We start from the raw sequence: 72,089 nt of genomic DNA, 5'->3' as shown, positions 1-72,089 counted from the left end.
GTTCTACTAATGTTGCTGCTTTCAATCAATCCACATTTCTTGTTGGGTTTCGGTTTCCTTTAAGCTGATGGCAAGCTATATGCTGTGTAGACTGCTAGTCACATTTTAATAAATGTATGGAGCTACAGTTTGTACTACACATGCACCAGGCACCATGAAAAAGCAACAACAATTTGTGAAGGTTAATCCTTCTTTAAGTTTGCTCTCATCGCATCTCAAAATGTATGAGACTAAATGGCAAATTAGAGAGTCCTATCACTAGTCTGCAGGCTGATCCTGTTCATAAAAAGTGAAGACCAATTGCCAAATAGTGTACAACAGTGTAAGCTCATTAAAGCCTTACAATTGTGGCGAGTAGTCTGTGCGGCACGGAGATGAACGCAACACGCTGCCTCCCCCCATTCTGTATCAAATGTCGTGACACCGAATGAGAATAGCGCTGGCTCAATGGGTCAGCGAACACACACTGGGATAAAAAATCACCTGACCCAAAATGGCTGTCTGAGCCACGAGAGCTTCCGATCAGTGCCGAATAGACGCACACTCACAGTGCGCATGCGCATGAAGAGAAGCCAAAAGAGCCATGCGTCTTCTGGCCTCTCTCCTCCAATCATCGCAGCTCGCGGTCACAAAGTTGTGTATAATACATACACACACACACACACACACACACACACACACACACACGTGTCTCAGTGGTAGCACTGTCCCACATGTTTGTGGATAGCACTGCAGTCTGGCATTGCGCCATTGCATGCACAAAATTTTGTTCGATTGGAAGAGTTACGCAATACGGGGTGACGATCGTCCGACATTAAAGGACAAGTCCATCTTCATATACACGTACATGTGTGGATTGAGTGAATGCAGCAATATTAGTAGAACACATCAGTGAGAGTTTGGGGAAAATTGGATAGTCCGTTCAAAAGTTATGAATTTTTGAAGTTTCTGCGCAGTCACTGCTGGACAAGAAGACTGCTACAGTGTATGAGGTCACATGCATAGAATGATATAAGGAATATATAAAGAGAATTTCACAAATTATGTCAGGGTTTTTTTTTGTGAAAAAAAAAAGGTGCATGTTTCCCTGACTTGTCACTGATGTATGTTAAGGGTATTCCCCTTCCCTTCTGAAAGAGGCATGTCAAATGTTCTTTTGTTATGCAAGAAAAGTTAAAAAATGTTGTATTTCCTTTATATTTTTTTTTATATCGTTCTGCGCATGTGACATCAAAAGCTCTGGTAGTCCTTTCATCCAGCAGTGATAGTAGAAATGTCAAAAATTCATAACTTTTGAACAGACTGTCCGATTTTCCTCAAACTCTCACTGATGTGGTTTCATTACTAAAGCTGCATTCACTCAATCCACTTGTCTATGAAGGTGAACTTGTCCTTTAATAATGCACATTGTGTTTCTTTCACATTGTGAAGCATCCCAACTCTGTCCATCACATATGAAGAACAGACAGCAATTCAGATACACAGGGTAACAAAAGAACCTCCTGAGGTTCTTATGTCTCCCTGTGTATCTGAATTGCTTGAGACTGTGGTACATGTATTTATTGCAGACACTACTGAAACTGCCACTTGATAAGCATTATGGCTTGTTTCTGAGTTCTGTTATGCTTCAAGGTACAGTGTACTAAGCTGTATTGCAAATCTCATGTGGGACACAAGGCACCGTAAGCTCACAGCCTATTGGAACAATGACAGACTGCATGGCAGCTGAACTTTGCACAGTGTATTATACATATCCCAAGTTCTTTTAAAGTGAAAACTAAGTTCTGGTAAGGGCTTGAGAATCCGTCTGGCACCATTTCATATTTGCTTGCAATATATCGAAAGAGTCTACAAAGAAACTTACCTGGCTGACGCGGTTTGCCGGAATGATGAGTCGTTTTGGAGTATTTTGAGAAAAATAATAAAAGTCGGTAAACCGACTTTTATTCCAGAAGGCTCCAGACTAACTCGGTCTCAGGGAAAACTCGACCGTATTTCAGACAATTTACACACAGTTCGTGATCGCCATGTTCATCAGTACTCTAAATACTACTGGCACCGGCCAAACGAGGCCTTACTGAGCAGACAGGAAAGTGCGTGCTAATCCTGTACAAAACAAATGGACAGCGCGCGGTCCTCAAGCCTACTAGCAAAGACGCTTTATAATACGCACATCACCTCAGTTGCTGAGACGCGCGGTCTTTGAAGTTTTTGTTGTTGTTTATCAATTGTCTTTGATTGTTTTTAGAGGTGCTTGAGAGGCGCACACTAATTTTGCATGCGCGCCAAAGAGGTTTTTGATGCGCGTGTTGTAACAACTCGGACCATTACTGCGAGTAGCCAGAACGCTACAATGTAGTTTATACAGGCCGCTCCCGTATGCATACTAGTACTGTACAATCAAGAGGGAAAACCAGTAGCAGTACAACTCATCATCCCGCCGTCAAGCAAAGCGAGGCCGAGTTATCCCCGAGTCCGAGTCTAGCCTGACCCCGTTCGGGTAAGTTCCGAGACTGAATGTTTTTGGTTAATATATCCCATTTTCGTCCTTACCCATCGAATATCTTGTTATTACAGTGTTATTCCGCACATTTCCTAGGCATACGTTCACATTTTGGAGCAAAATTTGACAACTTTTGCAGGCATACCAGAACTTTGTTTGGGCTTTAAATGTTGCTTTATCTCAAAGGCATACAACTTGTAATTTATCATTTGCAGATGAAATAAAAATGCAGCATTAATGTTTCAGAATATGCCTAGAATGTGAGTTAGGGATAGAAAGAACCAATGTAACAATTTGAATTAGTATAATCAATGTTAAAGGGACTGTACAGTACTGGTTGAGGTGGGTATTCATGTTTTGAACATTCCTAAGTGAGATAGTGAAAAGCCTCTTATGAAATATGAAAGAGCATGTTATTTTAAGAAGGATTCAACGTTTATTTGATGAAAATTGGTTTTCAAATGGCTGAGATATCCAAAAAAGTGCTAATAATAAAAGGCGACATGCCACAACTTTATTAGGATCTCTTTGTTTCACCTTGTTTTTGGATATCTCAGCCATTTCAAAACTGATTTTCATCGAATAAACTTTTGATACCCCTTAGAACTGCATGCTCTTTGACATCTCATAGAGTGGTTTCTGAATATCTCACAAAACGTTAAAAGCTAAATCCTCACCTCGACCAGAACTGTACACACCCTTTAAGTATTGTTAAGGAAACAATGGATAATAAAACTGTTTCCAGACTAAACCATCTACAGTTACAGTTTATTGAGAAAAATAGTGATATCTCCTTATAATGTTTTAGGTTCTGTTGCAAAAATTCTTATATGGTGGGATGTTTTGTGATACAACTGACCTACACATATGCATCAAATGTTATAAGAACACTTTTTAAATCACTGCTCCCAAAAGTAAACAAGACCTTTAAAGAGTGTAATATTTGGATTTCCCACTTAAGTTTCTGTGATCAACAAAGTTGTAATGGCTTTAATTTTTTTTTTTTTTTTTCATGGCTGTGACTGATAGTGGAAATTTTGTGATGGTTGGCATACATGTAACAGCTGTAGGCAGATTTGATCATTCTTTTTTCTTTATATATTTTTGGATCTACTGTGCTTCACAGGCTGCACAATTCTACTTTTTGGTGTTGACTACATACAGTACATTACAAAAATTGTAACATCCACAAACACTGGTATTTTAAAATGTTTGATCATGAGTACATGTAAGTCTTGCACAGGGCAAAAGCCATACATATACTTGTATCATGTTTGGTTAGAGTCTAGTGTACATGCATTTACATAAATTCATGTTACCAAGCCTGTCAATACTCTCATACTCAATAACATACTTGGATATTAGTATTGACTCTACCGGGGGTGCCTTACAAAAGGGCATAATTGACTTTTTTGTGAACATGCTAACACTTTTTTCTCCACTGTCATTTCATTTCTATCTAAGTATTAAAAAGTAAGGTGAGCATTGTGATATTAGGAGTTAATAACTTTCTGCTGGAGAATGCAGTTGCCATGATTAAAAAAAAACAACCCACACACATACAGTGTACAACATCGGTTACGACAAGCATTTACATTGTAATTGATTCATGCTCGCCTTTCAAAGTACAGACAGATATTATTTTAGAGGCAGTTTGATTTATGACTTGGTCGCTCACGATAACCATTTAGTGGATTAGGGAGGATGATTCCTCCCTTCCAGATTTGAGTAAGAGGTTGGAAAAACATGGATGTGGGGGGAGGGGGGAATAGAGTGTGTATGGCACACACATTAATTTGTCCAACCAAGTTAATCCGTTGAAGACTTGTCCTGAGTATGCTCAGTCAGGTGTCTATGGGAAATGCCTGTTAAAGCAAAATCAGTTCGTCCTGAATGGGTTAAAGGTGATTTTGATACTTGGTCTCTTCATTTCTGAGATACAATGTAATATACCCCATGGAGTATTTATATTTCCAATGTAAGCATTCAAACAAGGCAGCAGAGCCATGAATACATTGTACCTTTGTAGCTGACTGGAAATAATTACATTTTTGGAAAGCTAGACTTTTACAATGTCAGGAAGGCATTTGTCATTCTATTCAATTGGCATAATAAAAAGTACCGGTACTGTGTCCTAGTCATATAGAATCAAGTGACTAGTCATATTTGTAGTGTACAGTACTGTAAGCAATGCTGCACACTGGCACTGGCCTGATGGTTCAGTAAAAATCACTGCTGGACCAGTAACTTTTCAGGAATGGACCGGTAGAAAAAATGAAAAACTGGGTACCTACTGATCAGGCAGGGACAGGTTGGACCAGTAGAAAAAAAAAATAGATTTGTGTGCAGCCCTGGTGTAAGTAATGGAACAACAGTTACTTCTAATAGTGAAGTTAAACAATGGTAAAAATGGTACAGCTTGATTAAGGTTCCCACAAAATACTGTATTAATTGATAAATTCCATTTTTCATTTTTTAGGGTTTTATCTAGTGTCATTTGTATATTTTCTGCTCTCATTTGATATCATTCAAGATAATATCCTATGTTTTCAATATCCCCTTTAATTGAAACGGATTGTGTGTGTTTGTGGGTGTGGATGTGTGGGTGTGAGTGTGTGTGGTTCAGATGTGCTTGCGGTATGATTTAAACATAGTGACTTTGCTCTGTACTTTGTCATCATTCCAATTTCAAAACCTAGAATCAGACTTGATAATTAAATCATGCAACCAAACCTGAAACTGCAACCCAACTGTGTACACGGTAAACTTTTCTTGCACTCATGTGAGAAGTAGTCAGTGAAGTATATTACACTTGCATTGATACATGTGGCGTGTGCTTGTTGATGTATAGGAGTGTCAATTTTGTGATTTCAGTGACATTGACCCCGCCCACTTTTATTTCATTTCCAAATTGAGCCTTGAGGGATTACCACTATATCCCCGCTATCTGACGAGTCAGAAGACAGAAGGTCGAAATGAAGGGTGCTGTCTCAAAAGCTCCTAGAAATAGTAGTAGCACAGTAGATTTCCTGCGAGTCACACTTTGTGTAGTTTGCTTGGAGTAAAGCCTGGAAAACATATGCATTATGAATATCACTCACACATGCACACAGAACTGTACACACACAAGTTTACTGATGAAGGAACTTGCCGATTATCTGTAGAACATAATGAGAGAAGGGGAAATCTGCCTTGCTGCCTGTGGTTCATGTCAGCGTTACTCTGCAGTGAAATGCCTAAGTGGGTCTCTTAGAATGCAAAATGAAGGAGAATGCTGAACATTAGATCGTACATTTCCAAAAAGGAAGCACAAGGATAGATTGGAATGGACTGGAAATTTGTATTGTGCATGTATTTGTCTACAGCATCTCACTAAACTCAGGAAAATGTGTGTTTCACCCAATTCATGGCTCATTATGTAGTGTTAGATCTGCATTGTGGTTTGTGGTTTGCCCGCCTTACACATTTTCATCTGACCACCCATGAACAGTTATGGTTTGTTACCATGTCTTGAGAACAACTTTGAATGAAAATAACTTAAAGCTGCCCAGTAAAACTTTGTAGTTGCTTGATGTTGTAACTACATTTGAACTGCACCCATGTGCCAACTTGTATCCCAATTTCCAGCCAGCTTTAAAGAATGAATAAAAATCATGTTGTTACCAAACATCTACAATTATTACACACTGTAAAACCAGAAATGTTCATGGCATAAAACTTTTGCGAATTGGAGCTGACACTGACAGCCTTTTTCCTGGCATGAAACTTTTGCGAATTGTCACTTGCAGTCAATACTGTACATTTTGTAGATGAGAGCTTTTGGGTGCATTTTACTTTTGTGAATCTTGCCTTGCAAAATTCATGAAAGTTTCTTGCAGGCGAAAATTTATGGTTTTACAGCACTAAGGCCTCTTTTTTTTTTTTTTATTAAATTAGTGTGGAGTTTAAGAATAAATGCAGGTAGTCAAAAGAAATTGTTGTAGATCATAGTGGGAATGCTTGTTGCTTACAGATTAAATCCAAGACCGAAGCAAAACTGCCCAATAATGAAGGTACCTTCAAGTGGATTGTTGCTGGCTTTGTCAGCTGTGTCAACACCTGTATGACCAAAGTTCATAGAGGGCAGCACACCATTACTAGGGTTATAATACACTGTACCAGTGTGGTTTGACTTTATTGCTGGTGTTCCCACGTTAGCATTAACACATCTGCCTATTGGAGATATCTGGTATTAATAGATCAGCTCAGAAACAGAATTGTAATGAATTGTCTCATCTTGTAGATCTTGTTTAAAGTATTTTATTCATAGATTTCTGCCTGCCAAATGTTCTAAATGCAGGATTGTAGGTTCAGTGAAGCAGAAGAGTACATCATGTACTTAGAATAGTTTGAGAAATTAAGAACATAAATCTGTTAAAAATGCAATGTTTAAGGATCAGTTATTAATATTATGGCCAGAAACAAATGCACTATGAGTTACTATGGAGCTCAGAGGTACTTTACACTGTAGCTGATGATTGAGTGGCCATTCAACTTATAGAAAGATCATTCACCTAGCAATATCCCATTCTTAAAAAGGTGATTACAACAATTTGTACATATACCTCTGCTTTTATTTTGTCTATCCAAACATACCAGGACAATTGAATTGTGTCTGATATATCTGTTTGCATGGCTGTGCCATGTTATGACATTATTTAGGTACCGTAGTTGTCTTTATCATGGATGCGTTGATCATGTGATGAAGGTCAGAGGGCAAGGTCAAATGATCAGTTTTCAAAATATTCACAGTACCTGAGCTTTGGACTCAATTCACACACACTATTGTAAGTGCAAAAACAGTACAAGTGCATTGTATATTGGGATGTTTCATGGAGAGACATGTGGGGCCCTGGTATGAGGCTTTTCTTTAGGAAATGCTAGAAGTATGTGATGGATGAATTTCAGACAATTCATTCATGTCTGAGAATAACCAAAGTGGTGATTATAATTTTTTCCACTGATCATATTTGGGAATAGTTGTCCCACAGATGAAGCAAGATGAGGTACAGCTGTATGTGAGAGGTCCTTTTAACAGGAATTCTGGTTATTTTGAGAAGTGGAAAATAATTATGTGTGAGATATCTAAATGCTTGAATATCATACTATATACAAAGTTTGTAAATGTTGGGTTGAGTCACTTCAATATGAGCTTCTTGGAGAAGGAGTCCTGCACCCATAATAGTATATCTAATGATACAGTGATTTATACACATGTTATCTTTGTTCCATTCCTTTCATGCCAATACAGTTGTACTTCTATTTTGTTTTAGCCATTGTTTGACATTCTCATGCAACATTCTGGTTGTGGTTTAATGTTTTTGAACATAGACTGCAGCAAAAGTCATATGTTCTCCATTATATTTCTAATATATCTTTCCTTTTCTTATTTTTTGTCCATCCATTATCCAGGTAAGGAATCTCAAAGATGAAATTGAAAAGACACAAGGGAAAGACTTCCCAGCATCTGGGCAGAAGTTAATTTATGCAGGTATGTATAGCATTTCAGGGCACATGAATGTGTGTTCAGAGGGGGAGTACCTTTCCTGCAACCTGAAGCTGCACATGTTGCAATCAATACGGAATTCATGTCAATGGCATTTGAAAGGATGTCAATGACATTTGATAGGTTGCGAATGAAATGTCACCTCTCTTTCCATTTGTAATCTGGATGCAGCTTTGATATCCAGCCTTCAAGGCTAGCCACATCTACCTATCTCTGTCTGTCTGAATGAGATGTATCATGTTAATTTCCCCTGAAGTTGTCTGTAGTTATGTTCACATGGAACTTAATTATCCATGGTAGCTGATCATTGATAATAAGGTCTTGCCCTATAAACTACAACGCACATTCACACAACACCTAATCTCAAAGATTGTATACTTTTGAGCGAGCATCCCACTTGGTGATGAAACCACAGAACCAGAAGAAATATGGTGTACATGCAGCACTAGCAATAAACCTGATCATGGTGCAATGATACAGTATAGTATACAACATGCTCTGAAAGTCGACCTGGCAGCTGGGGGGGGGGGGGGGGGGGATAGGGTTCGCGGAGAGGTCACATTAATTTTTGAGTTGCATGTAGATGATTATCGTGTCCACAGGCTGCTAAGCGTCCCTGAGGGGTTCATGAATAGAGCATAAACTCTGAGAAATCTTGTGGTTCTAATCACCAAGTTATTTTTAAGATAGCTAACTTTTGAGTGCATCTACATGGTACTTATCTGCGAGCTTATCAAAGTTTAACATTTTAATTGTGTCAACATACCTAATATGTGTATTATCTGTGCTCTAATCAGCTCAGTATGAGTATGGCATAGTATTTATCCTGGCTGAATATCAATTCAATGTATAACATCAAAATATATATCTTTTATGGGATTTTTTTCTTTTCTTTCTTCAGCCTCATCATGTCAAGAAACATTTTCAGCATGTCTTTGCTACAAGCACGATGCAATAATATTCTTTATAAGCTGTTATTTTAGCGTACAGATATGTTAGCGAATGTGAAGTTCACAGACATTTTGGCGAGATGTTTCGCGATTTGACACTGAGGCTATCGTTAATGCATTATTATCCTAGCGGATGGCAAGATTTTCGTGTGTTGTTGAATTCGCGGTCCAACAGTAATTCGCAAAATTCACGAAAATTAAACCCTTGTGAAAATAACAGCTCATAGAGTACTAATGTTTATCTGATGATCGATTCTCTTGCAGGCAAAATACTAAGTGATGACTCTCCATTGTCAACCTACAACATTGATGAGAAAAGCTTTGTTGTGGTGATGGTTACGAAGGTGAGTACATAGTGCGTCATGACATACTGTTGTGCTATGCTAGAAATATGATTCTGCTTGTCCTATTAGGCAAGAGCTCAAGGTAGATCCAATGACAGAGCAAATGATCCCTCAGCAACGGAGTGGGAGGGTAGGGATTTAACCAAAAGGGGGAAAAAACAAACAAACATTGCCTGGATTTTCTGGATTGTTCTGATTCAGATATATCCTGCTTTAATCAAGATCAAGATATTTCTTCTTTCCCTCCCCTAATATAAGGAAAAGTAATGACGTCCAAAGGTGTCGAGATTAAGTACCTGGCTATGACAGTACCCTGAATTGAGTCAGGGGGTCTCATATTCATTACAAGAGCCATTTTATTTATGGTTTGCATAATTCTGCTATAGGTAACTATGGTTATCTCAAGCCTCATCTAATCTCCATGTGTGACGAAAAGTATAGTCACAACATGGATTTTTCTTTCTTTTTACTCGATTTGAAGTGAGATGACTTACTGTGTGGTCGAATGTTTTGAAAGAAATTTTGACACATATCTTTGTTTTGAAAACTTGATTTGAAGTGAAAATATTTACTGTGTAGTTAATCTTTTAAAAGACATTTTGACAGAGATCTTTGTTTTAAAAAGTTTGTGTGCATTTTCATGATATGATCAGTTGATTACATGCAATTGGTACTCTGTCTTTCATTGGCACAGAGGCTGCAGACAGAAGAAAAGAAAGAGGAGAAGAAGGAGGAGCCCAAGCAGCAGGAATCAGCCAGTGCCGCTGCCAGCAGTGCCCCAGCAGCGGGGGCAGAGAGCGCTGCCAAGCCTGCTGAGGAGAAGAAGGCAGAAGAGAAGGCGTCGCAACCACCTGCGGAGAGTAAGGCGGAGGAGAAAGGTGCTAGCTCAAAGTGAGTACTGTCCCCTGGCCCGTTTACACCAAGTTACGGCCAACGGGCCGGGTTTTTGCTATGGCACGCCAAAGGGAGCCATGTCTGAGAATCAGCAAATCGGTACAAGATCACCCAAAATGTTATTCTTATGTCAAAATCAAGAGCAACAAAATCAACAGTAGAAGATTGATTTTGTAACAAAATTATAATAGCGGGGAAGTGATATTGTAACAGAACGAGACATGGTTCCTTTTGGCGCACCATAGCAAAACCCCATTCCATGACCCGTGCTGAATTTGGTGTAAACGCAGCTTCTTTCCCTGTAATTTAGGCAGGTGATGCTATCCACTTGAAGGTGGTGGCCTAGCTCAAAGTCTACCTGTCACATATAACTGTAAAATGTCAAATGGTGGTGGGGCTATTCAATATCTGTATCAGTGTGTTGACAATGCTGTACTGATGCACAGCTTGAGCAGCTTTATTTGATCATACATGAAACACATGGAGCACTATCATTAACTATTCCAAACTAAGTGCCATACTTATGTAGATTTTGTAAGCAATTGTTATGTGTTAAGAAAATAAATATCAAGTTGTAAGCTCTGAAAATGCACTTAATCGTGAAGTGACAGTGTTTTAGTCATGATAGATAGGGAAAAATTAGATGCAATTAATGCATATCACATACGCTCTGCCTGTGCCTGCTGCACAGTAACTCCTCATTACTGAAAGTGCATAAGTGAACACAGAAAGCTTGACCCTGCTTGCCCTCCTCATGTTGCACCCATTTGTGTGAGATCACCACATAATGTGCACGTAGTGTACAGCCATTAGCGAAGAAATGTCTACATTTATTAGCGATAAGGGAGAATTCTCAGTATACCTGTGAAAAGCACTATTAGAATGTATTACAATAATGTGTCAATACAGTAATAAAGAAGTATTTTAGTGAGTTTGCATATACAATGTAGCTCATTTGTATATTACTGTATGACATATTAGTATGAAGTTATTTTGTTCACACATCAGTAATATATGTTATATTACCTGTGAGAGAAGTATCAAGTTGTATGACTGATACTATTTTTGGTCTTCATGGTTGTGTGTTGCTCTCAGTGAGGCATTCCTCCATGCGGAATCAACGTTGGTCACCGGGCAGGAGTACGAGTCCATCGTGACGGAAATGATGTCGATGGGCTTCGAAAGGGAAAAGGTGGTGAGGGCCCTGAGGGCTAGCTTCAACAATCCCGACAGGGCTGTGGAGTACCTCATGTCGGTAAGTCCAGTTTGTCACTCCAACTCATGGCGTCACAGCGTCACCCTGCAAGTGGTAGGGACTCTGAACAAGTTGACAACTACTGCCCCATCAGTCAGGGATTGAGCAAGTTTTTTTTTATGTATCTTTTTGTTTTATGTAATTTCATTTTGATTATGATGAACAAGTTAACTACTACTCCCAAAAACAATATCCTCTGTGGAACTTTAATCCACTGATGTGTTGCCTAATCAGTCTGCGTTGATCAAGGGTTGTTGTTGGGTGTTTTTTTTTAAAGTCTTTCTGTTTTTTTGTTTTTTTATTTCAATCACCATTTTTTGTTTGTTTATTGATATTATATGTTTATTGTACATATTTCTCATTTATTTGGTTGTGTGTTTGTTCTCCTGGTTGTTGTTGTTGTTTTTTTTTTGGGGGGGGGGGGGCAGAGGTAGGAGAGAATTAATTACTTCAAAAAATATTCTGGAGTCAGAATTTGTGAACAGTACTGAATCATCATGCCTGGGAGGAGACATTCAACCAAGGGAAAAAGTAGGGATCTGAATTGGTCTCAATAGCAAGAATGTGCAAGGACATTGTTTTGCCAAACATTGACGTAAATGGGAACCCATGCCCGAAGAAGATGTTGCTATTTGTCACATTTCACTCAATGTGCCTGTCTCTTTTTGTGGCCATTTTGCATCTATCTCTTCTGCAGGGTATCCCAGACATGCCAGCGGAGTCTGCACCCGAGACACAGGGAGGGGGTGCCCAGCAATCACAGCCAACCCAGCAGTCCTCACAGCCAAGTCAGCCTCAGAGACAAGGTCAGGAAAAAACTTTCCGAGCCACTCTCCAAAACCACCGCTTGACTGCTTTCACAAGTATTAGTGTGACCACTTTAGGAAACTACTGTTCGAAAAACTTTCAAAAACTCGTTTAACCCTATAAAGCCCAAGGGGGGGCACATTGTGCCCCCCCTACCAGATTTTCATTTGCCACTCCGTAGCCCTTTATCCGATTTCAACCAAATTTGGTGACTTTTCCTAAAATCTTATTGCGAACATTTTGATGTATAATTTAGCCATATTGGATGTTGCTGGTTGCCATGGCAACCATAAACTGACAACCATGTCAGTCAGATTTTGCATCTTTTTTCTGTTCCCATTTCATTTAACAGCATTACAGTGTATGAAATGGGTGTTTCTTGGCTGAAATTTATTGAAGGAGCAAACTTTGAAGTGATTATGGTCCTGGAAAGTTTTTCTTATTATTTTCTTTGTTTTTAATGTGACAAAGGCATAAAACAATAGATATAATAGAGATAATGAAAAACAATAATATTTTCTGAAGATTGCCCTTCTATTTTGTGTTATTTTGATTCTTTCACCCAAGTTATGCCTCTAATATCATTAGTTTATCATATTATCAATTTGCAATCTCAAAATTCCACTATTATGCAAATATGAAATGTCATAACTACATGTACCCATCCCAAACATTTCATCTCAGGTCTCATAATGTACTTCTTTTTGCTGATATGAATAGCGCCCCCATGTGGTGACCTTGGGAAATTTCAACCATAACAAATAATAACATTTCATTTGCTTATCAATTGTGGCAAATATGAAAATGATTGGTCTATGATAAGACATATATAATGGGGATAAAGAAATAATACAGAAAAATCATGTTTTGGGCATATTTCCTATGTATTTCTTTATATTTTGGTAAATAGCGCCCTCCATGGGTGACCTTGAAAAAATTCAAATGTACGGTCATGTAGAGTATGAGTTGTTCTACCCATGTGCCAAATATGACGATGATACATCAAATGATAAAAAAGTTATATAGGGGGGGGCACAATGTGCCCCCCCTTGGGCCTGCGAGGGGTCAAAATAGCTTGGGCTTAATAGGGTTAACGGCTTAGTATGCGTATTAGCTGCGCTAAAAAGTTGACATACAGTAATTGTTAGAAACCTGGTGGATGTACCAGTGCTTAGTTGTTCAATGACACTTACAACCGTTGCTAGTAAACTATACATTTCAAGGAAATAGATTTCATTGTTTACTAGGTAGATTTTGCACTTGCTTCAAAGGTTTCTTGACATGGCAATGTTCTGTTAGTTATATCCTTGCAAGATGGGAGTTTGTCACTGTGAAATTGGGTGTGGTATATAATTTGTCAAAGTTGTTTGTGAGGCTAGTTGTGAACGAACTGTCAATTTAAGTGCGTTTAAGTAGCATAGGATGTTTAAGTTTATCTGCACTTCTACCAGAACACAATTTTGTATGGTTTCCTCTATAAAGACAGGAAGACTGCATTTTTCTTGTAAGCGATGTTTGGTCAGTTTTTTATGATTACATTCTGAAACAACACAAAATTCAAAGGCTTTCATGACCCTCACTCACAAATCATTCACCAACAGAGGGCGCTTCTTTGGAGTTTCTGGCTAACCTTCCACAGTTCCAGCAGTTGAGGAATGTCGTTACTCGGAACCCAGATATGCTGAACCCTTTCCTCCAAACACTAGGTGAACAAAATCCAGAACTTCTGCAGGTAAATATTTTCCTTATTATGCTTCCTAGGAATTCATTATCTTTAAAATTAGAGGAAGGAGGTTGTCTCTAGGATAAGGGAGCTTCATGAAAATCATCTATGTCAGTAAATACTTTGTTTTTCCTGATCATGTCAACTCTACTACTTATGTTTCTATTTTTCAATTTTGTTTTGTTTGTGTTGTGTTTGCACATTTAGGATGGTGTTGTTACAATGCCTTTTTGAGTAGTAATGCGATAGGTGATTTTTGTAGCATATTCAAATGTTATGCATATTTTTTAAACAAAGGTTGTTCTTGACAACCTGAAAGCTTGTCCGACGTGTGCTCGACATAACGGCAAGTAATATATCGTCGCTGGGGTGACAAGACCTCGTATCTCAAAAATGTCAAAAAATTTTTTTTTAGCTTAATGGTCAAATAATGGGTCAAGTGATGTCTTGGCCAAATCCTAACTGTCTTACTCCAAAAATGAAGCCACCATGATATGTCAAAGAGAAGGCTTTCCCATTCACTATAGTGCTTCGGCCGCCATGTTTTTTCGCTCTCCTGAACATTTGACAATTTTGAGATACGAGGTTTTGTCACCCCAGCGACGATATGCAAACTGGATTCCAGAAATTGAATCTCAGTTAAGAAGCGCAGGCTAGTAGAATAGCTTGTCTCTGTGTTTCTGGGAATGAAACATCCATAAATTTGAATACATTATGAAAACAGGTCTATTCGCTTGATGAAATATTGCTGTTACGTTTTGTCTGTATTTTTGTTTCCGAAGTTCTGACTAGCTTTGCCTCTTGCCATAGCCCTAGGTATCATCATGGATCACCCTGAAAAAGTTGCAGATATGAAGTGCATCCATATTCTCATAGTAGTGTTGTAAAAGTGTCATTTTGGTATTCAGTTCGTAGTGAAGCCAGACTCGTGCTGATGAAATGAAGACAATTTGAATTTTAGTAGATACGTCGATAGGTGCTCATGGCACTTGGTATGGCTGTTTCAGTCATGTTGCTGATTGTATCCAAAAGCTGTTCCACATTTCTGTTTGTTTTTTTCTTCCCATGGTGTGTGGGTTGTTGTGTAATGTCTGTACAAGGGATGCATCCAGTTGTCTTCATGTATTTGGATGTTTCAGTGCCTGAAGGGTGCCTGACTATACACTGGGAATGGCAAGGAGCCACTCTCTTGATACAGAGCCTACTGTGTGCGTTTTGTGTCAGGGGGTCTAAACGCTTGCTTAGTATACAAATATTGACTGCTCATGAGGATGATGGTGGAAATTATCATTCCCGAGGTGCTTTTCATACCGACCCTTCCATCACCCCGAGGCGTTAGCCGAGGGGTGATGGAAGGGTCGGTATGAAAAGCACCGAGGGAGTGATAATTTCCACCACCATCCGAATACAGAGCAGTTAATATTTGTTTTATATACCTCATCGTTTAAGACTTAACCAAGATCTAGGGCTAGGCAAATACGAAGTAAATTCTAACTGTTATGCCTAAACGTTAGCCCTATCAAATTTTCAGGCCACAGCCTGCGCTTGCTTGCATGGTTTTCGTGCATTTCGTAGACTACCCAGTACGCACGGTACTCACTCACAGTTGAAGTCACACGGCCTTCGGCGAGCTCCTGCATAAAATCTTGGCAGAAGATTACAGTATACATCCAGTTTCCCGTTGCTCGTGTTTTAATTCGATATTTCCAACATGCTGAGATTTGTCTCTGCTTCGGGATCCTAAGAAATCCTAAGACAAAGTGTACGATCTTTGTTCCAGCTCACTTCAAATCACGGGGGAGCGCTCGATCACCCTGCCACGTTGAAACATGCCTGCTGTGCGCTAAAGTGCGATGATTTGCCTGTGTTTATACGATGCGCGTAGTGAACATCCTTGGAGGGGTTGCGGACACCGCGCGCGAAGTCTAGTGTACTGGCTTGTTATGTGTACAAAAGTCGCGGAGGGTTTACGAATTCTATCATGAGGGTTTTGCCTTTCTATCACTTACATGAAAACCCTAAGGCGAGATAGACGGGACTACACCTTGTCACGTGATATACTTATGACCAATCAGTGATACGAATCTCACTTATGAGGTATATAATATGTATTGTCTCCTCATCTGCCCCCTCCCCTTCCTTTTAGGTAATCAACCAGCATCAGGAAGAATTCATCGCTCTGATCAACCAGCCAAACCAGCCCCAGTCTGGCCAGCAAGCACCCTCGCAGCCCGCAGGAAACCAGCCCCCGGCTCAGCAGGCCGGTGGGCAGGGCGGGGGACCAGCCATCGGAGTGTCTGCAGATCAACCCGGGGTCACGTACATTGAGCTTACGCCGGAAGAGAGGGATGCAATAGAGAGGGTGAGAGCAATGTGTTTGTGTATTTGTAGCCTTTTCTCTCTGAAATGTATGTACTATGAAAGTACTCCTGTTTGCTTAAGACTTCAAGAGCATTATACTATATTCAAGCATTGTCCAGTAGTCATACAGCCATTTCAGATTTGAATCAATTTTAGGAGCTTTACATATATGATTATGTAATAGGATAGTTACGCTTAATGTAAGCTGTGAGAAATGATGATTCAAAGATATAAATGTAGGTCCAATAAATTGTTCTAGATAATGCTATAAACCCTGCGTGAATGTCAGCATGTGTATCCTTTACTAAGAAGTGAACATCTGTCAGATTATCCGAGTGAGTATATTATTACTGTTTAACCACCAGTTTCTTTCTCCGTCCTCATTCTGAAGGTAGTTTTTTCATCGTTTGTGTTCAGGGAATTATGCATATTTTGGGATCTGCTGTTCATGATGTATGTTCTAATGTCCTGATAAGTGGTGGCTCCCTGTGTTTTCACATTGTCCCTGTGCATAAGATTAATTATGTGTAGTGCTTCTACATCTGACACATTAAAACTGATAGCAAGGAGTCAGGAAAGCTGTCGACATCTTGATTATTTCTTCCTCAACAAATTTAACTTGTTATGATGTTATCTTAATTTATTTTTGATATAACTGGCCAACAAATAGCCCAGTGCCCTGTCTCATAAGGCTGTTTGTAAGGTTATGCACAACTTTACTTTACTTTAACAACTTAGATATGGCAAGCCAAGTGGGTTTCCTAATCATTGTTCGTTTCAGTAGCTAAAGTTGAAATTTGCAGATGGTAATGATTCTTCTCACTTTTTTAATACACGTTTTTAATTGAAAGATATTTTTGCCCTAATGTAGATGAAATGTTGATATACAGTTGTGCGTTGTTAAAACGTAAAAAGCAAAATAAAAACAAAAACATGGGCATACATATTGACACTTCATATTCCAGTTGTCCAAAAAGTCATTCGTAACGTTACAAACGGCTTTATGAAACAGCACCCCATTCAGTTCAGTGCCTGTGACCTCAGCCCCACATAATTGCCTCTCCCTTGCACCTTCTGCCCGCACAGCTCAAGGTCCTTGGGTTCCCGGAAAGAATGGTGATACAGGCCTACTTTGCGTGTGAGAAGAATGAGAACTTAGCAGCCAACTTTCTGTTCCAGAATGATCTCGACGACTAGGTCCCATGCTCAGAACTGCTGTTTGTCACCAAGCATATTTGTGTCAGTGAGAAATGGGATGGCGAGAGGGTCGGAGAACGAAAACGAGAAAAAAAAAAAAGAAAAATCAGCAGAGAATGAGGACAGAAGCAGTGGATCGTTAGTGACTTTACACATTGCCGATGAGAGCTTGGTGAGCGATGTTGAGGGACGTACACCTTCATCTTCAAACATCTTAGCATTGCATGGTGCAGACTCAATTGATGGACGTGTTACTGCATTGGACTTTCACTGAGAGTCATCTCACACATACTGTAATTATCGTTTTCAATGAGAAAAAAAAAAGGAGTGTTGCTTTTAATCCAATAGGAGCACTCATGCATTGTTTGTTTTCCTTACTACTATTGTGAATCGTATCATCTATAGCCTACAAAGGACTAGGATTCAGTTATTTAATGATAATGAGTAATATGTGTAGCAGAGTAATGTTACTATGGATATATGAACCCCGATAAATGATGTAGTGCAGTGTATTCTGCTGCCAGAGGCATGAGCAGTGGCAATTTGTTCAAATAGATTTTGAAATCATAGGAATATATGTCAAGAAGCAATCTTATGGACAGAAGCTTAGCCACTCTGTGTCTTACTTTAAACAAGACTGGATTCCACTTTTGATGGTCGTAAAAATATCAAATTGAGTCCGAAATGATTTTATTCAAAAAAATACCAAGAAACAGCCACAAAGTATTATAGGTATACATGATGTGATCTATACAATGCTGTTCTTGCTGTTGGGACTTTTTTTGTGGCATTTGTGTGGTCAATCCATCACCAAAAAAGCAAAGAAAAAAATAACGCTGAAAACATACATATTCCTTCATCTGTTGTGAAGGCGTGTTCTTTATGTGACTGTACTGCAGCTTGCCACCAAATGAATTTCTTGTCAACTGTGGCTGCCTTGTGCTGCATACAGTTTTGCACCTACACAAAATATTGTCCTGATGATTTTACCACTGACTCGTCTCAAAAGTGAGTAGAGAATGATTCTTTCCCAGATAAAATACTGTGTCCCAGGAATAATGCGTTCTTGTAATGTCAAGTAGTCATTACTCATTGACTGATCAACTATGATAGTGGAAAGTTATAATGGTCAACTTTCATATCAATTATTTAGCAATGCCCTTGTGTCGTTCATAAGACATTGACAGTTATGACCATAATGGAAAGGTGTAATGTTAACTATCGGCTTTCTTATCAGTTATTCAGTAGTCTTTCTTGTCACGTGTATGAGTAAAGTGTGTTGCTAAATGCAGCTAGAAACATTCAATATTAAAAGGGAACGAAAGCTCAAAATCATTTCTTTGCTTTATTCCAGATATTGCTTATTGTATGCATAAATCTGTATTCCTTTAAGGTGAGATGAGAAATTGAGCACTTGAGAAATAACGTGTGAGGGATATAGTTTTCTCTAATGAGAATTTTATTTGAGTCATGGACAATTAGAATGGGCGTCTTACTTTATTATTTAATGAATTGCACTGGCAATTGAATTGGGAATATTCCACCCATGAAACAAAATAATCACCTCCGTTATCAACTTCATATCTATTCAACTTTCAGGCTGTCAGCGAAATAGGAATTTGTGACTCTTAGCATACATTCTTTATCTCTTGTCATGCTGGAATGGGCTTCACTAATATTGAATTTTTGTAACATGATTACCCAGGTCCTATGATTAGATATCAGTTTGATTGATATTGTAAGAAATTATGAAAACTTTATAGAGAATTACCTTCCTTTTTAGGAGTATGCATATTTTCCATTCTTCCTAAGGGAAATGATAAGCTGAACTTGTCCGCAATTAATCCTGCTCTAGCATCCATGCAAATTCCTTCTTGTTGCTGTTGTCAAATTGTACCTTGCACTGACTTGAGGAATTTACCCCTGACATGTTGCTTTTGGGACATACGGGGACAAAGATTGTATGACAAAAACTACAAGCAAAACTGACCGTTCGATACTGTCCTGTCATGGAACATGTTGCCTGTAGGGTGTAGGGGAAAAAATTGTATGATGAAAACCGCAAGCCAAACTTACCATGACTGCCCTGTCATGGCAGACCATCAAACGATTGATTACGAGTGATGCTAACATTTCCTCATACGCTAGTCTTATAAACTCCTAAATAGACCTGTATGTTTCCTATATGATGTTTTAGAAGAGGGTAAACAATGGCCATAAGAAAACTTTTTTTTTTAATGACAAAAAATGGCTGCTTATATTTTTCTGCAAAGTTCTTGTGTGTCAGCTTGTAGAATGCAGATTTCTGCAATCTGTAATGCAAACATTTCCCTCAGACTCTTGTTTTATAAACTCCTAATAGACTAGTATGTTTCCTACATGTGTTACAAGAAGAGAAAGAATGACCGTAAGAAAAGATTTTTGAAAAAAGAAGACAAAATCTGCTGCTTACATTTCTTTGCAAAGTTCTTGTGTGTCTGCATGTTTTACCTCATTATCCATTTTTATCTCTACATTAAATGTGACATCAAACTCGCTTGTTGAATTCTGCAAACTTAGTGCATTTGAATTATCCAGGAAAGTTGGGGAAAAAAAAAACAGGAAAGAAAGATAAAAATACAATGTGCCATGTTCATCTGCATCACCTACTGGCTATCATGTTTTGAAGTATCAACTGTGTGAGATACATGTACCGCATTAGATCTTGAGGTATTACAGTGTGTTACAGATTTTCCATTCACTCAGTCTTGCCTATGTTCTGGTTTTTGATGGGCTTGAGAACTGCAAATGGTCAACATATGAGACATGATGTCGACATGATGTCTGCTCTGTGATATTCATGATTATGGAATTCACACAAACCACAATCCAGTGTGTCATCTGTGTAGCCGTACTACTGCTCCCCCAAGATTAATGTCTGTGTTTTCCATGGCTGATTGAAAGCAACTCTAGATTAAAAACTAAATCACCATGCCGAAAAGCCAGCACATGTTTAACAGCGTGCAGTGTTGTCAATTGTGGAACTGTACATTTCATCACACACGCACACACACACACACTAACACACTCACACACAAGACCTTTTGTTCAAGAATGAGAAAGTGGCTATGATGCAAATCCAGAGAACAAAAACAAAAACGAAAAAATGATAAAATAAACATTGGTGTACTTGTACAAATGGATTTATTGTTATACCGTAGCTTATCTGACACCCCAAGCCAGTAACAAGCCCGCAGTGGCTTTGTCATGAGTTATTCTCATTTGATATATAGCCATTAACTTGAATAAATACAATTGCTTTATATCAGGTATGCCTCCAAACAGATGTTATTGTGTGTGCTGATATTTCGTGAGTAATGGTCAGTTTCATGTTTTTTTCTTTCTTGGTTGTGGGTAGAGTGGGGAAGGAAAGGAAATAAGGAGCAATATGAAAACCTGATCAAAATAATGAGGCTCACTTGGCAAACAGGGATCAGGGTCTTAAACAAACAGAGAAATAAACCAACAAACAAAGCAAATCTAAGTGAGGTAACTAAGGAGGGCAGCATGTGTGGCAGTAACAGCATCAATTTTATAGTGCAATTGTTCGTAGCAGTGATTCAACAACATAATTAGGTACAGGCGAACCCTGTTGTAGCGACATTGTCAGGACTGGAACGATTTTCACATTTGACGTCGCATATGAAGAACAATATAAAGGAAACAAAGGAACTTCAACATGCATTGGATTTTCACTTTCCTGGCATAATGAAAGAGCATTTGACACACTTCTTTCAGAAAGCAAGGCAAAAATTATTACCTGAAACATAATTATGGCAGTAACAAGTTGAAGGAATGTGTACTTTTCATAAAAAATTAAATTTTGTGGAATTCTTTTTACATTTTTTATTTTTATATATCGTTCTTCATAAGTGACCTTACAAACTGTGGTTGTCATATTGCCCAGCGATGGCCGCACTGAAACTTCACAAGACTATAACTTTTAAAAGATTGTCCGATTTTCCTCAAACTTTCACTTATGTTTTCTGCTGATATTGCTGCATTTACTAAATCCACATGTTTATTTGGGGTTCTTTTCCTATAAAGTTACAATGTACAGTGTGTCCCAAATTGGAAATTACAATTGGATTTCCACATTGATAACTTTCAATATGATTTGTTTGAATGTTATTTCAGGGTCTAAAAGTATAACATCTTACCTATATTTTGCAGAAAATCCCATTAAATTTGGTTAAGTGGTCACAGAGAAATTTGGATCATTGTAAAGCATGTCATTGGTCTGTTTCTTCCAAGTAAGGCACTTGTATGCTCTTGGACCTGCATATTAATGTGTTAACACAATGGACAGAACTTGGAGGGAAGGGATTCCTGACATGCTCTACAAAGGTCTTCATTTCGCTTTGACCACTGAAGCAACAAGTTGGGTGAAGTTTTCTGTGAGATGTGGGTAATAAGTTGTAATTTCATACCCTAAAATTGCATTTACATTGATTCACTATTTTTAAAGATCTTGATTAATTCACTATTTTAAAGAACTTTAAAGAAATCGTTGCAGAGGGTCCTGTTTTTTGTTTTTTTTTTTGACACATTATGGTACATATCAATGTGAACATGATTGTAGAATAATGTATTTACCCTTTCAAACATATTTCACCTTATGAACATCTTGGTTTGAATTATTGTGCACATAAAAGATTTAAAAAAAAATCATTACCCAATTCGTTTTTTATGAGAATCACAGAGTAACTTATACATAGTATACCCAAGTTTATATATTTACAAAATAGCCTGATACAATATAGAGCAGTGTGCTCAAGATTTTAATCTTGATTTGCTGTAGAAAATGACTCTCGTAAGGATATGACACAGAGAAGTGACAGGAAGCAATGAGATAAGAATTCTCTAGTTGAGTTTATTATGATCGTCCTTTTTGTTTTCCAGGGGGGGGGGGGGGGTGCTTGGGTGGGTGTAGAAAAACTAACAACACACTTTTACATTACTAGTGTCTTTTACAGGTCAAAGTTCACAAATCAGATGGGTATTTCTTTGTGTAAAGCAAAGTAAAAGCATGCCCTCATGTAGGCAGTTTTATGTACATTAAACTTTGTAGTTGATTATTCGGTCTCAAAAAGAGTCAAAAGTCTGTTACATGACGTGTAGGAAATATACTAGTTGCTATTTCATGCTTTTTGTTCTTATGATCTTCTAACTGTTTTTGGGTGTACAAAAACAACAACACATGCATGCACACACTTGTATGTTAATAATGTCTCTAATAAGTCAGAGTTCATAAAACAGGTGGGGCATTTCTTTTTGTAAAGCAAGGTAAAAATTTGACCACATTTGCAGGAAGTTTTGTGTAGTTTGCTGTTCAATTTCAAAGTGTCAAAAGTGAAATACTCTGCGTGCTATTAGAAAGACTAGAGAGTCTGAGGTACACATTTACCCATGGGTGTTTGGCTGGCAGGCTATCAAGCAGTATGTGTCACAGTACATATTTGCAATTCAGCTTGTACTGATAAAAGTGTATGCTCTGTAAAATCTCAATATATGAAAAGGGACAATACCGTGCAGTGTGATGCATCATTGGGCTTCTTCTACAGCAGAGCACATACTGATGTAAAGACATTTTGTGTCTTTTTTCTTTAGCTTGCTGAAACGAATGCTGAGATGATTCTTCGGGTATCGGTAGGCTCACAAGCATAATTCTCTTTCAGGTTCTTAACTTTTCATGATTCCTTTCTTCTTCTTTTGTTTGTGGCAGTTCTAACGGGTGCTGTTCGTTATTCCGAAGGTTCGCTATTGCGAAGGTTCGGGATCCGAAGGGTCGTTAATCCGAAACACAATCTGAAAATGAAATTCGGAACAATGAACCCTTGGAATAACGAATCTTCGGACTAAAGAACCTTCGGAATAACGAGCTGTAACCATTCTAACAATACCAATATAAGGGATGATACTTTACAATTATTAATACAGACGTGTACATGCACAAGAAACAAATAAACAAACCTTTGTTGTAAAATTGCAACTAATGAACAACAGTACTGATCAAAATTTTGTTAATCAGTTGCAATAAAAACAGCTCGACGGAAGAATTTCATGATTTTTTTTTCTCTCTCTCTCTCTCTCTTTTTTTGGTGACGTTCTTAATTACCAGTGCTTTCGAGTATGACTTGCTTTAATTGACATTTTTTTACATACGTGGGCAAAATTTTCTTAATTTAATTTGAAGTTCAGTGCAATATGCGATGTGCAAGTTCAGTGCACTTGTATATGTAAAAGTGCTTACCTGAACACTGATGACCGCACTGAAAGCATTACAGGAAATAATTTTCCTCAGTACAAGCAAATATAATGGGTAACACCAAGTATGGTTTATTCTAATTATTGAGTATAACTCATTTTACATGTCTCAGCGGATTCAGAATTGATGGACTCGTTCATGCATTAATACAGTGCACTCCCGTTATAACGAATACGGTTATAACGAAATTCCGGTTACAACAAAGTGAAAATTCGGGCCGGAACATTATCCAGTCTATGTATTTTTATTGTTTCTTTGTTATAACGGAATTTCGTTACAGTGCACTTCCGTCGAATAAACAAGGTTATAACGAAATTCCGGCTACAGCGAAGTAAAAATTCCGGCCGAAACACTATCCAGTTATGTATTTTTATTATTCATTTGTTCGGTTATAACGAAATCCGGTCCCGAGGACTTCGTTATAACGGGAGTCCATTGTATAATGAAAGAAAACTGCCGATCCCGAGGACTTAATTTGTTATAACGGGAGTCCACTTTAAAACTACTCCATGTACACTGCATAGACGGTGACTTCTCCAAACCACTGTTTGTTCTGCCTCGTGACCGACACAAAGCCATCGGTTTCAGCATCCCACAGACATCGACTCCCACTCACCAGATCTTGGCCTGAGCGTGGCGCCACTGTAGCCAGACAAACGATCTTATAGCGAGGCAGGTTCATGAGTTTTAGCTGCTCCTTGATGGCTTCCGACAGGGCCGCTGCTGCCCCCGCAGCATCTTCTGGGGACGCGGGAATACCCCTCGCGCCGGCAAGGTTACTCAACGTGCCTTCCAGGAAATCATCGACCATGTCGCGGATGCGACCCTCCCGCGAGTGGAAGTTGTGCCGAGGTTGCAACTGGTAAGTGTTGGCCATCGGGATCTTTGGAGCCTTGATCCTGTGCCTCCTTCCCAGGTAGGACACGTCGGAGCTGCCGGACGCCACGCTGCCATGAGAGTCACTGGACGACCTCCACCGCAGGAGGAGAGGGTGGTGGTGGTGATGGTGGTGGTGACGCGACAGGTGGTGGTAGTGATGATTCTGTGCGTGCATCAGGGATCCACCCGGTGCATGTGCCCTGCCGGTACTCACAACCCCCTTGCTCCTGCCGATGTCTGGAAGGTTGAGGGTGGAAGATCGCTGTCGATTACCCTGACCATCACCAACAGAAGAGTGGTCTGACTTTGTGGAAGATCGTTGGCTGCCTGGTCCATGCCTTGGTCGTCCATTAGTCGAGGCGGCAGCAAGGTGGCCAGAACTGCTGGCAGATGAGGCGGCTGCATTACTCTCCTTTGGGAGAATATTGTGGAAGTACACTGAATCAAAGGAAACGGAGCGACTCCGACCATGTTCAAGTGAGGATGTTTCTGAGTGTCTCTGCTTAGGAACGTTGTGTGACCTGCACCCACCTACTGGATGAACCTGTCGTTGCGCTGTCTCTGTCGACCGAGTCATTCTGGATGGCTCAATAGCTGCTGGTTTTACAGACCCTGGTTTTCCATAGTTTGCTACCCATGCCTTGTCCTTCTGCTGCACTCTTGCCGTTGCCATAGCACCGAAGCGTGATATTTTACTGTAATTGGCTGATTCGTCAAAGCAAACCAAAGCGACTCAACCTATTTGATATCAAGCAGAATTGATGACAGTTACAGATAAAACTTATTGATATTATATGACATAGGCCTAGTTTCTTTTTTTTTTTACTTGACAAAATATGCCCCTTGAGGATGAACTATGTGTGAATATTAGAAACATAATTCCTACATTTATACTTTTTTTTTTTTAATAATTGGGTTATGAGATGACAACACTTACGCACACAACACACATCTTTTTGTGCTTGTCAGAAACTCTAAATTTCTTTTCTGTGAAAAAGTAGTGTATTGTTCTATAATGTATGTATACCACAGAAGGCAAAGAATATTGTAGCAAAACCATACCTGCACTTCCACTCAGAAACTCTTTCTCAGATCCAGTGGCATGAGAATACAAAATAAAGAAATAAATTTAACACTTACTATTTTTTCCCAGTGAAAATGCTTTTCTGTGTTGGTTTGACGCCAATGGTTTGGCGTTCCCGTCCAAAACTCGCTCACTGTATTGCGCGCATATGCAGGATGTACCAGACAGCCACCTTCAGTATACTCAGTATTACTATGGCGATGAGCTACGACAATGAAACCCTATATCACATAATTTCAGTTCAAACACTGATAAGGCCAGGTGAGGAGAGCACTGCTGGCGGTGTTTACATGCGCCCTAATCGGAGTTCTATGGGGGCAAATGTCTAATTTTATTGATAGATGGCTGATAGAGCTGTGGGCAATGTGCCAAAGGACCGTACAGATGAGATTAAAGCTTGATATAAACTCTACAATAGATAGATTTCCAAGTGTGTATTTCTAAAACTTAACAAATATTAGAAGAGAAAAATAAGTTTCCTGTGGTTACACTTTGATCTCTGGTCCATAGTTAGTGTGTGTTTGTGTGAGTGTGTTATCATTTTTTTTTTCATTGTTTGTAACTACGCTGCAATAGTATCCAAAGGTTTTGAATGTGTAATTTTACGTGCATAATGTTTTAAATGAGTGTTTATAGAATAAAAAGCACTGAACATACAGGATATGTTTGAAGTGGAGTATAAAGTCAAGTACAAAGCAACTCACACTTAATGAATGACACACGTGTGCACTGGCACATGCATAGTAACAGCTGTATTATATACAAATATGAAAACATAACTTCATTTACTTCGCTACAGACGGTTTCTCCGGCGCTTTTCGGCGATCTTCAGGCGAATGACTACTGCATTGCATCGGGCACTAAATACATACAGCTGCATAATCATAATGGTCGGGATATAACCTCTGTACTTCATTTATTATGAATTGTGATGTATCACATTTTTGTTGTTGTAAATCTACATCATTTCATTCAAATGTGACAGCATAGGAAAGAGTGATTATTTTTCTTCACAATGACAACTCACTCGTTTGTAACATTGTGTATGCCGGAATACACAGTACAGTGCAGTACGGCGACTGAGTACGAGAAAACGTGAAATGTAAAATGTTGCAAAAAGAATCGAACGTGTTATGTCACACAGTACAATCCCTAATATAATCGTTTTGCCTTTTCATGCAGGGAAGGCATGTGCTTGAAAAGAATGCTTTGTTACATTATTATTAGATTCCAGGCTTCATCCATGAAATAAAGCGGAAGGAGTATCTGCAGATTAAAATCAAACATAAAGGTTGACCAAACAATCATCTTAGGATTTGGAAATGGGAGTTTTTGAAAGTGTTCACATTTCATCATAGATCATGGCTTATTGCAGTGGCCTTTTTTCATCCAAACAGTACATTCTCAATAGCAGAAATGTCGTGACATTTCACTGTTGATCTGTCCCCATACTCAGCTGTTTTGCACATTCCGGGAACACTCAATCACAGCAAATGACATGACACTTTAAAGATAATCAAGCAGGCTTTCTGTGATGATAATATTCAAAGTATGTGCGTGTGTGTGTGTGGGGGGGGGGATGTATGTGCGAGTGCACACACACACACACACACACACACACACACACACACACACACATATATATATATATATATATATATATATATATATATATATATCAAAACATGAAAGTTCTGCGTAGGTGTGTAGTAAATAGATATCAAGAGTAAAATCAGTCGTAAACACGGCAGGAGCCAAAAAATTGGACTGACGTTTCGGTCAAAGACCTTTATCAAAGTAAGTCTGAACATAATTTGATGCAAGAAACTAAGAGAACCAATTTTTTGGCTCCTGCGGTGTTTATACGACTGATTTTACTCTTGATATATATATATATATATATATATATATATATATGTATATATATATATATATATATATATATATATATATATATATATATATATATATATATATATATATATATATATATATATATATGTATATATATATACATATATATATATATATATATGTATATATATATGTATATATATATATGTATATATATATATATATATATATATATATATATATATATATATATTATTTCCCTATATAAGACAAAGGAAGAGGTCAGTAATGCATAATTAATCTCCACCAACTTTAAATATTTGCACCAAATTCCCAACCCGTCAAGTGTCTTTTTCAGGGATTCAGAAGTAATCATGACTGAGCCGTATAACTGGAACCATTGGACGCAAACCCTCGTTGAAAATACTGCTACTAGCTACTACTACTACTATCAAAATTAATAGTAATAATAATAATAATAATAATAGTAATAGTAATAGTGATAGTAATAGTTATAATAGTAGTAGTAGAAGTACTAGTAATAATAATAATAGTAATAGTAATGACAATAATGATAACGTGACAATCGACAATCGTGTGTATAGTGTATGCGTGCACTTTCTGAACTGGTAATGATGCAAAGCAAACTGTAAACATGATACTAGCATTCATCCTAGCTGAAAAATCATTGTAAGTAAAATTTGTGTCTTAAAGATACTTTCAGTATTCAGCTGGGTACTTATACTAAACGAAAATCATAAACAGCATGATAAAGAGGTTTTTAAAAACGCTAACCTGAGTTTCTCGTTCGGGATCTAATAGTAATAGTGAAAAGTACACGATAGAACATCTCTGCTCCTTTTAACAAAGCACTTTACATCAAGACAGTATTCAATGTGTATAAAAGAATGATAGCCCCAAAATAACCAAAAACGTCTTTCATTTGTAACTCGAATTTATTCTACACTTTTGATCTAAAAACACTCCAAAACAACTCGTCATCCTGACAAAATATCGCGTCAGCCAAGTAAGTTTCTTGGTTTCTTCGATGTACAATTCTTGTAAGTAAGATCCAAATGGTGGAAAGTAAATGCTTGAGCCCTTCAGAGAACTATGTTTTAGTCTCAAGTGTTACAGGAATCATCATCCGAACCATAGTTACGTCTGTGTGTGTCAATGTGTGCATGCTGTAAGTCTTCCGTTTGTTTATTTAATTCCTTTTAGTTTTGCTTCGATCGTCTTATGAAGATGATGTCGAAGACTTTTCTTTTGTTGGATAAACTTTCATTCACACCTGCACTTGTAAACACACACGCCCCTACACACAATGAACGTAACCCATCCCAGTTATTTATTTATTTATTTATTTATTTATTTTTTCTTTTTTTTTTGGGGGGGGGGATTCCTATTCCGCTAACCCCATCATTCTTCTCGCCGTAAACCATGCGTGTGGACACAGCGTGGTAAAAAGTGTCACTATACCATTATATTATCCCTATCACCGTTCGTGATTCCGAAGGCTCATCGATACCTTCTTTTCACTTTTGGATTAACAAACTTTAGAAATAAAAAATAAAACGTTCGGATGAACGAATTCTATTTCATTTTCGGATTTTCAGATTTATCCTTTCGTAGACTGTTATTGTTATCATCATTATAGTACACAACAGAAGTGATAGAATAATGAATAGTTTACAAAGCATAGGTATAGTAGAAGTAGTAACAGAGAGTAGTATTCTTGAATAATATCATTATCATTGTTATGATCACTACCATGGTGATAGTAATTATATAACTGCGCGATTCAAGTCATCTGGGACAGTGTGGTACAAACACACACACACACACTTTTGTTTTTCAATGATATTTTATTGATTTCATTCAAATCATTCATAAATCAACCCATTTTGGGTGTAACATGAACATAAAACAGTACAAATGCCATTCAAAAATGCCATTCAAAAATACACACACACGCACACACACACACACACGCACACTCACAGTATTATAATCCTTTTACCAAACTTTCCTACGAGCATCTCTTATAGAAGCACGTGGTTAATAGCTTAGGAGATGGCAATGATAGGCACTTTGATTAGAAAAAAAAAAAGAAGAAGAAGTTGAAAGACACATATTAGATTGTGCAAACCATTAGCAAGCCATTAACATCCAACAATGGCTCTTTGAAAAGAATCTTCTTTTTCGAAAGAATGAAAGGCGTCCATTTAAAAACGCTCTTGATGATACGTTAATGGGTGTTGCAGTCACGGCAATTGTATGCGCTGTATGGTCGGAATGAATAGGTCGAATTGAAACCGAAAGAAACCGGAGATCATGTAAGTGCTGATCTTTTGTGAGGAGAGAATGTGATAAAAATTGTAGATATGAACAAACTTATTTGCTCATGTTCGGTTTGCGATTTTTTTGTTGTTAACCACAGCAAACATTTTCTTTCAGCGGGAATAATAGAATGGATAAAATGGGGCCTAGAAAAAAACTTAAGCAAAAACCTCTCGATCGAATTCATATGAAATCGTTATGTCAGATGTTAAGATATAAGAAAAGGATTGCAAGCACGTCAGCGAACTTCGATAATAACAAACTGAGTTAAAAGTCTATTCATGAAACTTCAAGTGCATGTAATCACTTTTGCCGAGAAATGAAATGAAATAAAGTTCTGTTCTATACGGACTTAATAAACATCATAAGCACAAGCGATTGCCATTTTGAACACAGAACAATGGACTTTCTCTAGCTTTGTAGCTGCTTTCACTTTTGACCTTTTCCAACTGTCAGGAATACCCATGATTTCGTGTAGTCCATGCACGCACAAAATATGGGAAAAATCGACTTTTGAGTTGTGAATGACCGTGAGATAATTATGAAGATGAGCATGGTCAAAATTTGCACTGTATACACAAACGTATACTCTTCAACACTGCACTGCAATTTGGGTATTGATTATAACCTTTTATAAATCGGATTTTACAGTTCAGAACATCGTGAACATAGGTTTTTGTTCTATTCAAAACTAAAGACCAATCTTACTTTGATTATTTGCGACAATAGTGATTCAAATTTGAATCCTTATCCTGATTGATTTTTGTCTGCATTCAATAAGTTTTATTGTCCTTCAAATGATCCTCATGTTATAATCATACGAAATTCTTGGAAAGGATTTTCGCTATATCATTCCCAAGATCTGTTCCTTGATAATCTATGAGTGATAAATAATTTTGCTTCGTCCACATTTAATTTGGATGTGTAATTTAGATCTGGTAGTATGATTATGAATATCCTTATTCTTCAATAATGAGAGAAATAATTCTTGTATTGATTCCGTGTTACATAATAAATGATACAGAAAATGGCAAGACTGTATTCATACAGTTTATGAATTTGTAAAATGTTCAATTTGATAAACAAAATAAGTAACTTTTTAAAAAGTTCGATCAAACTTGTCACATAAAAGAGTCCCACATAATTATGAAGATAATTCAAAGCAACATCCATTCAGCAACTCGTTTTAAAATTTATTGTTCTTTCAGCGTAATTAGATTTTGAAATCTTGACGTCTAAAAGTGGAGTAGTAATGAATCGCACGTTTCACGATTTTTTAACGTATAACTTTTTTAACGTATTTCAGTCAAACTATTGTAGTTCTCCGCCACTTTTTACGGGTCATCAGTATGATCTTGTGTGACTAAGTGTGACTATAAGTGCACAGGAGTATATATATATATATATATATATGAAAGAAGATATTATTCAGAGAGGTAAAGGTTAAGGTGTGAGTTTCTGTATATATATATATATATTCGTGAGAGGTTGTATAATCACAATTAGATTATCAAGGTAGAGGCTCCGGTTGATTCAAGATCTTTGATTTTTCTTTCAGAGCTAGAAAAGTCTGCGAAAACCATGCAAATTCAAAAACCCGTCATTTTTTTTTAAATCTATAAGAATACCATTTCCTTTCTTAATATACTGCCGTCATACATTCTAAGCGACTTTATCACTTGAATGTTCATTTTCATGCGCTTCGATCAAATAACTTGGCCTTATAGTGTTTCGTTAACAATAATTAATAAATTCACTTCTTTATTCAGTGTTGTTGTTGTTTTGTTTTGTGGTTTTGTTTTTTGTGTTTTTTTTTTGTTTTGTTTTTGTTTTCTTTTTGTTATACCGTGCAGACACATCACTATGAACAGAGAAAAAATTATAAATGGCGTAATGAAAAGGTCGGACAAAATTTGTTCACAATGTTGCCTGGTCTGACGCTAATTGTTGGTGTTAACGTCAGTCGTTAACAAAGAACAAAGAACATAATAACGTTTATCTATACAGGTATATATTCCTTTGCAACACTGATGATTACTTTAAAAGGTATACACATGCTTTTCTCTTCTTCTATTGTTTTTATTATGCAACGATCACATTTGCAGCTCATTATTTCTCCACCAATTACTGAAAGAAAAACAAACAAACAAACAAACAAACAAACAAACAAACAAACAAACAAATAAAACCTATGTGCTGCATGGGTAACCTCTTCTTTGGTCGTGAGTTGGTGGTCATTGGTGTATGCAGTATTTTCTCCTAAACGTTTTCCGTCTCCTTCTCATTCACCGTTGTTCTGCCCCCCTCCCCCTCCCCCCTCTCCCCCCCCCCCCCCCCCCCACACACCCATAATCAAGGGAAAAGAAAAAAATCATTAGCTCCCCGTCACGGGCAATGATTGGTGAAGAGCCTTAAACATATTCCCGCACATGCGCCGGGTGAACACTTTGCACGCGGACTGATGTATGACTCAACGTCTACGTATTATACTCTTCATTGGTGAGAAAACCGACGTTACCTGTTAGTGTCACTTCGTCGTCTTGAAACCTTCACACCTGAGAGATTGTAACTCACCGGTCCGAGTCCTCGTCTAGTTAAAGTACATGCAGTTCCTGAATTCGCGAAGTCTGCGTGAGAAAAAGTGGTGAGTCTTTGTAACATCGACATATCGCACTCATCGGGAATCTATTGTGTGTGTGTGTGTTTTTTTTTTTTTTATTTCTCTCCATTGTTGCGACTGAAAAAAAAAGTTTATTTTTCAAGTAACATGGGCAAAATGAAATATTCATATCTATAAAAATTGTTATCCTGAAAAGTAGATTGCGGGGATTCCGTGCGTATGTGTGTGCGTGTTTAATTTACTCAATTTCCTAAAACTGCTAAAAGATAAAATTAGTTGCAAATTTCGTTTTAGATGACTAAAGATCCTCTTTCGATCGTGCCTGCTACAAATTTTTGGTGGTTAGTATTTTCATTCATTCATTCATTCATTCATTCATTCATTCATTCATTCATTCGTTCATTCACTCATTCATTCATTTGTTCGTTCACTTTTTTTTCCATTTTATTCATTTTGTTTTCATTCATTCATTGACTTTTTCCATGTTAAAGGTACAACTCTAATATCATGTAGTAACCATGTTCCCTCGTCATTATCTTGAATCTAATGCAGCACTTTACGTCGATAGGAGTAGAAGTATAGGATACACCCGCTCAAGGTTTGAGGATCAGTTTAGTGTGTGGCTGTCATGGCTGTACATGTACATGTACTTGTGTTTTGATAGTGGCTTGGCTGTTTAGTCGCCATACCTCATTATGCACGGTAGGCATTTTTAAATTGTTTTTTTTTATATTTTTTTTATATTGTGTTTTCATTCCGCAGGGCAGTATCTCCCAATTCCCAAAATGATTATAATTCATTGGTGTCAATATAATAACAAAATACACTACATTTCATCAAACAACTGCCACTAAGACATATTTAGGCCTACCAGAAAAGATCGATTATACATGTATCTCTTATAAATAAGCAAGTTGTGTGAAAGACGGATTGTAAGTTATAGTTTGCTAAGAATAGCAAAAGAAAAGAATACGACCAATATTGTAAAGTTGCTTGATAAATGCGTCAAGTGATGTTCGAATATTACGTAATGTCAGATTGAGTGAGATTTTCTACTAAATTATGCACCGTCGCCTCAAGAAAGTTATATAATGAATACGAATAGCTAGAGATGGTGTATCATGTTCTACATGATGAAATTTACCACATTTTTAAAAATGATTATTGCATAAATATGTTCATAGCTAATGCATTCTAGTTATCTTTGACTTAGTGTTATGGGAAATACGTAATAATATGTTCAGACTTTCCAGAATATTCATGGTTAAGTGAAATATAAGTCAAAAATTCCTACAGCTGATAACCTGTCAGTTCACTGGGTCTTCTGGGTATAACAGCCTTTCTTATAAAGTCTGTTGCGTTTTATCTTTTCATATAGGAGGAAACTGGTGTTTCTAATGGCTAATATTGGTTGGCGTCGCATCAATGAAAGCTGAAGGATGAATAAAAAAAATCTAATAATTTGAATTTTTATTCACATTTTCATTATTGTGAAAGTGAAGAATACTGTTGAAACCTAAAGTCACTTTCAAGATTGAATTACATTGTAAATGTATGGTTCACAATCCTTAAATGAAAATTATTCTGTGTTCACTACATGTTTTCTTCCCAGTTGATCGACTGGGCCACCATTATTCTGAGGGATACAGCTGCTGAAGAATCCTTTTCTCCAACATGAATTCTACTGGATCAGCAGTGATTGACACTGACAAGCTAAATGTAGGTCCAAGATTTCTAGTGACTTCTGGGTTGTCAGTCGTAACTGTTGGAACCAATGTCTTAATTCTCTTGGCGTTCGCATGCCAAAGACGACTTTGGACTTACACTAATTACTACATTATCAATATGACTGTCGCAGATTTCCTTGTTGGTGCGGTCGCCATGCCAATACGCTCAATGACGATTCTTTACAATGGATGGCCGTTTGGGAGTGTTGGAGGAGCAATATTCCTTGCGGTTCAAAACACTTGCCTTGGTGTTTCAGTCTTAGGGGTGTTGGTGATCACCACTGACCGTTACATAGCAACCTTGCATCCCATTCTGCACTATTCTGGAAAGACCAAACGCATAGCCGTACTGGTCAATTTATTCACATGGATCATCCCCTGTGTATTTTGGCTCTTTTTCAACGTGGTATGGTACCTCCTCGATCCGACGGGTGAGACAATTCCAAGTGGTTTACCAAGGCCAAATTTTACGAGAACCTTGGCTCTGAGCTTGCTGACGTTTTGCATAAGATTCGCTTTGCCATTTTCCCTGATTCTAATCCTTTACATCCGAGTTTGGGTTGAAATAAACGCCAGGGCTACTAAACGCATTCCAACATCGCACCCAAAGAGGACAGTTGATTTGAACAAGCGAGCACCTGAAGTCGATGACGATATCGTACAAAGTGACAGCGCAATAAAAAGCATGTCATCAGCCATCCTGGGTGGAAAACAAGAGCAATCATGCAGTGCGGCCGACGACCATGGCATCCATCGAAGAGGCGGGAAAGCAAGAAGAAGCATGTCGACTTCTGGCGGTTCCTTTGGCGGGAAGCACAACAGGGTCCGACGTGTGGTACGAGGGCAGTCGTCTGCAGAAAGTCGCAAAGCCATGAAAACGCTTTCCTTCATCATATTGGCCTGCTTGTTAACGTGGCTGCCCATTGCATTCAGCGTAATTTGCTACACCTTGTTTCCTCATGTGTACAAACAGATGAACGACACGATTGGATTCACCGAAATAGCTAGATGGATATCATACACGAACAGTTTGTTCAACCCAGTGGCATACGCTATGGCACAGCCATTAATTCGACAAACAATTGTCAATATTCTCTGTCTTCGCGTAATCTGCAGAAGAGAGAAAAGCAGGAACAGAAAAACGCATTCTTCTGATGATGAAATATGAGAAGAGCATGGTATAATAACTGTTTCATTATCATAATTGAAGATAGGAGTCATCATAGGCCTATACTTTTTCCACGATCTATCATACTTAACACAACTTCAAACTCCGATTTTGTAAATGAAATAAAATAAATTACACAAAAAGATAAGGTGGCCGATACAACGCATATGCAGGAAAACAACTTTAATATTTAAGTTGAATTTCGTTGAACTGTAAATTGTTTCGTCAGAGCTTGTACTACTGCAATTCGATATTGTTAAAGAGTAATAATGGTGGAAAGAGTCGCCTATCTGCCAGCAATGACAGTCATAAAGTTATCACGTCGTTTTCATATCTTAGAAATCGCTTGTGGTTACCGTCATCTTTGAAAGCGGAAGAGATAATAAAGATTTTTATGTTTGCATGTACACTTCAGAAAAACTGTGTATATCTTGGACATGACGTGTATTGGATATTGCTGCACGATGGTGAGGAATTATTATTTCCCTTTCTCTCATCACTTGTTACTGAGAGAAATATGTTAATGGGAATATTGAAATGAATAAAGGTGCATGAGTCAAGGGGGCCCATTGGTCATAATACCATAGCCCATGAGCTCGACATTACGCAAAAAAGGCCCATAAGTCCGACACAGTGTAAACAAGGCCTACGAGTCCGACACGAAGCAAATAAGGCACACGAGTCCGACACTATGGAAACGTGTAAAATTATGGCTGGAGAACAGGCCCACTACCAGTAGTATAGTAAGCGTAACGTATTGCTTGATTTTATTTATTTCTTTGAATGCTGCAGTATTCTCTAAGTTGTACTATAGGATAATACACGTACACGCTAAATTTCAGGGTTGTCATGCAGTGACTACAGTGCCATAGATAACCTTTGTCAAAGCATAAGTATCTCTAGCTATCATTATTATTCCATGTTGATTTAACACCTGGAAATCTTATACAGTTTTTGTAAAAGTTTTGCCAAATTTGAAAGATAATTTTCGATGACACTTGTGAAATTGCACAGAGTATTCACAAAATGATGTGGTACACTGAAATTTCACTGACTACAGTTGGAAGGTACAAACATCAACCAACAAGAAATTCTGCACACACTGACAAAAAAGGGTACAGGCTTTACAAGTTTGATAGAGTTACATAAAAGGCAAGGAATTTTAATAAATTTCATTCAAAGTGTTTCCATTTCAGACTGGCTACTGCCGAAGACAAATTCACATTTGCAGTTGATGTACTACTTCCTTCATCTTCATTTTGCCTTCATTCATAAAAAAAAAATAAAAGCAAGAAAAAAAAAATCAGAGCTCATCGGACATATGAGGCAATGAACAATTAAAATGTATCATTCAGACAGCATTACAAATGATGCAATATTCATCTGTCAAAATAAACATCGACTGTCTCATATCCTAATGAAATACAAGTGTACATGAATTTGCAACTCAATAAAAGACTGTGGAATGATGTCTGTGAGTTATCAATCCTTTACAATGGCTTATTTCTAAGAGATGTACTGAAAGGAATACTTCATGAATCACCAGCAATATCATTATACTGTATGTGTATGCACAACAACATTAAGCCGCCGAGGGCGGACTGATTTTTGCTACATTTCCCATAGACAACTGCCCGAGTATACTCGGGACTCGTCCTCAACGGGATAATTACGACACAAACTTTGCTACCCGTGATAGCCTTTTCAATGCTGGGCCTCTTCTCACAGAAGGCTCTGCCACTGGATGAACACCCAGCACTGCCAGGTACTAGTACTCGTATCTATTCAAAGAAATCATAAATTCATGTATTCAGACTATAAAAAAAAAGGCATTATTCAATTTCATTTTGGCATTTCAGATATATGATATGTCCCTGAAAAACTAAAACTTTACATTTTACTGGGTATATAAAGAAATTTAAAAAGAGATAGTTACCTGGTCAACAAGTTAATTACTAATTTCCCTTTCAGTCTCTCGAATTTATTGTTTTTCTGACAGCACATTCGAGGGTCAAAGCAATATCATCTACACTGACATGATTAGTTGAATGACATGCCTCCGTATGGAGTAACAGACTTGAAAATATTGGACAATAAATCAGTTGCACAGACAAAAGGATACTTTTTTTTAGTGTTCAAAAATCATTGTAAATATGTGCTACATTTGTGCATGCACACATGCATCCAATTAGAAAGAAAAATGCTGCTAAAATTTGTTCGACAAGAGAGTAACCAGGGTAAAATAATTCACACTCTACAATCCATTTCAAATCTCTTATGAATATCAGTGCAGTGTATAACTAATTCATCATTCACAAACACTCAAGGTGTTTGGCATTTGTATAGACCTGCACAAAAAAGTGTGCGTTACAAATGCAGCAAAACAATAATTTGTATCACAGACGAGCATGATGTACATTTGCCTCCTGCCCCTCCCCCCCCCCCCCACACACACACCACCCTCGGAAAAAAAAAAAATGTCTGCTCAGATGTTTGTAAAAGTGTATACATGACATAGTCGACAATAAGAACATATTTCATATAATATCTAGACCAGATGATTCATAACAGGTGACCATATTGATATGTAAATATCAAAACTTCAATACTTGGGTTCTTGTTCAAGCTCTTTCATTGATAAATATGATCACTACATGTATATGAGCCAATCTTACAATTAATCACTGATGCCATCAAAATTTGCAAACCATTTCACTCTCCTTCAAGTTCATCCTTATTGTATGGCATATTTTAGCTCACAGTACCATATCATGGTTTAGCAGTACATTTTTTTTTTTTTTTATACAGTCACTTGACTTAAAAACATGGCTTCCCACTGAATAAAGACAAATGAAGCAAATGATGGATCATTAACCTGAGTAAAGATCATTTTGGCATTTAACTTTGATCATCTATTACAGACAGGCTGGTGAAACCATTGAAAAGAGGGAAAATGAAATCAATAGCATGTCCACAGAAAGGCTATTACTTTTGAACATACCCAAAATTGGTATATGGGTTCTACCTGACTATAAATGCAGATTAATCCACATGCTCTAAAGCTTTACCTCAAAATCGACAGTGTGGTTTCTCAGTTTATCCCTCATCATCCTTCAGTAGTACAAGCTCATCACACAAATCTGTCACCACCACAGGATCAGAAAAGACTAGTTTACTGACACATTCCATGAATACCTCAATGACAACGGTAACTTTCCAACAACCAGGAAATTTGAATGAGGATTACATGACATTGCATAATTAATCAATGCATGCAAGCTAGATTCCAAGTACAGTATGTACTAAAACTAAAAGATGTACAGATGAACTGAACACAGCTCATTACAAACTCCTCATGGGAATCATAATTATACTGAGTATGTAAAATATAAATGCATCAATAAAATGACATACTTTTACACACCACAGACACAAACAGTGCATAAAGAGAGGAGAGGTTTATATTCTAAAATATTGGAAATGAACATTGAAATAAATAATGTTGACAGAAAGATTCATGGGGTTGTATCTGCATGGGAAGATTGTTGATCATCAGTCAAATTCCACTCCCTTGGCAGCTTTCCTCCTAAAAAGAAAAAGAGACCAAAAATGAAACATACATATTAGCACATCTGGAACTAAACTTTGGCAAAAATGCAAAAAGTTTCCAGACAATAAAGTGACAGTGTCTAGATCTGTTTGGGGTTATTTTTTCTTTTTCAATTTCAAAAGACATTGTAAAATAAGATCAATCTGAAAACAATATCTATACAGTGTTTGCAGGTCATCCTTGCCAAAGCCATACCCTCTCTTGAGTTTGGTAAGATTGGATGTGATATCACAGCAATACATTGCCATGGAAACTGATTCTAAACAACCTCACCTGGACTGATTGTCTATATAGCTGTGTACTTGGTTCCAACTGAAGCTTTAACAAATAACTGTGACATCATCACTACATTACTCTATAGACTCATCGACAAGCATATTTAGATTGAATGCATATCTTTATATTCACAGAGATTACTCCACAATACCAGACAGCCTACCCTTGGACTGTCTAGCACAGCAACAATTAAACATAGTTAAACTGGATTTCAAGTATTTTATATGCATCTTGTGCTGACCAGTGGGTTATGCAGCTGGTTGCTTGGTTCCAAGCACTGAAATGTATTATGTAGGAACAGATGAATTGAATATGAATAGCTTGTAAGTCAGTTGTAAGGGAAAAAAAAAATAATAAATTGGTACATTATCATGTACCAGCCTAAAGAGTGCTAAAATGAGTGAACATTTTTAATCAGCTGGCTTACTTTTTACTGGATGGGTTCACAAGACTCAGCCCTTGCTGCTTGATGACTTTTGGTCTGTTACCAGAGTCCTTCTTCAGCTCAAAGTCTGTATCATAGATTAAATGAACAATGGAACAGCAAAATAAGCAGTGCTCATATCATGACAAAAATAATTCATACAGTCATTTGATCATATGAGTACAGAACTTTTATGACATAATTACATTACTGTTTCAATGTGTAATGAACTTTTATAATGCACTACATACAGTATCTGCTCCTTGAAGATTTTTTTCTTACCTGCTGAGAAAAGTTGTCTTTATTTCTTTGTAAATCAAACTCTTTGACAGAAATGCTATCACATTCATCTAAATACACACAGTATAGATAGGCGGATAGATGGATAGATAGACTGATAGATAGCTAGATAGATAGATAGATTGATGGATAGATAGATACTTTTCTGCCATTAACTGCCTCACCTGGAAGTAAGTTTCCCTGATCTGGCACGTTTGTCTTCTGCTTCTTCACAGCAGCCAACTCTTCTTCCTTTGCTGCATAACATAAATAGAGAGAGAAAAAAAAACCCCACTCAATCAGAGTTCTTAAAAAGACAAAAGTAATGATGTTAGGATAGCATGGATATCTAATAATTCAGAGGAGAGGGAGGGATGGAGGAAACTGGCTACAAAGTCTTCTGTGGCGCCCCAACGGTCTCCTTGACTTTGGAATATGTAAGATGCAAGATGTAAGAAGACCTTTAGTACAAGTAAGTTCAAACTAACTTGCTGATTAACTTTTTAGCCATGCATTCTGCATGAAAGTGTACCCTCAAGCATATAAACACTTAATCCACCATATCTTTCCAAGGCTTGATTACTATCAACCTCCTATGGACTGTAGCAGTCATAATAGCAATGAATTAATCTCCATAAGTCTATGCCAATGAATATCACAAACAAGCTACACTATGTCTCTTTGGACTACAAATTTGTACCAAAGCCCGATTCTTTGTGCCTCTTTTAATCAAAGAGGAATAAAGCCAATGATGCAATGCACTGATGATATTTGCTTGCAAAAATTTCCCAAAATCTTATCCGAGTAAAGTATGTTTATTCTGTCAGAATTATAGGGTAACATGAAAGGGATAGCACTGACTAATCTTAAGAAATTGTGAATGTCTTCATCGTCATACCTGGATGTTACTGGATTCTTTTTTCTTCTGAAAATGCCATGGGCCTCACATCACATTTGCCCATCATCAAGAGTAATACTGCCATTTCTGGCATGAGAAGTGCAGAGTTGTTGCAAACATGATTTGAATTTTTATTTATTTTTTATTTTTTATTATCATTATTATTATTATTATTATTTATTTTTTTATTTTTTATTATCATTATTATTATTATTATTATTTATTTATTTATTTATTTATTTTTTTTTGGGGGGGGGCATGCATTTGCTTTTGTTGAGAAAAAAAAAGTGATACAAAGCATGTGTTATTATGTACTGACATACACAAATGCTTTGTCTCTTTTATGTCATTCAGAGTATACACTGTATTTCCATGGAGCTACAAGTAGCTCCATGTTATTTCTCTACAAAAAGTATTGTTGCTGTTTTGATTTTAATGGTGTGTATCAATCAAGATTGAGTATTTACGCCCTTTACAAAAACTTGTGAATACCTGTTAGTCTCTTTTCAAGGCTGCCGCACATTTGTGCAAAATGGAAGAGAGCCTTCTGAAGGTCACTTTTGCATTCATCTTGCGTCGCTTTGTAGAGGTCATAAGTCAGGGCAGTCGAACCACTTCCAACTTTGAGGACGACCTTTTGACCTTGACTTCCCAGTGAAACTGACAGATCTCCAAGTTTGAATGCATGGCTGTGGATGAAGCAAATAAGATGGATTGAATGTTACTCTACATATGAGTAAGTATTAATTTTTTAACATGAACAGTGTAGTGGTAGCATCAATTGTACGGATTCATCACATATCCAGGATCAACTTTTGCATATTGTATACTCTTATGTTAACAATATGTATCATCTCCATCCACTAAAATTTTGTACACTGTTGATGACAGTGAACAAGAAAAGCTTCTTGGATTGTTTACATGTTATGAGTTTCTGGTCAGGTTTGTGTAACATAAATATGAACTTGTCTGCATATCACTACCTGACAAGGTACTGCAATGAAAATTTATCCACTGAACTTAAAAAAAAAATCAAGATTATTTGAATCACTCTGCACATAACAATAAAACACAATCAAAATGATGTGATTTCTCACACCAATCAAATGGGGCAAATAATACATCAAAGGACATGAAACCACACTTTTTTTGAATATCTGACAAGGTGATGAATTTCTCAGAGTTTGCCTTCCACCCATTTTAATTGATCCCAGGATATCAAAGCAATATCTTGCACCAACAGAGCAAACTGAATTTTGATTTCTGTCAAATCCTGATATTCATGACATCAGACATAGACTAGTTCTCCAAGAAGGGGAATTATAATTACCTGACTCTTGAAAAGTAAGCAGAGTAAGTGGTGACATCAGCTAGTTCTCTCTGTACATGGAAGGGGAAACAGATCATAAAATGGTTCAGATTGGTCAAATCAATTCTGCACAAAGCAAGTCCACTTGGATTGGAAATTAGGCTTTGATTCAGGCATCAACTAAATCTTGTAATCAATTTACACTTGTTTCAACAAACTTGACTTACTTCAAATTGACTGCAGTGGTATCTTTAGGATTGTGAATAAATAAACTCATAACAATATCAGTTTCCTGTCATTATGGATGCAGGACAGATATCGCAGAAGTTAGTAACAATTTTATTAGCTTTGAAGTTTGTGACTCATTACAGGAAGGCACATCATTACTTGTCCAATAAACATTATTTTCATTGATCAAGCTTGATTATATTCTCGACATTACATTGACACAAAGTGGACATTTAAAAATATAAAGCACTCCCTTGCCTCTAAATCCCTTGTAACTGGTTTGTCCAGATTCCAAACGGCATTTTATGACTTCATAAAATCAAAAGAGGGTGAGTAAAGATACAAAGCCAAAACACCATCCTAAACACCCACTTTGCACTCCTCCCCCACACAGCACAGTAAACACACTCAATATGAATTGAATTTTGAGCAATGCACTCAGTGGATTTCTATTCTAATTACATTGTACTTACATGAGATTCTAGGTTAGCCTGGTCCAACAGCTTTCTCCATACATCAATGCCATTTGTTACCCTGAGAGGATGAAAGAGAAAATATGACTAATGTTACTCATTTGTATTTGAAGCCATCACCAAAATTAAATATCCGATTATTCATCAGTTATGCACTGCCACTGACTCACGCCTGGTAGGCCTGGTTGTCTACCACTGTACTCAACATGGTCAGACTTGAGGAACTTGACTTTCTTAAACCTCGAAATTAGGGGAGACTGCACGAAAAACGGGATAAAAAACTCACAGCATTAATATTAATACATTGTATAATCGGTTCAACATGATGCTGTGCGTAGCTGTTAGCTGGTGCTGTTATTTCTTCACGGCACGTTGACATTAAACGCACGGGTGACCGCCGGGCTAGAAAAGCTACTGACCGGGTAGCCGGGAACGTGCTCTTTCGATTTACCTATAATTTGCTACAAAGTTGTGGACTTACTGAATGATCCAAGTCTCTCTGTCGCAGGATGTAAAACACAAATATTTATCTGATCCTTCTTCCAGCACGCGATGAAGACAATCTGCTCCCTCTTCTTTCGCTAAACTCTTGCCAGAACTCATGATTACGATCACGGGCAGTCAGCGTTTACCTGTTACAGTATCTTTTAGTTCGATGGTTTACCCCAGCGCCAGTCAACTAAATACAAGTGATCGATGATGGCGCACCGTTTCCTTTGAAAATACCGTGCGCGCACACTGCTTCTAGGGAGTTTCCCTAGCTCAACATTCAAGATGAGAAGGGGAGGGAGTTCGGTCCGAACAGGGAGGTGAGGTCTACCTCCCTCGTCCGAACAGCTGCTCTTGCTGTCTAGATGCGGAAAACATTTAACATAGCAACATGAACAAATAATTAAAAAAACTTTATTGCAACTGATTGACAAATTGCCCCACATCGACGTCGACGTAGGGCAATTTGTCAATCAGTTGCAATAAGAAAAAAAAATCTCGACGGAAGAATTTCATAAATTTATTCATCCCAGAATATCGTTCAAATAGGGTAAAACAAGCTAGCAAACCAAAGAAACCTAACGAAAGCAGATCGTTACATGACTTACATGACAAGCATTTTTACTTTTCCCCTCTCTTGTGATATAGGCCTGAAGTTGTTCTCTCATATAGCGCTTAAAAAAAAAAAAAAAAAAGCTGAAAAAAGGACAGTTTCAGTACAGTGCACTTCTCTATCACAGGGGCGGATCCAGGAATTCCGCAAGGACTGCGCCTTCACAAAATGGAAGGGGGGGGGGCATTTTTTCTCTTTATTTCTTTTGTTTAAAAAAAAATTAAAGAGGGGGCGCGCCCAGTGCGCCCCCATCTGGATCCGCCACTGCTCTATAATGGTTATGATGTTTAACTCCAGAAATGAATACTGCCACAATTCTTGCCAATAAAAATTATTATTGAATGCCGGTATGCCAACAATCCCAACACGTGATGTATACCATATAGTGTTTGTTTGTTTTGTTTTGTTTTGTTTTGTTTTGTTTTTTTTACTCATTAGAAGACATTGCCTTGACCTTTTAAATCTATTTTACTTTATAGGCCTGTGTGTACACAGTGGTGCTCTCAAGTTCAATAGCCTTTTACATTCTTCTTCATTCCTCGATCCGCCATTGGTGTGCAGACAAAACAATTGTCCACTTCATTCTGAATGACCACTGACCATTTCCTTGGGTCCCCTACGACCGTGACCATCAACTTGCAGGACCAATGCAAATTAGGACCGATAAGATCCGGCGCGTAGGCCTATTCATTTATAAGATTTTTATATAACAATTTTGGCATTCTACATCAAATCAATATTAAAAGTAAACCTTTCCCCTTTGACTATAATTTCTTCATAACATTAATAGTGCACATTATAAGATTGTTTTCCCTTCTTTTTTTTCTTCCCCCTTTTTAATGAAATGAGAAAGCCCCCCCCCCCTCCCCCCCCCCCCATGCCCCCCTTCTTTTCTCATTATGTACATAATGCCTGGCGATGTGTGTGTATGATGAGGAAAACATTGAGATCATTCGGATCACACACGGTGGTGGTGTGTGGGGATCGGAATAACAGCAGTGGTCAAATGAGGGCGCTGTAGCTGGCAGCCATTTTCGTGGTCGTCAATGTAAACTACGATGTGAAGTGAAGATTCTACAACCACTTTTGCATAGTATATTTACCTCGATATTACTCACCTCTACTCCTTGATTTGTGGTAGTTAAACGTCAGACAGGACCGTGATCATCGAAAAGAGGAAGAGCAAGCCTGGTGAGTGTTCAAAACATCAACAAATCACCGTGTCAAGCCTTAGTTTGTGCTCATTCAAACTCCCCTGCACTGCTGCAGTGAACGATGTGTTGTAACTCCCTTCAAATTGCATTATCGGTATTGCATGTGAGCTGCTGTGCAGTGCTCAAAACAACCCGTGGCGTCAAGTTTCACAATTCGCAATCACACTGCAATGTTATTGCCAGCACGTTGGTCATCAAATATACCGGTAACATAGATTCTAGAGTCTGTAGAAGTCTACTCTAACATACCTTGGAAGTGGGCGTAAATTAAAGCAAACGTATTTGCCCCTTGGCCTGCCCTTGGTTGGCCTTGGTGTCATCATGGTCATAGAACCTAAACTTTAACTCATATTATCATGTTAAACTTTGTAGGTGTAAATTTGAAATGTGAAATGTACGTGGGACTTAGTTTAATGTTAGGTGTCTGAAATTTCTACTCTATTTCCTTAGAGCCTAGTGTAGATACAATAGTAATAATTTGATGATAAAAAAGAAAGAAAGAAAGAGCTCTATTCTAAACTCATTGCGATCAGTCCCTTGCCCTCACACAATATCCTGCAATAGCAAATGAATACTTATCAGTGATAGTAGTGCACAACATCCCTTTACATGATTGATGGAGATGATGAGTGTGTTTAAAACATTCAAAATTTGAACTTTATAGAACTCTCTAGTTGCACCTTGAGTAACACTTGTGACAGAACACAACAGGTAGAGGCACCATCACCATGTCATCAAGGCAGTCATACATGTAGCAGCAGTTTCCTACACCAGGAGAGGCTTGTTCTCCCTGACACTGCTACTGATCATTAGTTCTTTTTAATCTCGCAATACAGGAAAACTTTTGCAAGATACCCTCGGTGAGCATCAACCTTATCTGACTGCATACAGAAACTGAAACTTGAAACAGCAGACTGTACAACATCACAAGCCTGAGAAGACTGAAGCTCTGTAGCCTTGTGTACTGTTGCAGGATGAGCTGAACCAATCTTCTTTTGTACTACTATGGATGATGTGTGTTCAAGCAATAAACATTAAGATGAATACGGAGGACAGCACCATGTTTTAGAATTTATTCATCATACCACTTGCATGGGGTGAAACTGGAATGCCAACCATGGAGGAGGCACCCCAGTACAATCTTGCGGCGTATGAAAAGCCGCTGTCGCTATGGAAACTAGTGGAAGAGGTTGTCTCTCCCGAGGAGAGGCCTGACATCAGGGATATCCTTGGAATCTCTCTGATGGAACAGAGCTTGGAACTACACGAGGAGGTGAGAAAAATCAAGGATGACATTTGCATTGATTAGCATTTTGCTGTCGATGCAATTACTGTGAGACAAATCCTGGATATCATCAGAAATAAGACATTGTATTGAGATAGTGGTCCACCACTTGTAGGAATAAAGTAGGGTTATGAATCTCTTTGATCTTACCCACAATTCCAAGTGCATTGATTATGTGGCTCAATCTAGCAGTGAGTTGTGAGAGGGGAAAAAATGCAAAAAAAAAAAAAAAAAAAAATTGTGTGGAATCCTCAATGATTCTGTTGAGATGGACTTCCTACCGTACCCGTACCTTGAGCATAGCATTTCATTTAGTTTTTTTTTATTCAGTTTTATGTAAAAAGAGAACAGGGTACTCACGTTCGGGGCCCAAGGGCCTGCTTTTCATGTGAACCCTGAGTTGCTTTTTCCAGTTCGGACAGACATAATTACATAGTATTATGTGTCACACTACCATGTAATGGCAATGTCTGGTTTACCCTTTCAACTCCCCATCTGTATGATAAATTTATAGCGTTGTGTGTTCAATCTGTGCCATGACAGCAGTAAAAGATTGTTGTTGTTGTTGTTTTTTGTTTGTGGTTTTTGGTTCTTCTAATTGCATTGCACGTATGAAACATCTATGCATCTTGCTGCAGGTTGACAATCTCCTCAGCATATGGCAGGACTATCGGGAGGAGACTGAGGAGGAAACCAGGGCGTCGCCCCTAACCAGCATCCTCCCGGAGCCCCCGGGCCTGAGGGATAACCTGAGGAGTCACATTCGCATGCTGCTAGAGTGTGTGAGGGAAAAAGCTAAGGACGAAGGGAGGTGAGGAGATACAAGTTCCCCCAAATCAAGTAGTTGTGTCAGAAGCTGAAGCATCCCAGTGCAGTAATAAAAATATTGTTCCAACTCCTCTGATAATAGGCATTTGAACAATTATGTATAATGCGATACGTTATTTTTGTCTTGTCAAAGCAAAACCCATCCTCCTATGAAATGATACTTGGAAAAATAAAACCAATGCAGAGTATCACATTAAATAGATGGGCCTAGGAAATACACATAGGAGCAGAAATATTCTCTGGTCATTTTAGTGTTGTAAATGGTTTGTTGTCATGACATCAGGCTAGTGTGCGAGAAACTTTGTATCCTACAAAATGTTTGATGTCATCAAGAATAAAGGACGGTCATGTTTAAGAACAATTTTAGAATGTCTGCTGCTTGTATGTGCTGTCTTATGTGTCATAACACAGAGGACGAAAAGTGATAATTCAGTAAGATAGTAGCTATGCCTTCTACAGGAAGGTAGGAAGAGCAGTGAGAGTTATCAGAGAGAACATTTCTTATGGCTTCTTCAGAGTATTTTAAAAATAAATAATGTATTGTGTTATATGTATTTCAGGGAAACAGAGGTGATTCTGGCCAGACACAACAGTGAAGTCTTGGATTATGTCAGTGATGACCATTCAAGAAGTAAGCTAATGACCTCATCAGCAGTGACATTAACGTCTTGTCTGGTTACAATAATCTTTCTGAAATGTTTGTTCCTTGCCAGGTGAGAGATTAATCATTCTCGTCATCATTGTTCAGAGTAGCCAACACTAGCAACTCTGTGTTTTTGTTTTGAAGTTTTGAGAATAAAAGTCACTGTATCACTTCACATTGCAATGTAATGTCATGCTCTCAAGAATGAAATTCTAGTGCCTGTAATGCAACTAAAATGGGTCAATAGCTTGCGTGATGTCACACCAGTTTGAGAAATATAATATGAGGTTCTATTATGTCAGGAAGGTGTAATAATTGCAACATACTAAGAAAACAGTTTTCATGGTACCAATGTGACAACTACATGTACATGTACCCCTCTGTCATTGTTTATGTACATTTGTAGATTAGTTGTGACTATTGTGACTAAATGCAGTAATCTGACCACCATCAATAGCAGTTGTCGTGACATAAGAACCCTGAAATTGTTGTGCCATTGTAATCAGTTGCCATGTATTTTCAAAGTTTTGTCTTGCCATTTTTTTTTTTCTGTTATTGTGGCATACACATGTAGCATGTATGTGTTAGATGCTGCTTTGAGGGTTCTGTCTCGGCTTTATGTCTGTGCATTTAGTGCATTTCTGTTTGAAACATTATCACAAATTTCCATTCCGCATACAGTACATTTAATATTGAGGTACAATCTGTGAGAATGAGTTGTTATCTCAAGGTATATGTCTCACTTTTGTGTATGCATTTTTATAGTGGTACATGTAGTAGAAGTTTACATCTAAAACATCACAAAGCCCTCATGTGCCATATAGATTTCCTCCATTATCATGATGGAATTTGTGTTTGTAGAAAATACATGTTCCAGTATGTGTTCATGCAGTGTGTGAAATGCAATATACGGACACATTCATGTCTCGTGTCTAATTCTGGTGCAGACGCCAGTCCAGGGATGAACCTCCAACGACCGGGCAGTTCATGGAGCAGTAGAGACGGGAGAGAGACACCCATGAGGATGACACCAAGCAGTGACGGTGACAGGTGAGTTGGTAGACAGTGGAGATGAGCAGTGATTCTTTTTCCTCTTTCTCTTCCTCCTCCTCCCCCTACTCTTCTTCATCATCCTCCTCTTCTATCCCTCTTCAACTTTCTCATTCTCCTCTTTTTCCTTTTCTTCATCATCATCTTCTTCTTCTCTTTCTTCTTCTTCTTCCTCTTCCTCCTCTTCTTTTTATCCTTCTTCTATGTTATCCTCCACCTCTTCCTTTTCTTCTTCTTCTTCTTCTTCTTGTCTGCCTTCCTCTTCTTTTTTTTCTCTTTCTTCTTCAGAGAATTGCATTGAAAGAATGTCACAGTAACCGTCTCTCATAATTCTTTTTGTTAGATATGAGTAATTCAGTATGTTATCGTCACAAAACATAGAGTGTCACTTTATGCTTGTGAGAGGAATATCATTAAAGTCTTACTGCGAGATGTCACTAACATAAATAGTTTTAGTTTTATGCTGACAAAAGAACCATGCAGAGAATATGTGCTGGCTCCTTGTATGTCGATAATGTGATCATGTTAACTCTTGCAGTAACATCCATGAATATTGTAGACATTGAACTCCTGTGTTCAGTGATATTTATATCATCTGCTTCTGTGCATTTGTCCTTATAGAATGTCTGGCACGTCCACGGTTAGTGACCAGGTGGATTCAGTCAAGGACCAGCTCAACATCCTCAGGATAGACGAGGTTGCAAATCAGCTTAGGTGAGCAGCCCTAGAGATTCCCTTAAGAGTATGATCTAATTGGATATTTTGCTCAATTTCAGCCAAGTCAGAATGTACAGCATGCTATCCATGGTGTGCCAGTACTCCTCTCGTGAATTCCTGACAGTTCATCCATTGCCGTGCTAATAATGCTGGGGAATAACAGGTTGCGTCTCTTTTTATGGTTTTCAGTCTGAGACAACATAGCAAGTTAGCCTTGAGAGTGCAGACCTTAATCAGAGTGTAAAATCTAATGGTGTATCTGTACAGTATTCCCACTACATGTGTACACCTTGATTTATAATGCTTTAGTTGTGCTCATAACAATGGAATGTTGCTGTTAATGTGTTAAAGAAGAGCACATATCTAGGTACAAACAAAAATTAATCTTAATGCTAGCAAAGTAGCGGTGTTCTAATGTCACAATAGTCTGTTGTGCAAAAGAGGTGCCATAATTGTGCCTTTTCTTGAATGATTCATCAAATGGCATTGAATTCTCCTATGAAAAGAGATTGAGATGAGATGAAGCAGTGTGTACTATTAATTTATTGGAAATGCTGTTCCCCTTGTCAGGTAATATCAATGAGTCCTTCACAATTTTGAGTTGCTAGAAGTATTGTTTGAAGAAAAAGTGAAAGAGAGATGTTTGATGCCATTGTACTTCCTTGATGTTGCAGAACCACGTTGGAGGAGGAGATCTCCCAGCTACTGAAGGACAGCGCCTTCCTCCGGGAATGTCTGGAGGAGGAGCGAGACTTCCGCTGCCAGTCCCGGATGTCGTCAGCCAGCCGGGAACCCTCCATCCAAGGTATTTGGCTCACTGAATGTCTCACTCTTCTTTCCCGGCTCTGTTCTGAAATACTATAAGACCAGAAATTTTCACATGCATGAATCTTTTGCAAATTTCACAGGGAGCCAAGATTTGCAAAAGTAAGATGCTCATGAAAGTGTTTGTCTATATGGTGTATTGAATGCAAGTGCAATGAGTGCTGTCAACCATCATGGTCAGCAATTTGTGAAAGTTTCATGCTCCAAAAAAAGGCTGTTGGCTCCAATTTTTTGTGCTGTGAGTGTTTCTTGTTTTACAGTAAATGACATACATTTAAGTAGGAGTAATGGATAATACTGAAAGTGATGGCTATGACATTTCCTTCCTCACCATAACAAATGATTCTTAAACATGTGTATAGAAGACAGTGAAAGTGAAAAGTATGTGTTTAGCTCAATACGAGTTACTGATGTTTTTGCATACTATCGTTGCACTAACCTAGCAGAAAAAACAAACAAACCAAGATTATGGTCTTTGCTATTAACTGCTTTACATAGATGTGACTCTAAGATTGCAAGAGTAGGCCTAGTATTGTAGTAAATGGGAAACGGCTAACTGGGATGTTGTTGATGGAGAGGGTTTGTATATAATCTTCAAATTCATCAATAGAGTAAGTTTTTACCTGCTTTGAGACGGTGTAATGATACTTTGTATTTCCCTCCCATGCAGAGCTAAAAGAAGAAAGGAGTCGCCTGGAGGCTGATCTCAAGACTCGCAGCCAGCCATCGGCAATATCTATCATCAATTCTGTCCAAGGGAAGAAGAGTAGCTTGCCAAACTCGCCAAAGTAAGTGACAGGTCTAGGCACACATCAGTAATTCATATATGTTCAGACAAAGTGAGATTAAAGATAAAACATAGTTATCAAAAGGACTGAAAATTCGTCTTCCGCCACTTGGACTTTGCTTGCAATATATTGAAAGGGTCTACCAAGAAACTTGTCAGGCTGACGTATTATGCGAGGATAATGAGTTGTTTTGGAATATTTTGAGATCAAAAGTGTAAAATAGTTTTGATCTTAGTATTGAATTTTCGCTCCTGGAGTGCCCTCCATTTTCAGTGATGGGGAGGTTGAGTGTTATGTGTTGATCTAGTAGGCCCTGGCAGTGATATTACCCAACAAACTTGCATGCCATTCACTCTCGCGCACAAGATAGATGGATACTGCTATTGCCTGCTTTATGTAGCACCCATGATCAGATATGATGGATTGCCAGTGACTTTGGTTGTAGAGAACTGAATGATGACACTAAACAAGTTTACTTTGTTGTTCCTTTTCATGAATTTTGTAAAGCCATGTTGCTTTCACACATTGTGTTTCAATGTGTTCTCTTCTGTAAAGGAGGTTACCAAGCCCGCTGGGCCCGCCCACTCGGGTCAGCCCGAAGCTCCGCCCGTCACCTCCACCGTCAGCTGGCCTGACTGGTAGGACGGCCCCCTTGAAGGCCTCCCACGGGCCTGGTCATCCAGCGGGGCTCCCCCCAACTCATCCCTTGCCATCCAGACGATCCAGCGACAGCCTGCCCTCGATGGAGGGAAAGTCGCACGTCAACCCGGGCACCGGTCCGTCCTTGAGGTCATCACCGGTCCAGCCTCGATCCCCCGTCTCCGGTGTGCGAGGAGCCCCGGAATCTCCAACCAGGTTGCAGCCGTCTCCACCCTCATCAGGGAGACCACGAGCCAGCCGAGTGGGCAGTGGGAGATTTAGGCACAGGGTGGTCGAAGCCAAGGAGAGTAGGTGATGAATAGCCAACAGACCAAGCTTGCTGGACATATTGTACTGTTTTATGTGCACACTTTGATTGGCCATTCAGTTTGTGGGAGCACTTTGGTACAGTGGTTATGGCTCAGGGCTCTTAAACTAGGGGTCCTCAGTTCGATTCCTGCCTGATGTGTACATCACTGGACAGGATGTATGTTTTATCTACTACATATATACTGGACAGGATGTATGTTTTATCTACTACATATATGTCCCTCTTGACTTAGGGGTACATATTGGCACCCAAGAGTGCTGTGGTAACATCAATGGCAGTGACCTCTAGAACATCATTGCTAACACTGGTGAGGCTGCAGTGGGAATATAAGATCATATTATTAGCATCATCACCATAATCATCAATTATGATGGATGAGCTGGGTATGTGACCCAACCTAGAAAGTTTCAGTGCATTCTCACTCTTGGATGAATAGCAGCTCTTCTTGTCAGTAGCAAACAACAACAAGGTGTTGCAACCTTGTGCATATATACTAATGATGTATGTGTTGCTGGCATTACAGAGCAATCTTGCAATAATTTCCATACTTTCATTGATGCCAACTATTTACCTGCTGATGTGGACATGGTAGTTGTTGCCGTTGTGAAATACGGTTGAATGGTTGATTTGATTTTAAATCGTGCACAGCTTTTGCTTATTTTGTATACCAAAATATGTGTCTGTCATTCATTTTGGGACTTGTAGTAGCAGTCCCAGATTAAAACAAAAATCCCAAGGTACCATTGCTAGAGTGAGTGTGTTGGACAAGATATTACGTGATGTGATGAGGAAATTCTTAGGTAGCCGGGAACCTCATTTAATGACTTTTAGAGTGATTCTCTGTCAGTAAGCAGCCTATTGCTGTGTAATGTGGAAAGGCTGTAAAGGAGAAATGCAAAGGTTTGCATTACAACATCCGATGTACCCAGGAACACATTCTCCTCAATAGATCAAAGAAATATAAAATCATGAAAGCACAGTGGAACTCATTCTTGGGCCCTGAGAGCACACAATGGCTAGTAGTGTCCTTTTGATGAATTTTTAAGATGTTAGCGTGAACGTTTATCTATTTGCTGATTCTGACCACTCTTTTCTTGTTGCAGTGCTTAAAATATGTTGCAGGAGGTGAGTATCCTTGCTTTGAAATGAGCAACAACAACATTCTAAATTTGTATCAACCAGCTGCAATGCTTTGGTAATCAGTTTGGATTGGTCACTCAAAAGTAGCAGACAGTTATTTTGATTAAAGATGAATCTACTGTAAAGTTTTATGTTACAGTATCTTGCTCGAAGCCCGGATCATGGATGTTCAGTGACATTATTTCATAACCATGTACCTCATGAGCATCATGAACTGTTGGTGAAATTTTGATGTCAGTGGAGCGTGCTTTCCAGGGAAGTGTGATTTAGTTTTTACGCCTCTGCCACGAATTGTCGTCGGAGACATTATCTTGTCATTTGATGAATGATTTCTAAGTTGTCTCCCACAGGAGTGTTGGTTATGTGCTGTCTTATGACTCTGCACTAATATGCTGATTGAGAGATTTTGGCAGGTTGTGGAGCCGTCTACCCATCAACTTTTTTTTTATTTAAAAAAAAGAAAAGAAATTATTCAAGATGTTCAAGTGTATATTTTCATCAGAGCTTGTTTGAGGGTGGTATCATGTTGGGGACATGACTGAAAAACAAAACAAACAAAACATGTGCTTCTGAGGTCCATCATTTGTCAGCTACATTGTCCGCAAACACGCAGAGATATACTTCAAGTGTTTGAAGTCACATGTCATGTCACCCCCCCCCCCCCCAGAAAAAGTAGAAGAATAGATATGAAAGCTGCCCTGATAATTGTGAAAGTGTGTGAAATAAAGTAGACATGAGTAATGTGCCTTGATGTTCTCGTACATTGGACTTGACTGACCATGATAGAGCTTCAGTATCTCATGAATTTCAAGTTATTGATATTTCCTGTCAGTGATTTTAGCAGTTTAGATGAATGCACAGCCTGCTGACGTACTGTTCTTTGCTTTGTGAAGAAAGCCTCCGTTCAGTAAACCATAACATAGATACGGTTGAGAACTATGCTAAAACCACACCCACAATTTAATTACGATGTCAAGTCAACTACTGAGTAGTCGAGATACTGTGTGAAATTGATTTCACAGAATTTTGACTAAACAAAATTGTTTGAGGTTGACAGGGTGAATATTGTAACCGTCCTTAAATGTTGTTGCAGAAGGGAATATGTGTTAGGTTCGTGAGAAGATGGAACTAATAAAAATAAGGTACTGGTGCATGTACTCTCACTTTTATACGTAAATTATATTCCCTTTTGCTTTTATGTAAGTCAGTGAGTCTACATATTCAAGTGGAAGTGTACAATTACTGTATTTATGCTTGAGCTCTCTGTAGGGACGACCAGAATTGGTGAAACTCAAAGTTTAGGAGTACAGGCACATCAAACGTCCATTATGTAACTCTTTGCAATGGAGATGCATTGAATTTGTGTTATTACTAGTTGTTGCCGTATTTGATGAGTGAACGACACTGGCATTATTAAATATCCAGAGCCTGCCCAAGGTTACCTCAAAAGGGTAGTAATTAATTTACCATTCCTAAAAAGCTTTTATTAAAAAAGATACACCTTCAGATTAGTGCATTTGATGTGTCATATTTTGAATTGAGGTGCTTCTGTTTTATGAGTAAAATCCACCATGATCCTTTACATAGGTGATACCATCTACCTGTTGAAGTAACTTCTGAAGCTATTCCACTTACTGATGTCTTGACTCAAAATGTGTTGAAGGCTACTGCCATACCAATGTGTATGATCATCTTGCAGTGTATGAATGCATGTGATTATACCGACGTATTTGGATTTGGAAAAGGGTAACTCAATTCATTATCACACTCAGAAACTGACAAGTGAATGCACACATTGATGAAAATTTCAAGTAATTTTATTTCACCGTACTTAACTCAAGTCATGGATTTCAATGCTCACACATTTGGCAAATATAAGATTGAATCAAGCCATGATAAACATATTTCACTCTATTTTGTAATGATTGTCCTCAGCTCTATACATAGTATACTACTATACACCGTACTAGCAATCTTGACAGATCTTGTTGAATGCGATAAGAATAATTATATATATTTGACATGTATCATACATAAAGAGTTGAAGTAATTATATGCTTGAAAGGCAATATTTCTGTCTCCTTCAGACTTCATTATATTGTTATTTTAACAGCCTGAATTAATTATTTTTTATTGAAATAGGTAGCAATAAAGTGAACAGATGGATTGATAGAGTGTTTGATAGACAAGAGATTACAAAGTGGAAGAATAGGTAGAAGAAACACATGTCAGTCTGTATGCACTTAACATATGAGTATGTGCGTGTGTGGGTGGTATCTATATATTCTGATGAAGAATAACGAGGTATGAAAAAAGATAAATATAGGCATGGCTAGAACTGAATACATGGTTTGAGCTTATTAAAGAGAAATTATCAGTATAGAAACTGCTCAAAAGTGACACAGTACAGAGAGAAATCTATGACATCTGAAACAAATCACAACCATGACTCAACATACCTTACATAATCAACATTACATATCCCATTGTAAGTATGCCTGTGTTTAAATAAGTAATCAACGTGTAAACAGCAATTTGCTCTATTATTCAGAAAATGCACATAACTATTTCAGAAGACACCTTTCCCAACATGTCTTGCCATGATTGAAAAATGAAATAGAGAATAGAGTCCCTGCAAAGTAAAGTCAATGCATGATGCAAATAAACTCAACCCTCCTGCTTATATCTTACTGATATCTAAAGAAAAAAAAAAGTTTGGGGCGTTTGTTTCGTCTGCGTGAGGAAAGTGCAAGAAAGTATGCATCAACCATCTATAAGACCCTGTACTACATTTTATGATCATGACCGCACAGAAAGGCTTTTGCATTGACATAGGAGAAAGACCAGACTGATTGTAAGGTATACGGGGAAAAATAGCAGAGATAACGATATAATTGGTGGGTAGTGTAAGTTTGTCTTCTTAATACTGACACCAATCATCGTCAAATACTATTTCACACAGTCTATGACATTATCTTCGAAAACATTTTGGAATGAAGACATAAAGATATGCTACATCGGCTTCCCGTAAACAAAACTCGTAATCTGCTAAAAATGTCCAATGCTGATTTTTCCCCTTTCTTGATTGATACACACCATGCCAAAATTTTTGTTCACCGTGACCGCAAAGAATGCAATCATGATTGATCACTTTTCCATTGAACGCATCTTTTTTAATCGAATTCAGTGTGATGAAAGCAATCTCCGTTAATGTCCACGTTAGTATGATACGTGATATAGGTGATGAGTATTGATTAATTAGTGACACTCGTCAAGATTTCATGTGTCATTCGTAGAAATGATGAAATCATCACAAAGGTAGAACCAGGTTAATATCTTATGTTTCGCCAGCGTATCTTATTCAAAATTCTTTCCCCTCCCTTGCAAATTACTGTGTCAAAAAGTGAGCGTATGCATGTCACCCTCTTAAGTCGAAACTTCAACAAAACCCCCCTATTGCGTTCCGACTCAAAATGTCGGGCGTATTCAGTACAAAGTCATCATCTTTTCTGCGTCTTAACGGATTCCATTGTACACGGAGTTTGACTGTGTTCTATTTGTGTTCATATAACAAAACATTATTTAGATAGCGAAAACATAGAAGTGTTAACATCTTAGTGACACTAATGTGTGTTCTGCTACATTGTATAGTTCAATCCGTACACGCGCTCACAGAAGGGTTGAGTGAGCAAATATCAAATCGAACCCACAAAGTGATTACAACACGTCAAAGATACGGCAACATCAACCGGAGAGGGTTTGTAGTGAGTTTTGACGATAGTTAGGCTTCTTGAATGTAAAGCTCGCCGGCGAAACCCAGGTTTCCAAGGTAAGAGCACAAAGCTCATTGTTGGATACACCGGCAAAGACACGGAGTAAAGCTCGTATACACAAATAATTTACTATTATGTGTTAATATCTCGTCTGGCTATGAAAACTCTCTCTAGACCTCGGAAAACGAGAAGGCGGCGCGCCGCCTGGCGACGCCGCGGCGTCGCCAATGTCGATAATTTGCGAGTTCATTAAATAAAAACATAAAATGAGAGCAAGGCAAAGACAGAAGAAGATCATGAGATGTACTATCCAACTCTTGGACCCTTGCAAGCTTCGAAAATAACGTGCCATTGATAAGTACACCCTCATAATGCTGAATGATAACCAATGCTATTTTAGCAGAGATACGGAAAGTGGAAAATCGCACACAAGAAATATAAAATACATAATCACAATGTGAGTATGATTGCAATGAACATCATCATGCTATTGAAGTGACAATAAAAAGCGCACAATAGATTTACGATGGCACGAATATCAGGATATAGTGCTTTCGCGCTTTCATCAAAAAGAGTAGATATAATTATTTCGTCACAATTATTTCGATGACAGTTATAACAATGAAAATGATAGCAATCATATTATGAATACTTGAACTAACAATAATAATGTTGAAATGACAACGACAGTAACAGTAATTGTGATAATATTGATGATCAAATGTTAAAACTTTCCAATCGAGTTCGGAATGATGCCATTGAATCACTCATTGAAGTCATTAGCGTCAAGCCAGGCGTCACACTTGCTGGATGGGTCCACATAGCCACAAGGCAGGCCAGACTTGAGGTAGATAGGCATTGCCTGACGACGCTTGCCTGGAGGAAAACAAAGAGAACATGGGCATTGATGGGAGAAAGAGATCTTTACGTGAAAACAAAAAGAAAGTTATCTGTCTTAATATCTGTGCGTTGTTTCATTACATTTTTATCCCGCCGCATTTCACTGCATATACGCCATCACACAACATTACAAAAATGTTATCATCATTGATAATATAGGTTTTTCCCGGCAAATTTCGCACTTTTGTCAGTCCATTTGATAAAAGGTTCATTCAATTTAGCGAAAATCCTCGTCACTGCACATTCTGTCATTCAAAATTGCAACTTGTTCGTTCAATTTAGCATTTCGGTCAATGAAATTCGCATATGTGCCTTTCGAATTCGTAAAACGGGCATTCAAATTGGCACGTGCTCTTCAGTCATTCAAATTCGCCAGGACTGGCGGAAGGTGGTATTTCAGTCATTCAATTTCGCGTATGGGCAGTCAAATTCCAAATATGTTCATTCAAATTGGTGTAATGTTATTTCTATTTTGAAAAGGTGAGAACCGTGACTTATGCGTATTTAAATGTGAATTTTTGTTTCATCCACACACTATTAAGTATATAGTAAAGGTATCTTTGACCCTAAATAACTCAAATTTGTTGTTCTGTAACGCCCCTCTTCTTCCATACATGTTATCAGAACTATACATGCCATGCTTGCACCAGTACCATAGATTCACTTCACTTTCTTATGTCCAGTCATGGCAGTACGAGTTAGATACAGGCGTATCTCTCAAGAAAACAGGGAAAGAATCATAGAAGCAGTTGAGGGTAATAACCTTGACAAATTGATGGCTAGAGCTAATCCAAGAACTTTTATTTATTCCTAATGATAATTAACGCAATCTAGCACCCACCAAATGAAAATAATGAAACATGCAGATGAAAGAAATAATCATGTAAATTGAAACCTCCTTCTCCCAATTATTGACAAAACAAACTTAAGATCAATGTATCTGTGAATGAAATAATGCTATCGAACATTATAAACACATACACTTATTTTGAAAGTACTGTTGCAAAGGTGATATCAGAATAAAAGCATAAACGTGTCTCCTAAATTGACTGCAGTAAATGCGAAATTGGATGCCCAAGAATGAATTCGAATGAACGAGCACAGCGTTTACGTGATCACATGACTATATCGTGCTAAATTGAATGAACGATTTGCGAAATGGTGCTTGTCTTACGAATTTGAACCGAAAAAGTGCTGATTCGAATGATGTAAAAGGTAATTTGAATGAAAAGATTATAAAATTGAAATACCGAACATGCCGTCTAGGCTACATTGTGCTAAATTGAATGCAGCAATTAGGAATTGGACTGAAAAAAGTGCGAAATTGGCCGGGAAAACCTATACTACGATGTTTCCAAGCATGTCACACGTATCATGGTGCACGAAAACGTGTACCAGTCAATGCTACATTCCCCCCCCCAAAAAAAAAAATAAACAACAACAACAAACAAACATACAAACAAAAATAAATGGTCAATATACAGATGTGCAAAGGGATATGGAAGTTCAAGCAAAGAAGAGACAAAGCGTCCTGCCGGATTAAGAACAAAAACTGTATGTCACATAACGTTTTCCAGAAGCTTAATAAGCGTAAGCGCTAGCGCTAGTTTCTCACTTTAATTTGTGAGCTCATGTTTACCAGGGGCGGATCTAGCTTGTATGCTAAGAGAAGATGGGGGGGGGGGGGGGCAGTGGGTGACATAATGACAATTCTCTCCCTAAATGATGTGACAATCAAAACGAAAACAAAAAGAAAGGGGTATTCTCCCTTTTGCTGCCACGGTCTTCACCTGTTTTTTGTTTTTTTTTCTTTTCTTCTTTTTTTTAAATGGCAATTCTAGCAATAAATCGGCGTGATGGAGTTTGTCTTACTAGTAAACTTTACATTTGCACTTGGCAGCCAAAGGGGGAGGGGGTGAACCCCCTACCCCCGTAGATCCGCCCCTGTTTAAGGAATGAAAGGCTGAAGAAGGACTCATTTATATGTCAGGGCTGGTCATAGTTAAGACTTGATTTCATTTTGTAGTGTGATTTGAATTATATGTGTCTTCAGTTAATGCTTCTGGACAATTTGATGGAGCTCTGAAGTATTATAAGATTTTGTGTGTATGTGTGATTTTTTTAGGTAATTTGAGAGATTGTCAATAACAAAGTTTGAGTGTCGACTTGATATTGGTTTAATTGTCTGTTTGAAGTAAGTTTGTGTGAGGAAATCTAACTAAGGCTGAATAAAGGCTTTAATTTTGCCTTTAGAAATGATACAAAGCCGAAACTACTCTACTCTTTTAAACGATGATTGCGTTAAAGAAATGACTGCAGTGATTTAACATCGAATGATTTGTCAACTGTGCAGTGATGAAGTGAAGGAAGTCTCAGCTTACCGTTATTTTGTGAGTCTTTCTTGGGAGCCTCCTTTGTGGGACCGCGAATGATGAGCCGTACTTTCTCGAAGACCTCCTCGGTTCTCTGGTTCGCACCCAACCTCTGCGTACCGTTACTTTCTTCGGGGTCGGGAGATCCTCCTTTCCCGCCGATGCTTTGCCCGCTCGTATTTACGCTGGCATTCCCGCTCACATTCTCGCTGATCCCGGCCAACTTCCTGTACCTTGGAAGTAACAGGTCCTGCTGGAAAGCAAAGAGTTCCTTGCGACTTCTTAAGTGACGCCCGTGTCCCGGCGCGGGAACTGTAGTAGCATCTCGGGACTGGTCTACTGAATCGGAGTGCTGCAGACGATCCATCTTCGACGGTGGGATCTCCGATACATCGGTTTTTACTAATTCTGGTTTGACGCGATCCATGTATGGCGCCTGTTTCGACAGTGTTCCGCCGCTGATGAGAACGGAATATCGGCGTGTGGATTCGGTCAAGGGACCCGCCCTTTCGAGTTTATTGCCTTTATTGTCAGCTTTGTACACCCCTTCCGAGACGCTTCGTAGGAGTGGCGCCGTTGTCCCGAAATCCTGAACCCTGATTCGAGGTATCGACAAATCAGTGGTTGACTTTCTCCTGAGGTTTGCATTCGTTGTATTTGTAAGGTCTACAGATTTCTTCTGATTATGTTCAATCGATGTCGCTTTGTTTTTGATGCGCTCTCCAACAGACGGCACCCTTGAATCTGAATCAATACATTTGCTGTCACGAGTTGATATCTTCGTGTTATTTAAATTCATTGTGGGACCTGCGTGTACCGCCATGGACCCTGTATTGTTCGACTCAAGGACATTCGGATTGTCCCTCGTTGCTATGGGAGACAAGTTTACCGATTTTCTCTTTTTACGCGAAACAACTGTTTCAAGAGGATTTTTCAAGCCGTCTAATAAAGATTTGTCATATCCTCTAGCCAGGTTACTTTCTCCTTTATTTCTTTCTCCGAATCGATCATTGGATAGAGTTGAAATAGCAGGTAATGTCGGACAAGAATGTCGTCCGTGAACTTCGCTTCGAACCGACTTCAGAGTTCCGACTCTAGTGTCAGTGGCAGAAAATGAGAAAGTTGTCCCATCATGAACAGGGAAAGGTATTCGATGCGGCAGGGTCGATTCGGTTAAAGTCTGGAACTGGCGTCGGGTTTTCGTACCTCTCTTGACGTCCGCCAGTCGCCTGGCTTTAGCTCGCTCGTCGCGTGTCCACGAGTCAGCTACAGCATCTGCCTGCCGCTCATCGGCCATTTGTAGTTCATGCCATCTCTATACGAGCATCCTCTAAAATCTCCTCCTAAATCAACTTCAGAACGCTGGGATAGGCTCCAAACTAAAGGCTTACATCAATATTTGTTACACGAAACTATAACCCATTTACAACACTTTCCCGAACTGTCGTCCATGTTCGTATCATGCAGCAGTCTTTTCCTTGTTATTTTTGTTGCAACTGGGCACAAGAACATATCAGCATCAATTTCATGAAGCTCTGTTGCATAGATGTCTAAGATGAACTTGCGTTCATTGTGCAAAGATATTAATTCCTATAGCTGTCGGCTCTTGGAATTCGATGTGGCACTCAAAGAGTTACAAACAGTTTTCAAGGGAATCAGGCGTGTTTGTCAGCTTGTCACAATTATCGATGACAATAACCCGAAATATTTCCCTGAACATAACCTCGGTGACATTACTGTTCCTCTGCACTTGAGCATGTATGAAAGTAAATAAAATGTTTCTTTGCAGTCAGCTATTGATGTATCGCGATGAAATATGGCTCCTGCTCTTTAGATTTGTTACTTTTACTCTTGTCCACCGTCAGATGTCGGAGGGGCGATCACAGTTTGTAGCGATGATTAGTCATCGTAGCATCATCCAACCAAGCAACGAAATACAATCACACCTCCTGTTCTTGAAGATAATCACTGTTCCATTGTGTTGACTGCATCGTGAAAAAAGTAATGCTCTTGTTTCTTGTATACTGCACGTACTAGTAGTATGCCGAAATGCTGCCCTTGCATCTATTAACCTTGCATCCTAGATCTCCTTGCAATGACACGTAATGATACTCAATATCGCCCCGAAGCAAATCCGCCATTCATTACCATCATCGTCATGTCAAGCCTGAAATCCGTCTCGCTGTGAGGGACCGCTGCTAACGAGTAAACAACCCGAGAGTGAATCCGATACAACGCTCTCCAAAACGTCAAGTAAAATCCATCACTTTTTGTGAAAGGAGAAGAGAAAGGACGGTGACAAAGCGCGAACAATGCCGGCTGCCGCCCATGCAGCTTTTGACAACTCCCCGCGATTCCGCATCTGGCAATTTATCAATCGATACCTCATACAACGGTGCGATCGATAGCTCCTTTTGTTGAACCTTGTTTTCGAGAGCTAATCGGCATTCAAAGTCCCGTTTTTGTCCTTTCTCCGAGACGTGTTTGGGGAAACAACACCCGGGCTGGAGAGGACTAGTTTGCAAATGTCGCTCATCGCTGACTTGTGCGCCGTTGATGAGGATGAATAATGGATGTTTTTTTTGACGGCAAATACGTTTTATTGCTAGCAGGTTGGCGTGGCTACCTCGCTGTTGAACTTACAATCCCGATAACTGGCACTAAACGGGGAGCGCATTATGCTCAGTGTTGAGAAGAACGTTAAGCCTATAATTGCTTTGGAGTTTGCTCGCCTCATTTGAGGTCAAACATCGAAATCGCACCAGTCACTACTTTTAGCGAGAACTCGAATGTTTGACCCACTCGAACCAGTGTCTTAACACTACAGCATTACTAACTTATCAATGAACCTCTCTATATAGGAAGCTTGGCCCACTATAAGCCGATGAATCTCACTTACACCGTAAGAGCAAAAAATAGCAATTACTAGAACAGTTTTGGTATCGAAATCGCACCAGTCACTACTCTTAGAGAGAACTCGAATGTTTGACCCACTCGAACCAGTGTCTTAACACTACAGCATTACTAACTTATCAATGAAGCTCTCTATATAGGAAGCTTGGCCCACTATAAGCCGATGAATCTCACTTACACCGTAAGAGCAAAAATAACAATTACTAGAACAGTTTTGGTATCGAAATCGCACCAGTCACTACTCTTAGAGAGAACTCGAATGTTTGACCCACTCGAACCAGTGTCTTAACACTACAGCATTACTAACTTATCAATGAAGCTCTCTAAATAGGAAGCTTGGCCAATTATAAGCCGATGATTCTCACTTACACCGCAAGAGCAAAAAAATAAAAAATAAAAAAAAATAGCAAGAACTAGAACAGTTTTGGTATCAAAGAAATTAGTATTCGTTGACACGATTAACAATCAACATCACCAATATCTTACCAAGAAAATGAAACCACAAACCTTATAAGAAATGGGATTGTAGATATGAGTAAATAGGAGTTTCCGAGACTGTTCGTCTCGCACTGTCTAACAAAGTCAACACAGTATAGAATGTTTATTATCCAGCCTATGGGTGGTTAATATTGTTGCCATTGGGATGACCACTGTAATTTCAAATGCTTGTGACACATCTTTCCTCCCCAGATATATATATATATATATATATATATATATATATATATATATATATATATATATTACATCTTGTAAGCGTGGAATCCGCCAAGGAAGCTAGGCAGAAAGTGCTATCTTTTTATGGTCTTTCGGGATGGAAGGTAACCATAGTAGCAGCACTTACCATCGTTCCTGAAAACTTTCTGGCTCATCGGAGCCGGCGGTAGACGAATATATTTAGTGTAAAAGGAAGGAAGAAGATAATTACAATATACATAAAGGAAAATTTGACAGATCATATTTGGAGACAATGAGCATAATAATATAGGCCTGAGTCACCTGTTGTAATAAAGGCAGTATCTGTGTTCGCTGCCTTGAGTCATGTGTATTTTGTTAGTTCCTTTCAATCAGGACAAACTATATAGGTTCTGTCATAATTCCCTTCCGCAACATTTTGTAAACTAAAAATGAGGCTGTAATCGTTTCGTGATTGACAGTATTAATGAGGATTGAAGGAAAACATAATGCTGATTGATATTGTTGATTAACCACTCAAAGCACCTGCTGTCAAGAATTTGATTATCTTGATTATTCATGATTCCTTTTTTATTCTCTCCGTAAAAGAAGTAAGACAAGAGCAATGCTATTTTTTCTCAGCTAAGCTGAGATCATACGTTCTAATGAAGTTGGTATCCTTATCTTGATCTTTGGGAGGGTGTGATATGAGAATTTGTATAGTTACGCCATTTAGGTCTTTAGTGCATGGTTCTTTATACGTAACACTAGAAATCGTTGACCATCGATTGTTACAAAGAACCGTAAATGCTAAATGACAACAAAAATTACCTAACTGTCCAGTGAACCTTGCATCCTGCACGTCCTGGTTTTGTCCATTGATAACTACTTCTTTTCTGACCAATTTTCTGCATCACGAAGTTTTGTTTTATCTTTAGTCAAATAGCCCTTTTGGGACCACGATACTTACCCAATTGTTGTTGACATTTCATATTACAGAGTGCAAATGGTAATAGTGAGTAAATGATATCCACCTCTCTAAAATGATGTTATCACAACTGAAATAGGAATGCGTAATCGCTACATTCCGCTCTGTTTCGTTATTTTCACTCTGTTTTTTTTTTCCCATACAAACGCCTGTTCAGATTGTAACATAAAGAATTGAAACAGCTTCGACTATACCACCAATGTGTGTTCATACAGCTGTTGCCATAGTGACGATGACATTTTACGGCGTAATTTTTGTGATATTCGATAGATCAGGGATCTGAAAATATACTAGTATATCACATGTTATGCTTTCGTCGTAAGACATAGAAGTGATAAAAATGTCAGGAATTTTACATTTCTTATCTCACTCTTCCTTAATTCTGCTCTTTTCCATGTTAAATGCGAATAAGTTTCCTTCAAACTAAGATTCTCTATCCCTCAACAGTGAAAGAAGTAAAACGTCTTATCATTCTATATGATATTTTTCAAGCATATTTGCGTATGCTTGTGTATTTGTGATTTATACAATGACACGGTATCAAACAAGGCAAAGTATGAGCGTGGGTATTCTATTTTCAATCTTATTTCTTTTTTTAAGTTCAAACTACTGGTTTTAGCAAATACTGTGTTAAGTAAAGATCATCCATATGGAATGTCCTCCAATGATATATATAATTTGTGTGTGTGTGTGTGTGTGTGTGCATTATCATTATTTTTTATTTGACAATACATACATAATTTGCAATATAACATAGTTGAACAGACAATGTATCAATACATGTACATTTATGATTAAGATGAATAGGAGCGACACATGGACCAGGGTTCACAAAAGTATATTCTTCACTGTACAGTTACCCGGGGACATGTGAGCCCTCATGCGTCACTCTGTGCCGATGATTCATATTATCAATAAAGCTATAGATGTATCAGTCATAAACATTGTAAGTCATGATATAAACAAAATTTGAAATTCAAAACACCATGTACGTTATTTATGGAGTAACCATACTCGATAGGATATGTAATAGAAGGGGAAAGTGATAGGCAGTGTGTAGAGAGAAGGTATTCCAATAAAAAAAATACAGAGTGGTAAAGAGATAGATAGATAGATAGATAGATAGATAGATAGATAGATAGATAGATAGATAGATAGATAGATAGATAGATGGATAGATAGATAGATAGATAGAGATGGATAGATAGATAGATAGATGGACAGATAGATATATAGATAGATATATAGATAGATAAATAGATGGATAGATAGATAGATAGATAGATAGATATATAGATAGATAGATAAATAGATGGATCGATAGATAGATGGATAGATAGATAGATAGATAGATAGAGAGAGAGGGGTTGTGATTGTTGAATGGACAAAGCGAATCTCTGCACAAAGTAAACACAAACAAGAACAATTTGTTACTGATGTAATGATCGAACAAGCGTCCAGATTGACTTCGTGGGAACAGCAGTTGTCCTTGGCTTTTATTTTCCTTATAGACAAGCACATGTCCACTTCGATTGTCCATTTTCATGGGCTGAGGCATTGTTTAGCACCTTACGAACTCTATTATTACAGGTCGGTCAATACAATTTCAAAGACAACAAAGTAAACGCCGACAAGCTTTGAGAGTTAAAAATGATAATCTGTATTTTCTTAAAGGCATCCCCCGATCGAACTCTCGACCCCTAAGAATCAAAATGCAGGACACAAATACTCATTTTGAGCGGGGGGGGGGGGGGGGGGGGGAGGGGGGTAGGTTTTTGTTATTTTTTTTTCTAACGATTTTTTGAGCTTGTCGCTGGAATACTTGCTCTGAATCTGCTGACCATGAAATAACTTTGCAAAAATCAGAACCCCGTTCATCTTTCCAAATATAAAAGGGGGTAATTGGTTCTTTGTGCTACAGGAGGTAATGTACTTCTATGTTATATAACTTGTATATATGTCTCTCCCTTCCCCCTCCCCCCTCTCCCCCTCTTCCCCTCTCTATCTCACTGCATGAAGACTTTCAATCAACTTTCACTCATGACCCATAGCAAAGGGTCTGTATACCCGTCACGCATCCCTGATATTGAATTTCACGCTCGGCGTATGAACGTCCGTGCGGTTGCCAGTTGGATAATATCCAAAGGCCGTTGAACTCAAGACCACAATGAAACCAAAATCTATAGAGGAAGGGGTTAATATTTGGTTTATGTTGGAAGCAAGTTTGGAATCTGCTTTGAACATTAAACCGAAACAACAACTTAAGAAAGCATAATAGGAAGGGAAATGGTATTTTGTTTACTACATGTATTTCGTCTGAATAGGTTTTGCTGATTAATGTTGTAGTAAAGCGTGTAAGTCAAAAAACATGACGCTGACAAATATTAGTAAATGAGTGTATATCAATAAAAAAAATGTTCGATATAAAGTCACTCGTTTTAGACAAATAACATCTATATATGACTAACATCGCTTAGTTCCATTGCAAATGAAAATATGCCTGGCTTGATTCCCTGAGCACGAAGGAAAATTCAGTCATTAAGGGTCACTACACTCTGGATAAATGTGCTTACGTTGGGTTGTTTTTGTTCTGTTACGTAACATACTACCGGGCATTGACCCTCCAAAACTAGTGATATCATTTGAAATCCCATGTAGGTCAATGAGATCTAGAGCAGCGAGCCGCCGGTAAAATCGACTCACCATGGCATATGAGTTGTGATCAACATTAAAGTTTCGTGAAAAAAAAAACAAAAAAAAAAAAAACAAGAAAACTTCAACATCAATCTTTTCTGGTATTTCCTTCTTGTCCGAAATGAATGAACTCCTACTGTGTTGAATGTGTGATATAATGCAGTCAAATTAAACCTTCAAAGAGAGCGGGAATATAATTCAACAGATTGTCTTTGAAAGAAAGTATGGCCTATACTGCTGTGGTGAAAGAGCATAACCACGTTGAAAAATCGCTGACGTATGAAACAAAATAATATGTACTACTTGTATGTGGTTTCAAATACGGATCATCACCGTTAGTAAAAATATCAACTATATATATATATATATATATATATATATATATATATATATATATATATATATAAAGGTTATCAGTGACGATCAATGATCAATCTGATAACAACTAAATTAATAATAACTGTCTGGGAATGTGTGGAAGCTTGAATCAGAGAGACAGAAAAAGACAGAGGGAGAGAGAGAGAGAGAGAGAGAGAGAGGGGGGGGGGGGGGGGGGGGTGGGGGGGGAGGGGCGGAGAGGTGGGAAGGGCGAGAGAAGGGCTTGGGAAAGATGTGAGGGGTTTGGGGAAGAATAGGGCACGGTTGACTGACGGAGAGAACTGAAAGAAGTAAGAATAAAAGATCGCTTCCTCTATTGTGCATGTCATGTCCATCTACGAAGTAATTATCCAGACACTGTTCTCATTAAAGGGATTACGTGGTGGGTCGTGTTAAAAAATCACAATAAAAAGTGAATTCCCCAATGACTGCACGGACACGTCGTGTTAATCTTTCTTTTATGTACAGGAGGTAATCATGTGGTATGTCAAGGAAAACGTGCCCAGCCCAAAGCATTATTTTGTGAAAAAGTCGATTCTTTAATCTGGATGACGTCGAACACAATAGTGAAAGTAAGTGTACATCGCGGGTCTGATGATCTGCGTTACGTTTAGAGACGATTGGATGATGAGCTACACACACAATGTTCTCTTTTCTGTTTACTATGCTAGACACAGCTGCCTGCCCTTTGTTGTTGTTTTTAAAATGTCTCTATGTCTTAACCCTTTCACGCTTCATCACACATTCATGTTATGGTGGCGTGTGTCCCCGAGTTAAGTCAAATTCTGGTAAATAGCAAACACTGAAGAAGATGAAATATTTTCAAAAGGCTTTACTTTTTTTTAATCATAAATCTCATCCCTTATTACCTCTTACAATCAAAGAAGAGCAATGAGATAACACTTAAGGAAAAAGAAAGAGAGCGGGAGTTTGGTAAGGAATGACTGCATGGAAATCATCACCGGGTCTGGTTTGTTGAGATGTACAATTGTATTTCACATACAGTACAACACAATTGCATGATATTAACAGTCTATTCTTACATCGCTTTCTAGGTGTAACAGGATATGAGAAACCAATGAAACAAAAGCTAATAAACAAAAGAAAATAAAAACAACACATGAACTTACAGGGTGGATCCAGGAATTCCATAAAGGGGAGGTGCCTTTATAAAATAAAGGGGGGTGCACACGTCCACCTTCCATCTTTTTCTTTTTATTTCTTTTGTTTAAAAAAAAAAATATAGAGGGGCACACACCCGGTGCCCCCCACCTGGATCTGCCACTGACTTACTGGAGTTGGTTTCCTTTTCGGGGTGATGAACAAATTGATTGGAAATGTTTCCAAGTTTCTGAAGGGGTTTTTCAGAGTGAAACTTCATGAATGAAGTGCGTACAGCCAACATTGATATGTATCCACATTTGACAGACAGTGCAAGTGATCACAGACATCACGCATGATAGATTTTTTTTTTCCCCAAACAATCACAAATCATGAATCAGAGGAACTTCACTCAAATACATGATTCACCGATTCATCATTACAGAAACTTGCATTTCACTATACATTATGTTCACGCACACATGACTACATCTAATTACACATACAAACAAAAGACTCATTACAAATCTTTCACTCATTTATTCATGCCTCATTTGATTGTGCTCTTTATTTTCAAAACAGTAATGGTTATTTCACTTGATCAAAATTGCACTGTAATATTTGACTGTGAGAAATTTTCATTGCAGTGGTGTTTGAATTTTTATTACAATGTGAAACCAACATACAACCAGACTGTGGCTGACCATATTTCATTCAATCTGATAAGGCACAAAAATGTGAAAAATGGGGGGGGGGGGGGGGCAGCAGTGGTTTGGACTGCTCTCCACTATACCAAGTCAAAAAGAACCATTGCCACAAAGGCATGCATAAAATTTGTTGATAATCCCGTCTATTAAGAACACATAAACCTATGAGAATGGCAGTGTTCGTTTGTTTTGTTTTTTAATACAGTATATCAATGTACTCGTCTATTTCCAAATCACACAATTCTATTTTCTTTGACTTGGTTAGCTTTCTCATCTTTTTTTCTGCATCCGTTCTGTTTGAGCAAAGTAATACATTGTATTTCACATAACCCTGAGTTGATAACAAACTGTTACCACAGAGTACTGTATTGCAATAAGCAGCATGATGCAAAACAACAACAAAGAGAACAACACACAGGGCAAATGGCAACAGAGACTAAGACAGTATCAAATGTCCAGGGCATGTTACACTGCAGCAAGACTGGGAAGCCAGAAAAGTCACCAGAAAGTGGCTACAAACTCCTACACTTCATGAGAGAATCACTGTCTGCCTTTAATGGAGTAGTTAAGTACCATATCTTCTGAGCGATGAGGACCACATCAACAAAGTGTACCTTGTTCATTTCAAATCATTCTGTCACTTCATTACTGTTCCAGGAATATCATCTCTGTTGGGTCAGGGAGGAGTTATGTTTTCATTACCGTTGGTTTGCTTGTTGGTTTGTCTGTGTGCACAATAACTCAAAGAGTTGTAAACAGATTTTGATGAAACTCACAGGAAAGATTGAAAATGACACAAGAACAGAACATAAAATTTTGGTAGTGATCAGGAATTTTTATGGATTTTATGAAGGATTTTTGATATTTTAGCAGGTAGGGTCAATGTACTAGGGAGTTCAAGCTGCGCAGTGCAGCTGAGGGTTGATGATGTAAGAGAAGGCTTTTAATTATTGGAAATCGGGCAATTTCAGTATGCACACGTATAGGTGGAAATCCCTGATCTCTATGGAAGAACAAGATCATTGTGGAAATCAGTGGATTGACAGAGGTCTGCACTCTCAGGAGTGCTTCTCTAGTTTGAAATATATTTCTCAAGTGGAAAAAAGTTTGATTTCTATGTGATGGCTCTGAAAATGGATCTATAATCAAGCTTTTTTAATCAGAAATGTCACTTTCATACTTCACAATCTTCATTCTATACAGAAACAAAATTACATATCACATGATACAAGGATGCAGTGGGCAAACTAATTCTGAAGTGATTATCAGAAAAGCCTGTGCATGCTAGAAAATTTAGGGTTTTTCATATTACCCCCTTTGGCAAGAAAGAATTACACCTCAAAGCTGTTGTTTCTTACATGCTTAGGTTTTACCGGAAGAACTCTCACCAACCCATTTCCTTTGAGAAAATATAACTCTACCTCTATTTCGATGCACACAGCACACTGATAAATTCTTGAAGACATAGTTTTACTTGCCTTCTCTATGTTCCTACTTGAAGATTAATGACTTTGAATTGGAAAGTCATCTACAGAAAAGAAGCACATAGATTTAACAGAGCTTATTCAAACTTAACATCATTCCCGTTGTAGACTAACCATACTATTATACCCTCCTCTATTCTGAAGTTTAAAAACTTTCTTGCTCCTTTCTAAAGGTACGTGAACTAGGGATTCAAAAAGGGGACTGTTAGATGATGTGATGAATCCTGCCATCCTCATTACAAGGAGTAATGATAATAAGCTAGTTAATCATCCATCAACATAGATCACATATTTGCACGCAAGTTTCGGCGGCTAGCAACCAAGCAAACTTTGTGTTTGAAGGATCTGTACGAATACAGGCAAAACCAGCCAAAAACATGCCGAATCACATTATGACCTGAGATTGCTATTACCAGAATATCAACAATTTTTGACATACTCACTGTAACAACCAGCTTTACTTGAACATTAAAACATGGAAGAC

At 38.2% G+C, this 72,089-nt stretch overlaps 5 protein-coding genes across 5 annotated transcripts in view; 2 read left to right on the top strand and 3 right to left on the bottom strand.

Moving 5' to 3' along the window:
* LOC140237270 (UV excision repair protein RAD23 homolog A-like) overlaps positions 1-20,900 on the top strand; it is a 27,942-nt gene extending 7,042 nt beyond the window's left edge. Inside the window, exons 2-9 of the mRNA XM_072317214.1 lie at positions 7,955-8,033; positions 9,263-9,342; positions 10,037-10,233; positions 11,332-11,491; positions 12,189-12,297; positions 13,900-14,030; positions 16,168-16,383; positions 17,469-20,900. Of these exons, the coding sequence (XP_072173315.1) occupies positions 7,955-8,033; positions 9,263-9,342; positions 10,037-10,233; positions 11,332-11,491; positions 12,189-12,297; positions 13,900-14,030; positions 16,168-16,383; positions 17,469-17,579 (1,083 nt within the window). The 3' untranslated portion in view covers positions 17,580-20,900. The remainder of the gene's footprint in view (positions 1-7,954; positions 8,034-9,262; positions 9,343-10,036; positions 10,234-11,331; positions 11,492-12,188; positions 12,298-13,899; positions 14,031-16,167; positions 16,384-17,468) is intronic.
* Positions 20,901-24,347: 3,447 nt separating this feature from the next.
* Positions 24,348-25,438, bottom strand: LOC140236624 (uncharacterized). Its single transcript, XM_072316542.1, has one exon. It carries the CDS (start codon positions 25,436-25,438, stop codon positions 24,389-24,391), a length of 1,050 nt encoding a protein of 349 aa, XP_072172643.1. The 3' UTR covers positions 24,348-24,388.
* A 12,922-nt stretch (positions 25,439-38,360) lies between these two features.
* Positions 38,361-43,681, bottom strand: LOC140237200 (protein PAXX-like). Its single transcript, XM_072317144.1, has 7 exons — positions 43,540-43,681; positions 43,059-43,119; positions 42,379-42,428; positions 41,541-41,737; positions 40,336-40,407; positions 39,875-39,959; positions 38,361-39,147 (listed from the first exon to the last, which is right to left on the bottom strand). Exons 1-7 carry the CDS (start codon positions 43,659-43,661, stop codon positions 39,114-39,116), a joined length of 621 nt encoding a protein of 206 aa, XP_072173245.1. The 5' UTR covers positions 43,662-43,681; the 3' UTR covers positions 38,361-39,113.
* Positions 43,682-45,207: 1,526 nt separating this feature from the next.
* On the top strand, positions 45,208-52,542 carry LOC140237209 (coiled-coil domain-containing protein 24-like). The gene is made up of 10 exons (XM_072317154.1): positions 45,208-45,351; positions 46,211-46,647; positions 47,298-47,470; positions 48,048-48,118; positions 49,078-49,180; positions 49,802-49,894; positions 50,572-50,702; positions 51,393-51,510; positions 51,818-51,820; positions 52,066-52,542. Exons 2-10 carry the CDS (start codon positions 46,483-46,485, stop codon positions 52,463-52,465), a joined length of 1,257 nt encoding a protein of 418 aa, XP_072173255.1. The 5' UTR covers positions 45,208-45,351; positions 46,211-46,482; the 3' UTR covers positions 52,466-52,542.
* A 5,614-nt stretch (positions 52,543-58,156) lies between these two features.
* On the bottom strand, positions 58,157-61,962 carry LOC140236622 (uncharacterized). The gene is made up of 3 exons (XM_072316541.1): positions 61,745-61,962; positions 60,675-61,261; positions 58,157-58,269 (listed from the first exon to the last, which is right to left on the bottom strand). The coding sequence occupies exons 1-3, from the start codon at positions 61,960-61,962 to the stop codon at positions 58,157-58,159; spliced, it is 918 nt and encodes a 305-aa protein (XP_072172642.1).
* Between the last annotated feature and the right edge of the window lie 10,127 nt (positions 61,963-72,089).

The sequence above is a fragment of the Diadema setosum genome, chromosome 13 (assembly GCF_964275005.1).
Source record: "Diadema setosum chromosome 13, eeDiaSeto1, whole genome shotgun sequence".
Classification (NCBI taxonomy): domain Eukaryota; kingdom Metazoa; phylum Echinodermata; class Echinoidea; order Diadematoida; family Diadematidae; genus Diadema; species Diadema setosum.
Note: the sequence above shows the minus strand (reverse complement) of the source record. Positions and strands in the feature narration are given on the sequence as shown.

Coding starts and splice junctions, on each gene's coding strand:
- LOC140236624 (XM_072316542.1), bottom strand. CDS start 25,438: ATGGCAACGGCAAGAGTGCAGCAGAAGGACAAGGCATGGGTAGCAAAC.
- LOC140237200 (XM_072317144.1), bottom strand. CDS start 43,661: ATGAGTTCTGGCAAGAGTTTAGCGAAAGAAGAGGGAGCAGATTGTCTT. Junction 41,738..42,378: donor GCTTACTTTTCAAGAGTCAG/GTAATTATAATT, acceptor CTTCATCCACAG/CCATGCATTCAAACTTGGAG. Junction 39,148..39,874: donor GTGAACCCATCCAGTAAAAA/GTAAGCCAGCTG, acceptor TTTTCTTTTTAG/GAGGAAAGCTGCCAAGGGAG.
- LOC140237209 (XM_072317154.1), top strand. CDS start 46,483: ATGCCAACCATGGAGGAGGCACCCCAGTACAATCTTGCGGCGTATGAA. Junction 47,471..48,047: donor AAAGCTAAGGACGAAGGGAG/GTGAGGAGATAC, acceptor TATGTATTTCAG/GGAAACAGAGGTGATTCTGG. Junction 49,181..49,801: donor CCAAGCAGTGACGGTGACAG/GTGAGTTGGTAG, acceptor TTGTCCTTATAG/AATGTCTGGCACGTCCACGG.
- LOC140236622 (XM_072316541.1), bottom strand. CDS start 61,962: ATGGCCGATGAGCGGCAGGCAGATGCTGTAGCTGACTCGTGGACACGC. Junction 61,262..61,744: donor ACTAGAGTCGGAACTCTGAA/GTCGGTTCGAAG, acceptor ACCTCGAATCAG/GGTTCAGGATTTCGGGACAA. Junction 58,270..60,674: donor GAAAGACTCACAAAATAACG/GTAAGCTGAGAC, acceptor GTTTTCCTCCAG/GCAAGCGTCGTCAGGCAATG.